General features: G+C 42.0%; 1 protein-coding gene and 1 long non-coding RNA gene across 2 annotated transcripts; both read right to left on the reverse strand.

Annotated features, from left to right (window-relative positions):
• Nucleotides 1–4,677: 4,677 nt before the first annotated feature.
• Nucleotides 4,678–43,258, reverse strand: CLPTM1 (CLPTM1 regulator of GABA type A receptor forward trafficking). The gene is made up of 14 exons (XM_085893931.1): nt 43,063–43,258; nt 39,021–39,160; nt 27,794–27,926; nt 27,367–27,525; nt 27,126–27,240; nt 26,160–26,245; nt 25,836–25,956; nt 23,662–23,906; nt 19,184–19,277; nt 17,740–17,930; nt 12,305–12,400; nt 11,851–11,986; nt 6,702–6,869; nt 4,678–5,560 (listed from the first exon to the last, which is right to left on the reverse strand). The coding sequence occupies exons 1-14, from the start codon at nt 43,093–43,095 to the stop codon at nt 5,382–5,384; spliced, it is 1,896 nt and encodes a 631-aa protein (XP_085750057.1). The 5' UTR covers nt 43,096–43,258; the 3' UTR covers nt 4,678–5,381.
• On the reverse strand, nt 36,377–39,000 carry LOC147019435 (uncharacterized). Its single transcript, XR_015061408.1, has 2 exons — nt 38,633–39,000; nt 36,377–38,458 (listed from the first exon to the last, which is right to left on the reverse strand). It is a non-coding gene; the product is annotated as an uncharacterized LOC147019435 (long non-coding RNA).
• Nucleotides 43,259–72,089: the final 28,831 nt, after the last annotated feature.

The following is a 72,089-nucleotide window of genomic DNA, read 5'->3' on the forward strand; positions in this document are numbered from 1 at the left end:
ACCCAGAGAGCCACGCCCCCAGGCGCCAGGCACGTCTGACCTCGCTGAAAGCAGAGGTGGGGGTAACGCCGACCAGCGCACGAGTCCCGGCCCCGAGTCGATCTCCGAGACCCACACGGCAGTTAGACAGTAGTAATTCCATTTAAACCCCACTTCAACCATAAGCTCGTTATAAATCAATAGGAATAACATTCGAAGCATCGTAAATTCATTTTTCCGTACAGCGCGCTTTTTTGATAAAATCCCAGCACATGACAAAGTAATTACCTGCGGTCTGGAGCAACTGGAGGCTAACAAACCTTCTTTATTCGCCCCCACATCACATTGACCATAATCCAACTCCCATTGACTGATCTTCGCCACATCCACTTTTACATGAGAACTGCTGGCATTTATTTCAACAACGTTAAACTGCATCACTAGAGCAAGGAAAAACACATATGCCATGAACAACAACCCACAACCCACATCACGAGTCCGCTTCTTGGTTGTCGACTTGATGCTGCGACTCGCGACTCCCTTTAACGCCACGGGCCCACCGCCACCTGTTGAAGCTGCCTGAACCACCCCGATGCGCATTGCCTCACGAACCTTGCCACAGCGCGTGAACTCATCGCGAACGAAGCGCGGGAACGGTGGCTCCCGCTGCATCGACGCGGCCCCCGCCGCCAGCGCCTCGCCCTCGGTATTCGACGAAGGTCTCGAAGAGAGCACTGGCACATCTGGAGGCACGAACCGGAACCCGTTCCGACCCAAAAGGGTCCGGCTCGCCGAGCCCGGCTCCTGCTCCGGCTCGCCGGCATCATCATGCCCCGGCTGCAGGCTGATCTCCAGGTCACTGGGGTCCTGCTGCGGTGCCCCATCGCTCCCGGTGCGCTCGTGCTGCGGTGCCCCTTCGCTCCCGGTGCGACCGTGCTGCGGTGCCCCTTCGCGCCCGGTGCGACCGTGCTGCGGTGCGCGCCCGTCCCGCACCGCTAGGCGTGCGAGCACCCTGCGGCACTTGAGCCATCGCGCGGACTTGCGCGGTCACCGGTGTCTGCTCGATAGATGAAACAGTCGCGATCGCCGAGTCGAATGTGATGTCGGTCAATGGCTGCTCGCAGACAATGTCAATGGCTGCTCGCAGACCAGAAATAAAATGATCTCTGAACCGTGCTGGATGCTCCTCTGCCGTGAATTTGCACGGCACAGCCGAATGCGATGCGCGGCCAGCACGAGTGGACTCAACTCGACACCCGATCCGTGCCTCGCTCACTTCCCCCCTGCCACTGATCTTGTCATTTCCGGATCAATCGCAAGCAGGGTTCGACGCGGGACGGAAGGGATCGCCTCGCACACCGCCATCTATGACCGTAACAATGGGCGATGACCCTCGGCCCACACACCGCAGACGACCTCGAGAGCCCAGACCGCCGTCCGAGTGACTGCATTGCCACGCTCGCCCACGACCCGCGCCGCAGACCGTGCGCATGGCCGTGCGTGCCTGGCCTATCGCGATGACCCCTAGACCATTTGCTGTGTCCCGACCATCGAGACCTCGGATATTCTGCAGAGCTTCTGCGCGACGTCCAACGCCGCGTTCGAGCCGAAAACGCGTATTCTCGACAAAACGAACAAGAAAATGAACCAAACGAACGAACGTTGCCCACTCGACGTGGCCGGCGAGATTCCGACGAAGGCGGGCACGCGTACGTTTGCCATGCACCGACCCTTTGCCATGTTCGCGCCGGCGAGACCTTTGGCTCCGTAGCCTGGAACCGCACGGGTCATTTGCCGCCCTTACACACGTCGATCCGCCGATCCTCGTCGCCACTGTACTGTACTGGGTTGGGAGATGCTTAGCAGGCAGACACGAAGCGGAGGAACAGTCGAGCCGGGCTGTGTTGCACGAGTGCGAGCCAGGGCGTACTGTGCCCGCGGCTCTCCTTTATTCCGTACGCGGTACACTCACGAGCCGGCCGACTCCAGTATTACTACCACGCCTCAGACGGCGTGCACACCTCATATCCCTCGCCGAACCCCACGACCACTCCTCCAACCATCACGCCCATCATGCATCATCATCATGCCCCTCCCCGCGGGCATGACTACACCACACTGTGTGGTGGCTGTGTTGCACGAGTTCGAGCCAGGGCGTACTGTGCCCGCGGCTCTCCTTTATTCCGTACGCGGTACACTCACGAGCCGGCCGACTCCAGTATTACTACCACGCCTCAGACGGCGTGCACACCTCATATCCCTCGCCGAACCCCACGACCACTCCTCCAACCATCACGCCCATCATGCATCATCATCATGCCCCTCCCCGCGGGCATGACTACACCACAAAAATGGCCACCAATACCCAATTAATCTCACATTTTAATGCTCGGAAATTAATTTTCTAACCACAAAATACGACCGTTGATAATTTTCGTCGACAAAAATGCAACATGGCCACCAATACCCATTGAATCTTATTTTTCTGCTCTGAAGTCATTTTTCAAATGACAAAATACCTTTTTTTGTGGTCACATGTTGGGGTCGATATAATTAGTTAATTTTGGAATGATTTGCTATTGGTCTCAAAATCCAAAATGGCTGCCAGACTCCAATTCCCACTTGTGTACTGTTTTTGGCTGGAAAATTGAATTTGATAACTACTGTTTCTCATAGCAGACTGTGTGTCTTTAAATTTGTGCGAGGAAGTTGCTTATTACATTTAGATATACAGCACAGTTCGTTTTGTAATTATTGATTCCAATCTATGCCTGGTGTTGGCGGGTCAGGGTAGTGGCTTGGGATCCGATGATCCCGAGTTCAAATCCCATTCAGCTGTTGAATTGATACCAGGTGGGGTTAACTGCCTGTCATCCTTCCTCGGTCGAGAAAAATGAGTGCCAGCTTGCTGGTATCATGTGTCGGAGTGGCGACCTGTCCAGGATTGTACCCAATAGCCAAGGAGCACTGCTTAGGCAGCACGAACACTCTGCACAGAGCATGGTCCCAATGGATGGATGGATGGATGCATACCAATCTGATATCATCTTTAAAATGGCCTTAAAAAAAAATTTGCGCTTATTTTGTACAATAAGACGTGCACCCAGAGTTTTACTAACGTTTTCAGCGTGATGCTAACTCATAAGTAGAGAATGGTCAGCGATATTCATCCAAGGTCTTTAATTTTAAAACATTGTCCATTTGTGTTAGTTTCATTCACTGATGTCCAATTCAGTGTCTGTCTCTGGAATTCAGGTGAGTGAACTTCATCACAACTTTCAGAAGTATCTGAAATCTCGTCTTGCACAATGTTGCGATCACTCTTAAAATTTGTGCTCCCCCGAGTCGTCGGCTTTGTCCTCACTGTGGCTGAAGGCCCTTCTTCTCTTCTTCTTTGGGGGCTGTGCTGATGAACTCATATTCTGGATCTGGTACCAGTGTTTGAGACAAGCCACAGCATATCCTTCCATTGAAGGCAAAGGATGGAAAGAAACCAAAGATGAGTCCAAACCAGGTATGGTTTATCTGCCCACAGTTCCCACCAAGTCTATCGCTGGCTAGTAACAAGACAAGGTCCAAACCAGGTACATGTGAACAAGTGAGAATCAGTAGGGTCTGGTGGCTATTTTGGACGCCAAATGCAAATCATTCCAAAATGAACAAATGATGTACATCGCTAACATACGACCAGAAAATCGTATTTTGTGGTTGGATAATTGATTTCCGAGCATAGAAATGCAATGGGTATTGGCAGCCATTTTGGATTTTGGCCACCACATTGGATTTGAGGCCAAATTGAAGGTGACCCCTAAGGTAAATTGAAAGGGCATATTCCAAGGATGACTGAACCACTGAGAAAAACCTTGGCAGGGGAATATGTGTATATATACATATAATTAGTTTGTTGGCTGGGACCTGTTGAGCTGACGTATGAACTGAAGGGTCGAGTTCAACTCTAGCAATGTACAGTACACAATCAACATCAGATTGATAAGTCAACACCATATTAACATCTAAAAATGTGAACAGTATATTTTGTACAGAATAAAATTTACCACCATGACCAGTGGTCAGTGTTTATTCAAATTAGGTGTAACTGTTTCAATCATCCTACACTATATCTGTATCCATCATTGTTAAAATAACCATCAAGTTAAAGCAAAACATGTTCCAGTAACTGTATTTTCCAAAACGTTTCGGGATGCCCGAAGCTCATAAACTGCCGTCAAGAAGTGGAAATGATCAAAGTGACATGATTTTGGTAATCATTGTGGATTTATGTGAATTAAATTGCAGCAATATTAGCTTGAATAACTTCGTCGATATTGAGAACCATAATTTAACATTGTTAAAATCATTGAGAAATATGAATTAACAGTCAAGATGTGGCAATCTAACTGACGGCCATCTTGGATTTATGCAAAAGTGAACTTTTTTTTGCCTGCGTAGATTTTTTTTTTTTTTTCGACTTTTAGTGTTTTATTCTGGAGACTTTTCTGATAGAACCAAAGAGAAACTTTATGTTGCAATTTGTGGTGGGTTTAGCTGTAATTTACGGGTTGATCGACTGGACTGGAAGCTCCGTCCACCTTCGGTGGCGGAGGTAATGAAGTGAACAATGACAACGTCCTGCGATGAAGGCAATTGGAAATCAAGTAAACAATGACAAAAGCAAGGAAAAAAAATCCTTTACAGGTGTTTTACAGTGAAACAGGTTTATTGACACGTCATGTACCAAACAAAGTTATTCTGATCATCTTTGCATCCTACTATTTGCCAATAGAGCAAACAATGAAAAATAAATATCAGATTATGACGACAAAGTATTCAAATCGACCCCTAGGTTTTGACACCAACTCTTCTATACACATCGAACAATGTAGGTGTGGACTTATGAACAAGCTCATAAAAGGATACCTCTGGAACAAAGGACCGATTTCTACTTGGTTCACGAATTGACAAACAACCTGATCAGTGTTAACTTGCAATGTGATCACCCCCATTACCCTCCACCCCCCCCCCTCCCCAATGCCCGACAGCATCAGGTCTGAATGAAATAAACAAATCGATTTTCTGTTCATGTAATGAAATAAAAGCTGACGATTTCCAATGTACATCAAACTTTCAAAAAGAAAAAAAAAAAACAAAAAAAAAAAACTGACCTTGTGATAAAACGTGTTCAAACAAAGCCCTCGGCATAACAGGGCAGAATGGAGGCACAAGATCAACAGTTAGGGACCAGCCAGGCACGGTGGAAGGCAAAAGGGAATCGAGACAAACAGATGAATGCACAACGGCCTTCCGTGACCGTGATTCTGCCTGACCCAATGCGAGCTTGGCGTGCTGATCAATCCTATCCGGTCTTGCTTCGTGTACCTGGCTCGTCCGCTCGCGGCTAAATTTCAATCCTCCTTTTTTTCCTGCTCGGGTTTTGATGGAGGTGCGGCAATGGCATCGAGCCCTCTGTCCGTGGCCTCGTTCGCCGGCCTGGCACCATCGCCTGTCGTTCCAAACTCATTCAAGCGTTTCAAGTCCACACGGTATATGTAGCGCTGATATAGGTATATAAAGAATACCACATCTGGAAATTAAATGAGGAAAAATAAGTTCGAAGTTGTTGGGAGGAAGGGGTGGGGTTAAATTATTTTGATCATCTCTACACATCTTCATCAAAATAGAATAAGAGAGAAGCTTCTCATTTGATTAACTTGGATTATGCATCCTGGATCACGTTCGCAATTCCTTATTTGGCCGTAAATTATCTTTTGGATTAAAAAAAATATTAAAAAATCTTAGCTCAGGGAAGAATGAAGGAATAAATACAGTAACCTGCAAGTAAATTGGTTGGGGGGTATTAGGGTTCATGGAGGTAGAGAAGGGGATGACAGGATGCACCACTTGACTGAAGCCCGAGAGGGAAGAGGCCACAACAGTTTCCAGAAGTTGGTTCCACAAGCATGAAAATAGAGGTACAAGAGAGTCGAGGCGTATATTGAGCCTGGATTTTGGGAGTTTAACCAGGAAGGAGTTACTGGAAGAACGAGTGTGGTGTGGAAAAGCTGGGAAGGAAAACCAGATTCTCGGCAAGCTTTCATTCCTGACACATGCCAGGCAGTCATATTGCACAGATGGTAAAAACAACCTTCTGGCTACCTCAAAAAAAATTTTTTTTTAATTCCCAGCAACCCAATAAAGCTTACACTCAGATCCGCACAAGTTAATAGCTGCGTCCCCAGCAAATTATGCTACGTGCAGCCATGTGCACCCTCCCCCCCATTTTTACCATTGGCCCTTGGTTTCCACATTCAAGGTTTTAACTTTCGCGGCACTTTCCAGGAACCTAACCCCTGGAATATTGGTATGGAGGGTTTAATGTACCTCCTCTGGACACGGAAGATTTGGCAAAGGGCACAGACGCTCACACACGGAATCTCCCCGAGATTTTTCCAAACGATCTTCCTTTTCTATTTTCACCAGACAACCAGAATCGTATTTTTTGACACGAGAAGAGTGCATTTGGCAGCAAGCTTCAAAAAACGTTAGGAAATATAACGTGTGTGTGTGTGTGTGTGTGTGTGTGTGTGTGTGTGTGTGTGTGTGTGTGTGTGTGTGTGTGTGTGTGTGTGTGTGTGTGTGTGTGTGTGTGTGTGTGTGTGTTTCTCATATTTGACTTTATTTTAAAAGTTAAAAAAACAACATGATGCTCATCAAATCAAACTCACCATCTCTCAAACAGCCTATTCTGTACATCATGGGCATCTTGATAACAAATGCAAAGAGGTCATCGATGAACGTGTTCAAGGCCTTGTAGGTGAGCATGCGCCAAGGAAGGTGAGCGACGGACTTCAACTTGTAATTAATGAAGAGCTGAGGAGTCATTGTGATGAATCCTGATGGGGAAGAGGAGCACAGAACCAACAGGAAACATGGCGTTATTTCATGAGCCTTGACATCTGTATTAAACAGAAAACCAGACCAAACACATCACCTATGGTGGGTTTATGGTGGTCGAGGTTTGCACTTGGGTCACAAGTGGAAACGATTTGGAAACGTGTCTGAAATGCATTGATAGACCAATCTTCTTCGTTCGGATGCAGCGCAAGGCTACGGGGTGGCATCATTGGCTAGAGGTGTCGCTGATACGGTGTCCTATGCTGGTTAGGGCAGGAATTTGTCATTTGTTCAGGGTGCCGGTGATAGCTTGCATACTCTTCACAAAGGACACCGTGGAATATTTAACATCCACCAACAATTACTGGCAGACGGGACGCCCAGTTTACCGTCCATCCGAGAGACAGCACGCATTCAATAATCACCCTGCCTGTGAAACACTGGGATGACAAGTTTATAGCTGGGTCGGGATTCAAACCCAGACTTGACAACTTACAGGCGAGTGTGGGTAGCTCGATATGACAATGAATTGATTTTTGTAAATTTTGCTTGTTCACATGATTGTTGAAACTTTGCTTTTGCCCACCCTCCACTCATGACAAGGAGATCACAGGATCAAATCCCGCAAACGACGTTCGTCCATTTTCAAACAATGTCCTAGTAATTCATGTAAAAATCGGACCGCACATCCTGAAGCCCACCTGGATCAGGAGCAAGTCACTCAAACTGCCCACAGACCCCTTTGACTCAGATTTTTTTTTGTTAATGCCATGAACAAACTTTGGTGCATCAAGGGTGATGAAGGTTGTGGTGAAGTTTCATAGAAATTGTTTGTGTAGTCTGAGAAGAGAGCAAGTACCTATTTTGGGGGAGTCAAAAACCACCTTGTGGACCCCGTTAATGAGCGCAGATTTTGATGCGGTCAATGCACCTTCGTTAGGCATGAGATATGAATCCTGTGGCCAACTTTCATCAAAATCGTGTATTTGATTCAAGCGATAATGACTGAAGTGTTTAGTGACTGACTCACTCACTCACTCACTGCACATTTTAGCTCATTGGACTTTAGTCCAGTGAGCTTCTGCGATCGAGCAATGTCCTTGTCCTGCTGTGATAGATGTACAAAGCTCCACCATGAGCCTTACATCAACATATATGAAATAGAAAATGTGTGGAACGTGCAAGATTTGGCCCTCTGGGAGCGTTCGTTACAAGTCACGTTTTGCGTTCGTTTGCTTTCTATTGGTTAAACTCCTGAGAATCAGACAATTTACTATCTTGCCAAAACGAAGTTTTTGCAAGATACGTTAGTCAGCTTGTATGTTTTTTTATTTTTATTTTTATTTTTTTTTGTTTGTTTGTTTGTCTGTAATCACGTATAAAAAATTCTGCAGAGCACAGTTATCATTGGAAATTTTTGTAACTTCGCATATCAGAGGCCTATAGAGGTCCTATCCCTTTCAGTGCACAAAATTTTGAAGGTCAAGGTCAAAGGTCAAGGTCACTTTGTCGCAAATCAGGGGAGTCGACGAAACCCTTATTTTTTGAGTAATTTTGATCGGATCGTCTTCAAACTTCATGGGAATATAGTTCATGGTCTGGCGCTCAGCTGATTAATTTTTGGTGGCGATTGGCCTTGACCTTCATGGTTAGCGCCTGAGGTCAAACATATTTGACCCCAAGGTCAAATTTTCAAGTTTTAGGAACCATATCGTGTAGTACCTCAAATTGAACACCTCGATGAGTGCTTTCTAGATATGTCAAGCTTGAGACATTATGATGTCATTTGGTGACGTTATGAGGAAAAAGCATATTTTTCATGGTTACTCTGTAGAACGATTTTCATCGGAATCTCTCGTAGGCAGAAATTACTCAAGGAGTCGCTCCTGGTGGATAGCAGCTCTGTTCACCTCAGTGTGACCTTAAAGAAGTCACACGTGGTCACCTTTTGGCAAGATACGGGTCACCCTGCGGGTGACATTGGTTTGTTATTATTTATTTATTTATTGGATACAAAGTCGATGGTCAGCTCGGAAGAGCGCGAACAAAACAGAACAGAAAGAGCACAGGAAAGAGGGGACCACACACCAGTAGCAGGGTAGAGGGACACAAGGACAAATGACCATGAGAGCAAAGACCGGGGCGGGGGGAGACAAGGTGAAAAAGATAATGGGGGGGGGAGACAAGATGAAAGATAATGGGGGGGGGGGAGACATGGGGTGAAAATTCTGGATACAAGTTCAAACATAATGAGAAAGGGGAGAAAGAGGAAGGCAAGATCAGGGATGGAACAAAAAGTGGTGGAGGGAGAGAGAGTAGAGAAAACAATAACTTGGAAATGAAAGGGTGGGTTTTGGGTGGGGTGGAGAGGTGAGATTAATAAAAGGTAGGGAATATCATGGGTATCGACCATCTCTTTCTGTCTTGTCTGTCCCCAGCTATGTCTATCTCTCATGGAATGTCGATGGGCCCAATGAAGGCATAGGCTACGTAAGGAATCCCATTCATTTGTTTGGTTCATGGGCGCGTGTTTCGATAAGGGTAAGGGGTTTTGATTATTGAGCTCATTGTTTATTGCCATTTACTGCATCGCTTCCTTCTGTTCCCTCCCTGTGACCATTTATTTATTTATCAATAAACCTGCCTTGATCTTGGATGAATTCTGTCTGTGGTGGCTGCTCTATTTGGTGCTTTTATAAAGCCCCGTTGAGGAGAATATTGGTTTCGGTCTCGACACTGCTTCGAAGATCGAATCACACGGTTTACGTTGCTTGGACTAAATTATATCAATCACGTGATGCCGATGGGCGCAGCACTGGGCCACTTTAAGAATTCCAATCTGTACGGTAATGCGGTCGTCAGACGCAGATCCAGCAAGGAGGTCTTGAATCGGTCAACTGATGCGGTCGCCTTGACGCGATCCTCCGGATTCCAACTGGGAAACCGGAACGACCGGCGGCTACAACAATAGGTTAGCAGCCATTGTGAAGCCTTCATCGGCTTAAATGCCTCATCCTGCATTGAAGTTCATTGCAGGGGAACTTGTTTGGGCACTCCAGTCTCAACAGGGAGAGGAGGTGAAAAGATCCTGTTCAGAGCCATGTGTAGAGGAAGTTGGTAAGCCATGAGAGGTGTAATTGGATGCCACAAGCCGAGAGTTTGTAGAGCAAGGCAGGATGTTAGACTGTGTCCAAAGCTTAACATATGCCAAGACAGCAGCCCTGATATTTTGTCTCAGATTCAGGACCTCCATCCTCCAGAAGCACGTCCGGGTTGGAGCAATCTGGTCAGAAACCAAACCGATAGTCTTGAGATCAGGCCGGTGGAGAAAACGATTTGATGTTAACTGCGATGGATTCAACAACTTTGCTTATAATTTGAAGTAAGCTTATAGGCCTGTAGTGAATTGGACCCTTTTTTGTAACGCAGTGAGATTTTCTTACTTCTAAATAGACGAAATCGAAATGAGAGTGAACAGAGAATAAAGAAAATGTGCAAGTGCGGCACAGTAGGTTTCTTGGAAACAAATGCTGACGCCTCCCAGGCCAATTGCAAAACTTAAGTTTAGGGTTTCCAGAAATTTCACCACCTCCTTCCAGGATTGGCACAGTGTGCTGAAGCCGTTGGATGCGAGTGCATAGGGGTTGTGACTGTGAGTGAGGAGTTTGGCATGCAAGGAGACGTTGGCAGGTAAGTCGCTCCTTTTGAGGTACAGAAGGATGATTTGCCATTGGCAGGAATTCAGGTCGGCATGTTCACAGATCGAGTCACGCCCTTTGCTACAGTGCCGGGGTTGGCTGAAGAAGTACCAACTCCATAAATTTGGATTAAAATTAATTAAATTCAAATCAAATGGAAAAGCAAATCGGTACAAGTCCTGCATTGGAGTAATCAGAAGGAACCCAAACAAGCAAAAAGTAAAGATAAAAGGAACGTGGATGGTGAAAAAAAATAAAAATAAAAATAAAAAAGAAATCAGATAAATAAATAAATAATTCTGGCTGCCAGACCATGTGTCCGATCAGATTGAAATTTAAAACATGTATTCCCCATCACCACTGGATCATAATTGTGAAGTTTCATATTGATCGAAGAGATTTTTTGGGTTCGAGAGAAATAATTTATTATTTTTTTTAAAGATTTTCGCTCAATCCCATTTGGCTTGGCAGACATTGTGACAAATCAATTATTCCTGAATACCCAAGTATCCCCAAGGCTTGGGGAACATTTGTGTGAAGTTTCCCCTCGATCTGTCCAGCCGTTCTGGAGAAGAAGGTTTTTACATGCTTTAGGATAAATACAATATGGCTGCCAAACCATACGACCTGTGACATCATACGCGTGAACGTTTTGTTCCTCGTGGATAGGCGGTCATTCGTGTAAAGTTTCGCATCGATCTGTTCAGCCACTTCAGGGAAGAAGATTTTTGAAGGTTTTTTTTTTGTTTGTTTTTTTTTTTTAAACAACACAGCTGCCACATCACGAAACCGATGATGTTATAATTATTAAAACATTCCACATGAGTAGTCGCTCCTCTGGTGAAAATTTAGTCTCAATCAGACAAGTACTTATGGAGAAAAACACTAAAGTTCTGTGCAGACAAAACAAACACAAACGGAAACACAATATTTTTAAAACCGTTCAACATTTATCTTTCATATGACACAGGTCTATTCCTCATACCACCCAAAAGGCAGGTCACCTTGAGTATCAGCTCATTGTTTGTTTGTTTGTTTGTTTTAAGTTCGCTGAACCCACTTGTTCACCACAAAGTGCACCTGAGTCATTCCTGTATCGTCAAGTTAAAAAAAAAAACCCAACAATTACAAAGATGAATGATCTAAAGGAGAGAAAGTGATCTTTTTCTCAACATTGAATAAATTTTTAAAGTGTGCAAGAAAATGAATAAAATTACACGATCGAATGATGATACAGACAAAGAAGTGGTCGAGGGAGTGGGGGGGGGGGGGGTGGACGTACCAAAAGTGAGCAAAAACCCATACAGCATGCCGAGAACCCAGGAGTACCAACTCTTATGCTCCTGATACACAAGGCTGTATAGGCAGTAGCATCCAAGTAAAGGAAACAGCACCCAGGACAAGTAGCGGAACGCCATCTGTTCACAAAGAAAAAGAAAACCTGCTGAATCGGTGAGCATCCATTTAGACATAGCATCACAGAGTTGGGGTGAGGGTGGGAGGGGAGTGTGTGGGGGTGGGGTGGGAGGTGGTTGGATGCCATGGTCGAAGAGTGTGGAGCCGGCGTCACAGCCGATGCTACATGGGCTAGAAGGGACACACTGTTGAAGAAGCACACAAGGGGAGAAGGCGTAACTGCAGCCAAACAGGTAGAGAGTAATGGGCATTCTCCGCAAGAATACAAAGACATTTGAAAAGAAATCAATCTGCCACCAACAACACATTGCCGGACTTACATCATCATATTCTTTTGTTGAACTTTCGATGTAAGTCGACTTGTCCTCAAACTTGATTTTAGGGATTATGTTTGCCACCATATCTTCCCTGTCCACCTGCAAACAAGACGGTAATGAACACTTTCAATGAAAGAGTGCAGGAAAAATAATAATAAAACATAAAACGTTGATTTCTTCCACAAATACACGGAAACACAAGATATAAATAAATATATAGCCTTTTGGGGGGGGGGGATTTAAATGCAAAGTCGAGGCTCATCGAAGAGTGAGACAATAAAGGGTTTAAATGATGACAATGAGTGGGGTGCCATCCCATCAGGGAGAGCAGTACTCCATTGAGCTACGGCCACAAAGCTTAAGGCCCAGTCACACCTTGACGTTTTAGCCAGCGATGGCAACGTATTAAAATGTATGTAAAAGGCTGGCTTACGTTGAACTTTTGATGTTTTTTTTAAAGATTCGGACGTATTCATAGCGACTTGGTCTTATGTATAACGCATTGGTAACAACACAGAACGTTTCGTTGTGTTATAGATAACTTATACCAACGAATGCTGAACCTGTTGTTGGTCTACACAACCGATGCACAACGATAGTCTAACTTAGGCATAGTGCGTTGCACGCATCGCCGACGATGTCGTGACGTAGCCTATTAAAAGGCTGACGCACAACGATTCGAATCATAACTGCCGTAGAAATGGAAGTGTCAACATCGCGGTCACACCTTGGCGATCTTGCCAGCGTATGCCGACCTAAGAAAAATGTGTCTAAAACGTTGGGGCACGTCAAATACGGTATGAGTAAGTTTGGTATACGTGAGTACAACGCTAAATACGCTATCATACGTCGTAGTAAGTAGAGTACGTCAAGAAATTTTAAACATGTTCAAAATTTTACGACGTACTCGGCGTATGACACATGTTCCGCATGCGATGGGGATAAGTTTTACACACGATATGTGGACGCTTACACACGTCCACAAAGGTTACTTATAAGCTACTCATAAGTCGAAACACGTCGCGGTAATGTCTTTTTTACGCGAAACTTATTTCTAACTTATGTTTGACGTGCTTTGAACCAATTCTTTACGTAGTCCCAACACACATCGACGTATGTAGAGGTATTCCAATGACGTCTTCCGGTCGACAAAAAAATAAATAAATGAATGTGTTTCTAACTTACAACTGCCATATAAAGACGTGTTCCCAGCGGTTTTGGGAATTGTTATATAAAAATGGTGTTCATAAAAGGGGAACCCAACAGTGTTTGAGTCCTTTTTGAGTCGATGTCCATGTCAGCAGTAACAGTAACAGTATCAGTATTAGTATTAGTATTAGTAGTAGTTTGTTCATGTTGGCAGTAGTAGGTGAGTGTGAGGGGGAGGGTGTGGGTTATGATGGATCCTCCTTGCGTTTAACGATTTAACGATTTAAATGATAAACTCAACGATTTAAATGGCTGCATCTCCACTATTGAAAGTAGACGCTTGCGCTCAACAATTGGATTTTTTTTACACTCAACAACTTTTAAACGGTACCACTCAGCTATTTTCATTGTTTATAATGAACGATTTAAATTGCTCTCACTCGCCTTTGTTTTTTGACGCTGGGGTTTTGAAATTTGAAGCGTTTCTTCTGAACGTGTTAAAACGCTCAAACTCGACTATTTTAAATAGACGCTGCCGATGGACAATTGGAATCAGAGCCAAGCTCGACATCGAAGTGTGAACATCCTCGTCATGCCGAAGAAAAGTTTGAAGAATGCTGCAAATAAGTGTCCTGGCCGTGGCCGTGGACGCTGATGCAAGGACGATCCATTATACCGACGTCTTTCAGCCTATGAGTAACTTAAAAGTAACGTCTGTCGATGTGTGGCAACGATCGCGTAACGTGCCAACAACACGTTAATCATAGGTTAGAAATAAGTTTCGGGTACGCTAAACATTACCTCGGCGTGTCTCAACTTATGATTAACTTACAAGTAGTATGTGTTGACGTCTGTCAACAATCGCAGACCGTGCATACAACTTGTGGCCAGCGTAGCGGAACGTGTGAGTCATACGCCGGCATACGTCGTGAAATTTCAAGCATGAAAAAATTTGAGGACAACCAAAAAGTACAACGTTTAAAGCCAACGTACAACGACGTATGGCAGTGTTTCTCAGCGTGCTCTCAATGTTATCAAAACTTACCCATAACGTATTCAACGTGTGCCAGCGTTTTAGAAGAAAAAAATTCAAAAAATCGGCATACGTTGGCTAAAACGTCAAGGTGTGACCGGGCCTTTAGAGGCTGCGAGTAGTTAGGATGAATCGACAGGACTTGGAACAACTGAGGACGTAGAGTGAGAACATGGCTTGTAATCGAGTGAGTGCAGTTTGGTCAGATATGTAGAACGTCCTTCAATCCCGGAAATCTCAGTGTCACCCGATCATTCAGGGATAAATAGTCACATGAACCAACATACTTCCATGGTCAGCCACTCGAAGAAGTTCAGTCTGTTGAACCTCTGCAGGCCTCAATCAGCCCTCACCTCTCCCGAGCTGAAATTTGTAAATGCTGGCCTCAAAAGCCAGCCACAGATGAGGCATTTTCCATTGTTCAGTCCATTTGTTTTTTGTTTTTTTCACAACTCCTCAGTCCCGAGGCTTTTATCCATCGCTCGTATGGAGTACTAAAGCACTCAACATTATTGGCATCACCCACAAAGAGGCCAAAGGACAAGGCCTGATGTTCTCAAATCACAGAGAGATGAGTGGTACGTATTTGTTTTGAAACGTGTCCTCCAGTCTAGCAGCCTCAATCCTCCGATCTTCCCAAGCACGCATTTTACTTCTTCCCTCACTTTTTCACCTTTATTACCTTCACCACCAAAGGCCAACGGAGGGTTTGTTTTCACCCGTCTATCAATCGCCAACAGGTCACATTTTTATTCCGATCTTCATGAAACTTCACCTGGTAGAGGTAGTGACAATCTGGAAGCCTATTTTGAGGTCAATAGGTCAAAGGTCAAGGTCACAAATCGTCAATTTTCAAACCGATTCACTAGATATCTACTGTATGTATATCCTGTATATAAAACAGAAAAACACAAGTGGATATGTCTTGATCGACCTCTGCGAGTATGTCTATTAATTACATACTGTTTGAACAGAGTTGGACCAAGAGTGCATGTATTAAGAACTTATTATTCAACCTCAACTACATCGATTGGAACATACATTTAAACATGTAGACCTTTCGAGGCCTTACACCTTTAAAACCCCTTAGGCTTAGACCTGTTAGACCATTTTAATTTAAACCTTTTAGACCCTTTAAAATAATAAATAAATAAATAAATAAAAACTTCACACACCCTGTAGAGTGTAGACCCCCAAGACCCATAAACACACTTTAGAGCACCAAGATCATGAAGACCCTAAATACCCTCAAGACCACAAAGACCATTTAGCCCTTAAAATCCGAAAGACACCAAGATTCCCCCCCCCCACCCCCCATTCTTCCCCCAAGACCCTTTCAGACCATAAATACCCTTGAGACCGCTGATACCCGTAAAAACCCCCAAGGCCCTTTATAACCCCAAGATCCTGTAGATCCTACAGACCCCATTAGAACCCTTACTTTTCAAAACAGAATTGTCTCTTTTTTTCAGGTTCTGCTCATTTTGGTTTGTGGCATTGGGAAACATCCCGTGCGCGGAAGAGTGAGAAAGTCCCAAAAAGGCCCACGTGGCAAAGAGAAAATGACAACAATTTCACTCCACAATAATCAAATGGGATTTTTTTTTGTGATTTTATTATTGCCAAAACTATGACATCAGATTTAAACTTACGCAGCTAATTTGTACACATGTGTAGTATATGTGTTTAAAATTTGGTCAAAATTCGTCAAAGGTCAATGTCATCAAAACATGTAGAACACCAATTAGGCGGTGATTAGAAAATGTATCGACCAAAATTGTTATTCACGACATTCCATCATGTGAGCGCTTGATACGTCAAATTCTCAAAATTACCAAATTGCCGTTTCAATCGGAACAATTGTGAAATTCGATTTAGCAAGAACTGTACGATGCACAATACCTTTCTTTGTTACTTGTGAAATCGAAAATTCGCAAGTATATTGCTTGGTCCGGTCTGTGATTCTCTCTATGTATATGTATATATGAATGAATGAATGTCGCCTACAGGACACAATTTTTAAAATGCATCTTCACAAAACTTAACGGAATGGTCGAGCTGGTAACAAGCAAGAAGCCTATGGATTTTGAGCTCAAAAGGTCAACATAAACCAAAGGCAACAAACTTGTCAAATTTCTAAAATCATTAATTTTCATCCGATCTACGTGAAATTTGAACAGACTTTGCATTTCACGTCACTGGATTCAACCACCAACTATTTTTGAGGTCAACACTGGCCAAAGGTCAATAACATTGGTGGGATTTCTAAAATCCTCAATTTTCATCTGATTGACTTTAAATATGAAGAGGATTCGCATATTTGGTCATTGAATTAAACCACCAGTTATTTTTACGGTCAAATTCATTTTAGATATTTCGCAAGTATCGTGCTCTGCACGACATCTTTCTTGTCTGTCTGTCTGCAAGCAGAAAATCTCAAAAAGTTGTGGATGGATTTGGACGAAACTTGGTGGACACGGGTGTATGGCAAGGACAAATTGATTCAATTTTGGTGAAGATCTGGATCTGGATCTGGATCTGATGATTTTTTAGTGATTCGTCACCATTGAGAGATAGGACCAAAAATGACATATAGCACGATATCTCAAAAAGTTGTGGACAGATTCCGATGAAACTTGGTGGACAGGTTGGGTGTGTGACAATGAAGAATTGATTCAATTTTGCTGAAGATGCAGATCTGTTTACGAGATCTTTAAAAAAATTTCAGTGATTCTTTACCATTGAGAAATGGGGCCAAAAATGATATTTCAAAAAGTTATGGACTAGTTTTGACAAAACTTTGTGGGTGAGTTAATTAGGTGACAATAAGCAGATTCAATTTTGGTTTCAGTCTGAATCCAGATATAGCCCATCAGCGAGATCCAAAAGTAAACTGTTCAGCCTGGCGGAGGTATGCGCTCTACCGAGTGCCATTATAATTTGCTTTTAAATTTGTTTTCTCCACAACCACCTGGGCGATTGACACGAAACTTTCAACATAAGAGTGGCTACCCATAGAGAATATTTTAACAAAGTTAAATGATTATTGGATGGAAAATGCGGCCGGCATTCGAAAAAAGTCGGTTTTCTGCAAGCATGGGTTTCAGGGTGTTTCACGTACCAGGAATAACTGGCTGAGGCCGAGCAAAATCGATAAAAATTATATTTGTTTACATTTATAAACGAATCAAACCATTGGTTAAAGGACAAATTAAAATAAAATAAATAAAAACCTGCCTTCAACAACATCTCCCACCTTGACATTCATGACCTTAGTGACCTTCCAAAGGTCAATGAGTAGGCCAACGAAGACGCTGATTTGCACCACAAAATTTGTCTCGTTGTCCAGGATGTACAGAAGAACCACCGCCGATTGGAAGACCCCAAAGAAAACAGAGCGAACAGACAGTCCTTCCAGAGACTGACGGCTGTTCCAGAACTGGATGTCTATGACAAAAACGGATTCACATGAAAACAGGATTAAAGGAAAGAATGTCACTTTATGCAGCTAAAACTGGGCCTATCCTGCACCAACATCACACATTGAGCACTCTGGGAATTCGAAGATTAAACGGGGGTTTCATCTCGCATCTTGTTTTCCAGATGCTGTTTACAATATTAATTAATCAGGTGACACCAAAATTTTATCTTCCTTCTTCGGGGTCGGCCGACGATCCTGTCAAAAATAAAAAAAATTAAAAAAGGTTTTACAGCCATGTTGGCGAACTCACGGTGAGGTTAGTAGCGGAGCAGCCGACACTACGAGACTGCAACTGAACTGGTTTGCACAATTAATGTTGATACGTATCATCCAGCTGTTCAAGTTCTTATTAACTGATAAGGGGTACCTAAACTGGCTAGATGTGTCGTTAGTACCCCCTTGTTGGTCAGGAGTCCTACAGCAAGTGGTGATAGGCTAAAGGGTTTCATGGTCATCATGATCGTTAAGAGATTATACATGTATAACACTTTGGTGATGTCCCCAAACTGCCCCACTGTTCTCCTCCACACGAGAGGGAGAGCGTGGGAGGGTCGAGAAAAATTAAAGATCTGCTGAAGGGTCTTTGAAGGAGCTTTTGTAAATGTCAACAGTTTCATTCTGTTTTCGAGCACATTTGAAAACTTTAGTGCGACAATGACTAGAAAAATTCTCTCATAAACCATGGATATAATAAAAGAGTTCAAACAAATAATAGGAAGTAAAAGCAATTGTAAGTGACAATAGAATCCATCTTAAATGGAATAAACAACATGGTTCATCCAGCGTTTCACCCAAGGGTTGGCAGGATGGCCTCGGCCCGAGAGGTATGCGCACTCGCCTCTGAGCTGTCTGGGCTGGGTTTGAATGTCGACCCAGCTATAAATGGCCATCATGGCGTCTCGCAGGCAGGGCGATCAATCAGCGTGCGTGTCATCCCCTTGATGGATATTAAACTAGGTGTTCTGTCTTCCGGAATTAGTTGATAAACGTTAAAGATCCTACGGTGTCCTTCACAAAGAGTCGGCGAGCTATCACCAGCACCGTGATCAAATTATAAATTCCTGTTCTGATCTACAGGGGACACTGCATCAGCGACACAGACACGTTCCGAGCAATGATGCAACCAGCAACCACAGTCTGCATACGGAATGAAAGAACGATCACATAAATAACCGAAGGGCAGTATGTACAGCCAACTTATCTTGAAGAGAACACTAACCATTTTTGAAAGCAAGAAATTCAAATATGCTGTGCACAATGGAGACGATGACGGTGACGGCGAGAAGATAAGGATTGGTTTCAAGCAGAGCGACCTGCAAAAGGGAAAGAGGGTCAACGAAAGAACACAATTTGTGCATCAAACAGCCAATTAAGCTTGACGTGGCAACAACGAAGAAAGCTAACTACCACAATGGATTGTATCATCAAATTCATTCGCAAGATTAAAATTAAACAGTAATCTTGTAGAATGTGAGAACTTCAATAAGTCATGGCATTTAAGTATTGCATCCTCCAAAATGGAGAGGTCAGGTAACCACAAACACCACGTGCTGCATGGGTGGAATGATGTTTCTGTTGTGGTGGGTTAATAACGCTGTGGTTTGTTGACAAGGGAGATGCTCGAAACAATAATGTATACAACACTACGATGGTCAACACAAGCGGCACGATTGTCACCGCAATATGAACACCATGCAAAGTACAACAGGTATTACAAAAGCAACACTGTACCCCCTTGTTAAGGAACAAATGAACTTTCAAACCTGTCTGCCTCCTCCATAACCTGGTAGTGCCTTGTTCAGTCTGTCTCTAAGTGTATGCTCCCCTTCCATTCCTTCCTCTCTTCAAATGAGTGCAGTGTTGGTAGCAGCCGGTGGTGACGGCGCGGCGGGAGCAGCGAAAGAGATTGGGAGGAATGATATGTATTAAATATAGTTACGGTCGTGGGGGTAGATCGAGGAATTTAATAGGAAAATTAGGATTGAATAGAGTTGTTTGGTCGGTGGACGTGTGCGAGACCTCTCGATGCAATCAAGTAGGGAGACTGTGAGCTTAAGTGTTACTTGTGTTACACGGGGGGTGGTGCTGTGTTAATTCGGTCGGGTTTGTGACGAATTGCCCCAGTATGTAATCTCCCCCCTGTGAACTTTCCCGACGTTTTGTGTTCCAAGATCGGCAATAAAGGTGGGGAACGTGTCCCTAAAACAACTACAAGCAAGCAGAAGCCCCGCCTTCCTGGGTTTCGTGCGAGCAGGCCACGCCGGAGGCAGAGGGTTGATGGGCGTGACGTGAGACGCATGAAGAGGAAGAGGGCGTGAGAGGCAGCAGATCAAATAGGATGGAGAGTTTGGAGAAGGAACGGTTGAGTGCGGAGTGAGGGACGCACGCAGTCGAGAGAGAACGTAGCTCGGAGATGGCCTGTAAGAAGAGGGCTTTACGGCTGCCTTTCCTGCGACGCATAAAGAAGAAGGCACAATTCTCGTATTCGTGCCGAGGCGAGACGTTGGCCATCGACTCTTGGCTGGTTGTGTGGGACAGGCCTCAAGGCCTCGTGTGTGTGCGTGCATCACCGAGGGGGACGGCATCATTCTGCAAAGAGTGTATTGGCGGCGAAGACGATCGATGAAGAAGCTGCACGGGGTCTCTGAGCCTTGGTGTTGAATACCGCTCATGAATTGCCTGACATAAGTTTTTCCCACTGCGAGAGAGCGATTTGTTGCCATTTTGCACGCGTCTATACGTGCAAATAGAAGCACCTCGATTCCAAGTTCTACAAAGACCATCTCTGAGCCAAACGAAGTGCCAGAATAAAGGAAGGGTTTTCTTTTATTTTGTTCCCCTTGTTTGTATCAAGTCTATGTGTAAAGGCGCCTCGACGTAGACTTTAATTTATCTCACGTATTGTCCTTTGTAAATATTTCTCTATTTTCCATTAAATGTGTTCATTTCAAGTGGCTGTGTCAGTGTATTTGTCGTGGGGTTCGAGGATCAACGTCCGCCTCCGAATAAAGAAAGACTGCTCGACCATCCAGGGCTGGCGGGCTTAACCGCCCATCACCACAATTTGGTTCGGTGTGATTAACCTTGGCTGCCAGCGCCGCGATGATAATGTAGATTCTTCATTCTGCAGGAAGGATCGTAGACATCGAGTCTTGTTTGATCTGTTTTTTTTTACCCAAGCCCATGCTCCCTCCCGTGAAAAGAAGAGAAAGAAAAAACAAACTACAAAAACTTCCAAAAAACACTTCATTTGAGAAAAAATAGCTCCGCAAAGCAGGCGTAACCCCTCAGCCCCTTGATGCAAACCAATTTCAAGATGGTGGCGATATTGAAAATCGCAGCACGCCCATTTTCGAAAAGAACCTTCCTCGACTCAACCCCAACACACCCAGCAAAAATGGATTTAATCGGACAAGGTGTTCTCGAAATTGACGGAAACCAATTTCAAGATGGCTGCCGTGGCGGCCACAGTGAAAATCGCAGCGTGCTCATTTTGGAAAGGAACCTTCCTCTACTCAACCCCATTATACTTCGCCAGAATAAAATCAATGTGTGAAGCCGTTCTCAAGTTATTGTCCAGAAACCAAATTCAAGATGGCTGCTCTAGCCGCCATAATGGATATCGGATTACGCTGAGTATCGAAAGGAACCTTCCTCTAAACACCCCCATGATATCACACAAAAATGAAATCAATAAGTCAAGCCGTTCTCAAGTTATTGTCCGGAAACCAAATTCAAGATGGCTGCCCGAGCCGCCATATTGGATATCGCATCGCACTGATTATCGAAAAGAACCTTCCTCTACTCAGCCCCAACACACACTGCAAAAATGGATTTAATCGGACAAGGCGTTCTCCTCGAAATCGACGGAAACCAATTTCAAGATGGCTGCCGTGGCGGCCACAGTGAAAATCGCAGCGTGCTCATTTTGGAAAGGAACCTTCCTCTACTCAACCCCATTATACCTCGCCAGAATAAAATCAATGTGTGAAGCCGTTCTCAAGTTATTGTCCGGAAACCAAATTCAAGATGGCTGCCCGAGCCGCCATATTGGATATCGCATCGCACTGATTATCGAAAGGAACCTTCCTCTACTCAGCCCCAACACACACTGCAAAAATGGATTTAATCAGACAAGGCGTTCTCCTCGAAATCGACGGAAACCAATTTCAAGATGGCTGCCATGGAGGCCACATTGAAAATCGCAGCGCGCCCATTTTCGAAAGGCACCTTCCTCGACTCAACCCCAACACACCCAGCAAAAATAGATTTAATCGGACAAGGCGTTCTCCTCGAAATTGACGGAAACCAAAAGTTGACGGAGGGATGTCCACCCGGACAACGCCTGTGACGACAATACCCCTTAGCCCAATTGGGCTGAGTGGTAAAAAAACAATATTTTGCAATTTCTTCTTTGGATCTTGTGTTGATAAATTGGTGTGGGGTTGATATTGGGCTGAATGGGCTGAATGGCCTCCACCCGTGTCCAATTTCCTGGCGATTCCTTGTGAAATGACAACACAGCCGATTCCACACGTGAGAAGGCTGAATGCCCCATTTCTGTTTGCTTCCAAATCTTGTGTCCCCAACCAACCCCTCACTCTCGGTACGCACCTTTCCCTGTCGTACCCAACTAGTCCTCGACTCTATCTTTTGCACGTAAGAAGGTAGAAAACTTTCTGACAACCCTTAACTATGATTCTGCAAATGAACTGGATGGCATCAACTGATGGGTTCTAAAAACCTGCTCCGCCGCTCTTGCACTTCCTCTCTCTCTGCCCTTTTAACCGTCATTTGCTCTCGTCTCGGTCATCTTCCATCTGCTGGGAAATCGACCAACATCTCCGCATTACATAAACTGGAACAGCATTCGGTGGAGTGCATACCTCCGCCAGGCTGAAGGGTATAACGTCTCGTATCCCACCGAGAGGCCGGATCTGAAAGACCTGAACAAAAAAAAAAAAAAAAAAAAAAAAAAAAAAAAAAATCGAAACAGCTTGTTCTGATCATCGAACCAACTCTTCCAGCAAATTTTGTCATAATCCATCCACACTTTGGTGAAATATCGTGCTACATCTCATTTTGGCCCCGTCTTTCAACGGTCAAGAATCACTTTTAAAAGAATGAAACAACTCTCATGTCCGGATTCGGATGTTCAACAAAATCGATTCAATCCACCCTCGGCACACACCTACAGTGTTCAAGTTTTGTGTTCACCATGCTCAACGCGACCAATTAAACCCACACCCGACCCCAAAGTGTACCACCTCCTAAATTTCCAGTTTTTCCTTCTGTATCCATCTTGTCCAACCCTTGCGTCCTTCTTACTCGCATTCCTTATTTGTCCACCTCCGTCCATTTTATCTCTCTGTTGGCATTTCCTCCTCTTTATGCCGTTCCTTTTGCGTCCTGATCCGTTCTGTGGGTCTCAGTCTTCCATGAGTATCGACTTTGTGTACAAAAAAAAATAGTGGGACAACACTGAATTATTTAACAACTTTCCTTTGTGGGAAGTTGAGTGAATATTGTACAATCTACAAACACCAGGAAGGAAGTAATTTTGGGATCAATAACACAACAGACGCTACACTTTTGAGCTCCCACAATTACAGAAACTTACAAATGTACACAGGCACGCACAATGCACCGGGCCTTCGGCCATCAACTCGAGTACGAGCACTGTTCTCAATGACCCACCTTGACGGTGTCCTGCTCCTCGTCAGACTGTTCATAAAGGTCATCCCCAAATACATTCCAGATCGATCGTGTGGATTGTGCCGCATACATCTGCCATTTCCACAGAGACAGTGGTGTGAATGACAGGTGAAGGGGAAGACTGGACAGGCTGCTGTTTACCGGAAAGCAATCCTTCTGCAGGTTCCAGTAGTCATTGAGATAGAGAACAGGAAAGTAGTCTCCACTCAACTCGTCAAACTTCACATCTGAAGCAGAGGTTGTTGAACATGCTCACGACACGAAATCGGACGGACAGGATTTACATTCCAAACATGGAGGTTTACTTTTAGGGCAGAGTTTTATGTTTTCACAAAATAATTGCTAAAAACTTTTTCTTTATATGTAGTATTGCTAAGTACTGCCAAGTACTGCTAAACTGGAGGTTTTGAAAGTGCCAACAAGGCCATTTGTGTTGTCGTGTTGAAATTATTAATGCATTTGAAACTAGAAGGGCACTCGGTAGAGCGCATACCTCCGCCATGAGAACATATCAGGCCCGATACATTTTTGAGATTTCATGCTACACACACACATAAACAGTACAATATCGGTTTGGAGCCCAATCTCTCAATGGCGAAGAATCAGGTTAAAAATTAAACAATTATCGCATCCAGATCTGGATTCAGATCTTCACCAAAATCGAATTACTTCATCCTTCCCACACACCCAACCTGTCCACAACTTTTTGAGATATCCTGTACACAGACAGACAAAAAGGGGTGAAAACATAACCACCTTCACCTTCGGTGGTGGAGGGAAAATGTATAATAAAAGGTGTGTGCTGGTGTGTGTGTGTGTGCGTTCGTGACGCTTTATTCTAAAATCGAAATGGTGTTGGAAAGCTAAATAATTGATTTACTTGGAACAAAAAGTCGTGTCCGTTTAGTCATAAAAATACCCGTTTTCGAAGCCATGCTTTCCGAAAGGGGAGAGGAAAACGAGGACCTGAAGCTTCAATGATTGTAACAGTACGACAACAGCCGGACAACTTTAGAATAAAGCTCGACGAGCGCGGAAGGAGCACACAAAAGTATATACCGCAGTATTTCTCAAAGCAACATATAGAAATATAAAATAGGATAGGAAAGGATCACAAACAAAGCTGTTTGTGTGTTTGTGCTCCTTCTGCGGACCATTTTATATATAGAACAGTACACTCCAGTTCTGGAGCGTTCATCGAACTTGAGAAAGGACGTGGCAAGGATTACCCCCTCCACTTTTATTTGGACCAAGTTAGTTCAGGACTGGTGTTGCATCATTGGGCCACGATCTGTTCAGCCACCTCAGAGAAGAAGATTTTTGAAGGTTTAAAATATATATATATATATATATATATATATATATATATATATATATATATATATATATATATATATATATATATATATATATATATATATGGCTGCTGAATCATGTGACCAATGTCATCATCAATTTATTTTTCTGTGGACCATTTTATCCCAAGATGACAAAAAAATTTCATGCTGATCAGATGTGGCATTCTACATATGCAATTATGAGTCATAACGAAAGCACCTATGACGTCATTTTAAAAAACAATCTCTTTCCCCATGCAGAGCACTTGCTGTGTTTAAAGTTTAAATTTTTTCCTTGGTACGGTTTCAGAGATACAGTTCCACATAATGAGATGGAGGACGTCATAATTATGACTAAAACATTCTACATGAGTGGTACGCACCGATGGTGAAAATGTTGTCTCAATCCGACAAGTGGTTGCGGAGAAAAACACTAAAGTTCTGTGCGGACAAACAAACAGACAAACAAACAGACAAACAAACAAACAGACAGACAGACAAACGGACCCAAATGCAAGATCCTGTGCTGCGGCAAGGGTAAATAATATCAATCATGTTTTGAAATAATCCATGCGTTGTTTTATGCCTGCTTTAAATCCACGGGGTGTGAATGCGTCCCAAAAATTGTTTACTTTACCTTTGGTGAGGGTGAGGGTTAAACCCGTCAGTGATGCAACGGGTCAGCATGGCTGGTATCCCCCAAAATAAACCGGCCACCACAAAGCAGAACAAATCATGCTTCCTCTTCACCATAGCACGTCCATCTTTATGCTAAACACACAACTCTCTCGATCTCACATAAAATCATCACAAACTCACACTGATCAAGAGGGGGTGGCACCGAGCCTTTAACCCACGACGTGTGATCATCCACGAGGTTTATGGTCAGGTTCGGGTGCCAGTGGGACAGGATTTCCACAGCACCATAGTCTTCCGCTCTCTGCCAACACACACCGGACCGTTTCAAAAGATACCGTCGGAGAGCTGACAAGATCGCATCGTTACAGCAACGATTCGAACGCGTTCTCAATCCTCTCCAAACGTTACACATTTCCTTTATTGAATTGACAATCGGCGAAGGGACAGGAAAATGACGTCTTGCATATTCAGGTTCGGGTTTCTTACGGAAATCAAGAAAAATACCTTTATCCTCTCTGGGCTCGCCTCAGTCTCCCCAGTCAATAGGTTCTTCGTCTTTAAGAACCTCCTTTTCTTGAACTTGTTGAGCACTGAACACAAAACCAGGCGATCGCAGTCACGACAAGTCAAGAGTACACATCGATCGATGTTTAATAATTACCAGTCTGCAGGCAACTACGTTCATGTGCAAACGAAAGACCACATCCCGTCGTCGCTTCTTTTATCATTTTGCATGCGCGTCACGGTCTTCAATTCAACAATCCCACCCCGACGTGACACCGTGGTCATGGTTTCCATTCACCGACTCCTCCTGCGATCGGTGCTTTGGTGCTTCTTCGTGGAGTACTGGGCTCTAGTCCATCGCGAGTGCGACGCAACGGCTGCGGCTCTGCGACGGTGTCTCGGTGTCACAGTCTTACAGAAGCTCATCTCTACAGCAACTACATATTGATACGAGCACGTTAACTACCGCGGGGAATTGGGTGTGACTGTTCGGGTAAATCTTTTGAGCCCCTTTTGCTCTGACGAATGCTAGATGCTTCATGACAGAGACGTTCCTCATTTCCTCCCAAAGCAGTAAACATACTGCTCTGTGAAAAAGGAAAGAATAAAGGAGTGGGACTTTTTATTTACCCATTTTATTCCTTGGTTATCCCACCCCCCACCCCAACATGTTTTCTCTGATGTACGAGCTCATAGTGATCGTTGTCATAACAACGATTCAAGGCTGAGCAGACCTGTTAAGCTTTAAATGCGTGGACAATCTTCTCACCAACTGCTTCGATTCGGCCAATCACCGTTCAGCCGTTCGAATTTTGATGACGAGAGGTAAATGTTGCATGTTGTTTGTTTTGTTTTTCTGGAATCTCACATGAGCGTTTAACGCACAGCAAGATGACACGTTGTACCCGTGCTGAGAGCACATCACATTGGCATGTGATGCACAAAGTACGACAAATATTCGCTCACTGCGGGAAGTATAAACAGTAGCGAGTCGACGATAGCGAGGATGCGTGGGATCGGGGTGGTATCCACTCTTCACGAAGTACACGTGGATGTACAACGATCCATTGTTTTTCACATTCTGAAAAAAAAAATAACAACAATAATAATAAAATAAAGACACAATGGGTGGTAATGAAACAAGAGAGATGGTCATAATTACATTCAGAAAAAAAAAACACCAATTAGGAAAGGCATGGGAAAGCACCTCTGAGATTGGAATCTCGCCATGGTATTCATAAGACCCATCACCATTAGGTCCCAGTGTCCAATCTCCGTACACGACATCACGCAGCTCCCAGAAGAGCTTCGATGTGTTCTCAAACTCGGTGAATGAAATGGTCTCAGAGACGAACACCAGCACGTCCTGTTGAAGCACAAGGTCCTGCCGTTACCAAATGCTTAGAGCAGGAAGGATGTTGTGAAAGACAAAAAGGTAGACGTGCCATTAAAAAGTATTTATAACGCCAGAGAAGAGAAAAAAAAAACAAATCCATTTGGAGGGTTCAGGAAAAGGAAAGCAACGAGTCATGCAATTAATGGTTCGTGTACAGCAGTTTTAGCCAATAATTCTGCAGCAAAAGATTTAATGTTGTAAAGCTAGGTATATCTCAAGAAGAACGTGATGTTATTACCATGACGGTGTCCTTGGGAAACAGGTTGCGGCTTGGTGGCCGCACCAGCCCACTCGTCGAGCCACCTGGAGTGGTGTTCTGCGGTGTACTCCCCCGGCGGAAAAGGCTGCTGATGAGCCAAATAATCAGAATCCTGTGGAAGGAAACGTGGGATGTCACTGTAAACGCTTTGTGTCGAAGTTGTCAAACTACGTGCATTTTTCATGGCAAACGCGTCACAAATGACCGACTGAGAACCATCATTAAACTGGACATCCCATATCACGCAAAGTCCTTCCTCGGCACACTTGAACTCCCATCACCCGACATGATCTGCCCTCCCACCATCCCTCCCCCAGGTTGCTGCAGGGCACAAACACTCCACCACCAACCGTCTTTTGGTGAAACTACTGAGATCCAGGATCAGCACACACCTCCACTCATCCGTTCCTCCATTTTCCCCACCTGTGGAACCAACTTAAACATTTTCTTCATCTCCAACTTCCATCCAAGTCTTCGAGACAGCTGTTCACCGCCATCTCAGATTGTCCCCAATACAAAACCAGAAGTTTTTCTCCACTTGTTAAACAACCGCAACCCCGACCTCTCTATCAATCCTCAGTTTGTTCCTTCCTCAGAGTTTACTTCTGCATCAATCTTGTCCACCATGCGTGTCCTCCACTCACCCTCATTCTTCCATACATCCCTTGTTTCTGCGAGTCTCCCTCTATTTTGTCCCTCCAAACAACCCAACTGCTCATACATCACCCCTCTCCTTCTGCTGTTCCTTTTGTTCTACTCCTTACTGATCCGTTCTCGGTTCCAGTTCCTCCACGAGCCTTTCATCAAATTGCAAGATCGTTCACCAATCAGCGATTATTTGAGCGGATTGAACGCAAATCAACAAACCTTGCGTCAAAAAAAAAATCAATGTGATCGAGCAAATCCGCGTAGAGGAAACTGGCGAATGACAAGACCCCCCAATATGTGATATATCAAATGATTCAGATGCAAACTGACAATTTGTGACCTTGACCTTTGACCTCAAAAAAAGGCTTCCAGATCGAGAAGACCGACACCAGATGTCTACGTTTCATGAAGACCATAATAAAATTGTAACCTGCAGGTGACATACAGAACTGGAAGGGCACTCGGTATAGCACATACCTCCGCCACACAAAGCCTGATCCAGTAAAACACATCAGGCTGAATACCTTTTTGAAACATCATGATATACTAGTACGTGCCCGTAAAAAAAAAAAATAATAATAATAAATAAATAAATAAATAAACCACACAGGCAGTTTCTTCGCTCTCACGTGCCCGTACGTGCGTGACCCGGAATTTCGATATTATTCGCAGTTACGATTATTCGCAATTTATTTTTAATACCCAATTATTCAATTAGCGGCAACGTATTTTACCTTTTCGCAATGTCGTGGCAAGGAAAAACAAAAAGAGAAGAGAAGAGAGAGAAAAAAATTTACTTCCTGGTTCGGAGCATACCAGCACTCTGATGTTCCCGAAATTTATACACCGTCTAATATGAAAACGATCATAACTTGGGCCATTGTGTTAATCTATAAATGTGCATAAGAAATCGAGAAATTATTAGAATACACGAAGTCATCACTCTCCGGAAGCCCTACGTTGTAACCCGTAATGGGGAACGTGGCTGTGCTTCCCTTCCCCATCGGCCACGCCCACGCAACAACGTGTCTTCCCATTGGTTTGGTAAATAAATGGCCATAACTTGGGAAGCACTTGTCCGATTAATATCAAACCTTGAAAAGACACATCCTCAGGTCCCCAGCAATATATCTGGCAGGTTTCAATTAGATCGGACCAGAGGTTGTCGAGAAACAGCGGTCACACACACACACACACACACACACACACACACACACACACACACACACACACACACACACACACACACACACACACACACACACACACACACCCACACACACACACACACACACACACACACACACACACACACACACACACTGCTGGAATTATAGATAGATTTTTTTTTCGGCCAAATCTCTCAATAGTGAAGAATGATTTTAAAAATCAAATAATTCTCGTATCCATATCTTCACCAAAATCTAATCAGTTTGTGCTTGACACACACCCAAACTGTGCAGCAAATTTCATCCCAATCTGTCCACAACTTTTTGAGATATCCTGCGTACAAACAAACAAACAAGCAGTCATAGACTGGTACTTATGAAATCGTCAACTTGACCTCTGACCTTGTCTAATAAAAGCTGTCTCTCGAGAAGGTAGCGACGCAAACCAGATGTTTCTACGATGATTCTGTACGAAAGCATCAAAAATCGAATGTTTTGGATGTTTGACCTTTGACCGATTTTGACCAAAATCTAATCAGCACTACCCATCACCCGCCTGAATGACGTGGTGTAATTTGACATCGGTAGCTTCTTCCGTTCTCGAGTTATCGTGCCTACAAACAAACACCCAAACAGAGGACGGAAGTGATCAATATACTTATTAAATCTTTAGATTTCGTAAGTAATAAATTGATCACATCAAAGGTGAACTTCCTCCAATGGTCCACCAGTAGGCACTTTTCACTTTAAACAGCAGAGTAAATAATGTAATAAATCTCACATCAAAGGTGAACTTCCTCCAATCGTCCACCAGGGGGCACTTTTCACTTTAAACAGCAGAGTAAATAATAAAACAAGCAGTCATAGACTGGTACTTACAAAATCGTCAACTTGACCTCTGACCTTGTCTAATAAAAGCTGTCTGGAGAGAAGGTAGCGACGCAAACCAGAAGTTTCTACGATGATTCTGTACCAAACCATCAAAAATCGTAACGTCGACCGAAGCAAAAATCTCCATTTCTCCACGCAATTATTTAATATTATTTTATCAAAGTCACAAAACCGTAATATTCGGCCATCCACCAACAATCTTTACATAATCCGACGGACTCGCGAGTCAGGCATGCGACGATAACCTTTATTGGGCTAAAAAATGACTTTTAAACACCATCTTTATCGAAAACACCATCAGCGCGCACACGGAAAACCTTTACGTGACTCAACGCCGCCTCTGCTCAAGCGCGCTGCACCACGTGACGAGCTGTGACGCGGCGAGTGAAATATTTTTTATACAATCTTAAAAGGTCTCCAAAACATCCAATTTTTACCAGAATTTCAACAACTGAGTGTTAAGCATCCTAAGCGATCGCAAAAACCGAAGACAAAATTAAAATCGAAGTTAAAACGTACTCGTAATGTCGAGCGAAGCAAAATACTCCATTTCTCCACATGAATTTACGGAATTATGTTTGACCTCACTGTGACCTTAACCTTTGACCGATTTTGACCAAAATCTAATCGGTACTAGCCATCACCTTCCTGAATCACGTGGTGTAATTTGACATTGGTAGCTTCTTCCGTTCTCGAGTTATCGTGCCTACAAACACACACACACACACACACACACACACACACACACACACACACACACACGCACACACGCACACACAGGACGGAAGTCATCAATATACTTACGAAATCTTTAGATTTCGAAGTATATTTCGAAGTACTTACGAAATCTAAATCTTTAGATTTCGTAAGTAAAAACAGGGATGAAACTAGAGGGGGAGCACTCAGGAGAGTGCAAAACCTCCGCCGCCAATACTGCTGGGTCACTCAAGTGAACCTTATATCTTATTCATTAAATATGATGTCAACAGTGCTGACAGTTATAGTTCTTTTCTCCATTTTTTGGGGGGAGATGTGGGGGGGTTGGAAATCACTTAAAACATGTAGAAATGCAAAAAAAAAGAAATCGAAATTTTGTTGAAAAAAAAGTTGCAAAAATTTTTTTTTTCTCTAACAATTATTTTTTTGGGGGGGGGGTTGGAAATCACTTAAAACATGTAGAAATGCAAAAAAAAAAAATTATTTTCTCCAACAATTTTTTGGGGGAGGGGGTTATCACTTAAAACCTGTGGAAATGCAAAAAAAAGTGTTTTTTTTCTCTAACAATTTTTTTTTTGGGGGGGAGTTGGAAATCACTTAAAACATGTAGAAACGCAAAAAAAAAAAAATTTTTGTCTAAATTTTTTTGGGGGGTGGAAATCACTTAAAACATGTAGAAATGTGTAGAATTTTTTTGTCTAACAATTTTTGTCTAAAAAAACTCTAAAAAATCTTTTGTCTAACAATTTTTTTTTGGGGGGGGGTGGAAATGACTTAAAACATGTAGAAATCACTTAAAACATTAAAAAAAAAATTTCTCTAAATTTTTTTTGGGGGGGGGGGGTAACAATTTTTTGGGGGGTTGGAAATCACTTAAAACATGTAGAAATGCAAAAAAAAAAAATTGGGGGGGGTAACAATTTTTGGGGGGGGTTGGAAATCACTTAAAACATGTAGAAATGCAAAAAAAAAAATTCTCTAACAATTTTTTTTTTGGGGGGGGACCAAGTCCAAAATTTAATGGCATGATCCTTGGACCATACCTAACCCGCCCCACCAAGTTTCGTCGAAATCCGTCGAGGAGTTTTTTCCGTAATACTGTTCACAAACAAACAAACAAACAGAAAGGGGTGGAAACAGTAACCTCCATCCATCTTCGATGGCGGAGGTTAAACATAAAAATATCAAGATCTGAAAAATGAAGTGAAAAGACTGGAAGTTGAAGAGATCCAAAAGTGTACGGGTAATTATAAGAGCAACGGGAATGAAGAAGAAGAACCTCACACAGATCTTAAAAACCATCCTTGGGAATATTACTACAAACCAACTACAGTTGGAAGCTGTCCGGAACTCATTGACGATCCTCAAACGAGCCCTCGAAACAAAACTTCACACCTTGGTCCATGATTTGTGACCGCCCTGAACGAAATGGAGGTGGATACTTCTACATCTGGGAGGACTCCACTCCACCTTCTAAACCCCACATAGGGAGATAACAACCAATAACACACAAAAACACACGGATGCCTTAGATACCTGGGGCGGGAGCATTTCAAACCCACGCTATCTACCTGGCAAAGGTCTGCCTGCATGCATGCTCGTACACACGGCAACCTTTATACCCCTCCGGTTGGCTCACTCCAAATCTGATTCGTACATGATACAATACCCTCAATGGGGTGGAAGAGGGTGAGAGAGGGAGAGGGTGAGAGAGGGGGAGGGGTGAGAGAGGGGGAGGGGTGAGAGAGAGGAGAGGGGGATGAGAGAGGGAGAGGGGGATGAGAGAGGGGGAGGGGATGAGAGAGGGGGAGAGATTCCGGCAGATGTGATGCCCAGTTTAACATCCAAACGAGAAATAACATACACATTGATGAATCATGCTGCCTGTGAAACACCGGGATGATAGTTTATAGCTGGGCCAGGATTCAAACCCAGACAAGACAGATTAGAGCGAGTATGCCTAAGCAGTTTATGCTGAAGTGACGGATTGTATAATGGGAGATTGTACAAAAAGGGGAAATGTCGTGTGAAATAAAATTTCACATTTTCAGCGAGCCAGTCACCGCCTGTTTCACCGCAGAACACATCGCCAACACAGGTGAGTGGTCCCTGAATTTTATTCAAGTCAATCAATGTACAGTGTTCAGTGAAGTGAGCACTCGACAATATTTGCACTAAGGCCTTAGTTATTTTATAACTTGGTTTATGCAGTTCTTCAGCGAAAATGTAGGGTCGGTAGGTCGAAATATCATTTCAATTTTTAGAAATTATATACTTTTATGATTTTTTTTCGGATGTTCCATGGAAAAGACATGGGTAGGTGGGGAATAAATATAAATTCAGGACCAGGAGGATCTAAGAAAACATTGAAGATGGAAGACCATTCAAATGCAGGATACCCATGTTCACTGTATCATCTGATGTGAAGAACAATAGATAAGGATTAAAACTTGTTTTTACAACATAGTCTGGCATGTTTTTCTTATAGAAACCTGTTGGCTCATCAAACAAATGGAAACAATGCTGAGAAAATTACTGTCCAAGTCATAGATGTGTGCGTGCACACCAGTGCATAGTGCTGGATATGATTAAAAAAAAAGGTGTCTACTCGGAGTCAACACGCTCAAAACGGTCAATCAGAGCCATAACCAACTTAGTTTTCAGTGGGCATCTGATCGTACCGTCTCCCCATCCCCATGAGCACATCAAAGGCTGATTTCTGGTCCGTTGAAGGTGGAATATCAGCATCTCGCAGGGAAACTTTGACGTACTTGGCACCGAAATCTTTCAATACGAACAGCGGTGTACAACTTTCGATGGAAACAAAATCGGCACGATCGAGAGTAGCCTGCGAATCATCCCTGCTGCTGCACTAAATTGATGCAATCGTTCGGCCAGAATATTCGTCGTCAAGATGTTGCGTGATTAAATCACCAATACAGTCACTCGAATTTATACCGCTGACATACTTCTTAACAATCACTTTCGCCCAGAAACCACAGTCAATCTGAACCACGCTGGCCACTGCTCAAACGCCATGACCGAAGACGACTGCGCAGTTTGGTTAAAGGGGACTCGGCATTTTGGTGCGCGCGAAATTATATTTTTAAAATAAATGCCGACGTTTACATTTCGGATTTTGAAACTTTTGCACCTTCAGCGGAAAATTTATAAATACAAAAGGCTAAAAATGTGTTTTATATTTATATTTCATTTCGGCAAATATACCGTCGGCAGATCTGTAAACCAAGTTATAAAATAACTAAGGCCTAAGTGGCCTCAAGGAAACACTCCAACAAAATGGTTGATAAGGAACGGCTGGCTTGGCAAGCAATGATCCGTCATATTAAACACCTCCTGGAGACACCCAATGTCCGAATTGGACAAATGAACACTTTTTGTAGCAGTCAGAACTGCTGCCAAGTATAATTCTTGAGCTGAAATTACGTAATTTGGCTTAATTTAAAAGATTCTTGAGGTTATGGCATGTGCAGAAATAGAATAAAGCCACAAACGCTGGTGTCTGGGTGTTTGCAAGCATTGCAATGTACTCAGTGATTTGTATGTATACGAGTGATAATAATGTGATGTTTGTGGGGTACATGAAGGGATTTCACAAGAAATTTCAACAGTTGCTTGGCTCATGGACGTGTAGGAGATATCTCGATGTAACCAAGTAGGGAAACGGTGAGCTTAAGTGTTACGCGTCACCACACGGGGAGATGGTGTGGTGTTGATTGGGTAGGGATCAAGGATAACCTCCCCAGTATGTAATTGCCCCTCTGTGAATTTTTCATACGTTTTGTATTCCAAGATCGGCAATAAAGGTGGGAAACACGTCCCTAAAACAACTACAAGCAGGCAGAAGCCCCGCCTTCCCAGGCTTGGGCGAGCAAACCACGTCCCAGAGTAAGGGGTGGTTGCGGAGTAATAACCGAGGGAGGAATGACTAGTGTCGGGAGGACGGAAGAAGACATGAGAGAGAAGAAGCCACAGAGGATTTCGCTTTGCTGCACACTTCTCGTGATTGTGCTGGGTGAATGTGCAGCGTGCTGAGCAAGACGCTAGCCATTGACTGTTCGACTGACCCGTGAAGTGTGTGCATTTTTGAGGAGAGGAGAGCGTGCCTCGTGGCCTCATCACGGGGCCTCAGAAATCGTCTCGTCATGTAGGCCATCGTTGTTAACAGACCGGGTGCAAGAGAGGAACGGTCGGCAGATTCGCTCGTAAGAAGAAGCTGCACGGAATCTCTGAGCCTTGGTGTTAATTACCGCTCACAAATTGCCTGACGTACGTTCTTCCTGCTGCGAGAGAGCGACTTGGCGCCATTTTTGGGCACGTCTACGAAGCGCCTTGATTCAAAGCCCCCCCCCCCCCAAGACCATCTCTGGCACACAGCTATGCGCCGGGACAAAAGAGGGGTTTTTCTTTGTTTCATTTTCCCCTTGTCTGTATTCAAGTCCATGTGTAGCGGTGCCTCGACTTCGGCTTTAGTTTTCTTTTCTTATTCTTACATGAATTATTGTCCCTTGTAAATATTACTTCTATTTTCATTAAATTATTATTTATTTAATTCAATTTGCTTGTGTCGGTGTATCTGTTGTTGGTCGAGTACAACCCATGTGCCTCCGTCCTCTCCCGCCATTTTCTTTCCCGTGCACGCCATTAATCTCCGGCTGTAGGCTTCCAAGGGAGAAATTTGGCCATCTGTCCAGGTAGGGGTAAACCCCCTGGACACGACAATAATAGGACTGAATATGTTAATAATGTCGATAATACAAGTGAGGAGAGTGGGGAAAAAAGGGGAAGAAATCTTCAGAAATCATTGCAGACTGTTCCAAATCAAGGCAAGGTTGAGGAGGCCAAAAAACATGGTGCTTCAGACCCCAGCGAGGTAACCTCGGATACACCTTAAGATCCTGTAGAGTGAGGTGGCCGAGGATGTGCCTGATAAATGATATAATTAAATAAGGCTGTTAATTATAATCTTCAAAAGGGGTGTTTTAATTAACCCAAACACCCAATTTTCCACTCATGCACTTCCTTGGAGTTCCTTTAGTATGCACGCAAATTTCATGGTTTTGGAAGACAAGGACAAGGACAAGGACACACACACACACACACACACACACACACACACACACACACACACACACACACACACACACACACACACACACACACACACACACACACACACACACACACACACACACACACACACACACACACACACACACACACACAGTTTTTGGCTTTATCTCTCAATTGTGAATGATTACTTTAAAAATTAGCGTCTGGATTTTCACCAATATCAAATCATTTATCATCACGGAATGTGCACGACAAATTTGGTCGATACATTTTCAAATTGCAGCCTAAGAGGTATGTTACACGTTTTGTACGGCATTGACCTTACGTGTTTGACCAGTGTGAGTTTACCATGTGTGATCAGAAAACAATAATAAAAATTTACCCCCGTGTGGGGGTGACGGTCATCTCTATAATGTTTTTTACTATCATAATCAAGGAACCGTTGCCAGATATCTCCTAAAATGACAGACTAGATAGGTTTTGAAAATGGCAACTTTCACAACTTTCGTGACCTCGTGACCTTGACTCTGACCTCGAATCCGGGGAAAAATATGTCGTTGGGTATCACTCATTGACCTCTACCCACATACCAAATTTCATCAAGATCGGAAGTAAAAAGTTTTTTGTACCGGGACGTGTTTTTGACCATCTTCCAGGGTTACGTGGCGGCCAAACGGGACGGAAATTCAAAAATCTGTCCGGTTCGATACAAGATAATATTTTTTACTATCATAATCAATAAACAGTTGCCGAATATTTTGTAAAATGGCAGACTAGATAGGTTTTGAAAATGGCGATTTTTATAACTTGCGTGGTGGCCTCATGACCTTGAACCCGGACAAAAGTTACATCGTTGTGCAACACTCATCGACCTCGACCCACATACTTAAGTTTCATCAAAATCGGAAAGAAAAATTGTTGACGGACGGACAGACGGATGGACATTTGGTCTGGCTTTATTAGGTCATCTCAGTAGAGATCTCGGTAAAAAGGAAAGATAAATTCAAAATAATTAATTATTTAATTATATTTTGCACCCTCTTGCTTGGTACTGTGGTGGTTTACCAATGGGGAGGGGGGCTTTAAATTATGACTGGTGAACCTCAAGTGTTAATGCAGAAGGCCCTCAGAAAGGAGGTCTGACAGGGTCTACAAGGTCTTAGGGGACCAAGGGTTCTTTCAGGTGAGGGTCTTAGGGTCCCAAAGGTGTCTATTTGGGTCTTACGGGTCTAAAGGGTCCTTGGGGCTTAAACAATCTTTGGGTTTTTTGGGGTCTTGAGGATCTAAACTCTAAAGGGTCTTCAAAGGTCTCAAAGGTTTAAGGGCTCTTAAGGTGTCATGTCTAAAAGTTATGTTCCAATCGTCCAGAACCGACGTCGTCAAAGTCCAATAATAAGTAATTAATTGACGTCCTCAAGGTCCAACTTGCGTTCAAACAGCACGTAATTTAATGGACATACTCACAAGGGTCGACAAAGACTTCATCAAGACGAGGATTCACTGTCCACCGGTGTTTTTCAGTTTTACAGACAGTATATACATAGATATCAAGTGACTTGGTTGAAAGATGATAGTCATATGACCTTGAACTTCTGACCTGTTAACATCAAAACCAACAGGCTTCCAGGTTGTCACTACCTCTCCCAAGTAGTGATGTAACATAAAGATCGGAGTAAGGAAAAAAAAAAAGTCACCTCGAGGCAATTGACATTGAAATAAAGTCAGACAGTCAGGCAGACAGAGTCAGACCAAACGATCAAAGTTTCGCAAGTGTTGTTTCTATTTCCGCAAGATTTCACAAGTAGCAAACGAGAACGGGCGGGCACTTGATAGAGCGCATAGCTCTGCAGGCTGAACAGTTTACGTTTTGTATCCCACTGATCCGGATCCGGACCTGAACCAAAATCGAATTGGCTTGCTATTGACAGCAAACCAGCTCATCCACAAACTTATACAGAACTGGTCCACAACATTTTAAAATATCCTATATATTGTTGAATCACTTTAAAAATTAATCCTCGTATCCAGATCCGGATCTTCACCAAAATCCAATCAATTTGTCCTCATCACAAACCCAAACTGTCCACCAAATTTCGTCTGAATCCGTCCACAACTTTGTGACATCCTGCAAACAAACAGACAAAGGAAGATACACAATACTTGTGAAATCCCGAAAACAAATTTGACTTTAAAAAATAATTGGTGGTCGAGTTCAAAACCGAATATGCAAATCCTGTTCAAATTTCAAGTGAATCGGATGAAAATTGAGGATTTTAGAAATTCCACCGAAGTTGTTGACCTTTTGACCCCAGGAATCAATCGGATTCTTGATTACGACCAACTCCACCGTTTCGTGACGTTTCGTGAAGATTGGGTTTGAAATTGTGACCTGTCGGCAATTGACATAGACAGACGGACAGAATCACATGTGACCAACCAATATACTGCACTTGAAAAGCAAGAAACAAGTAACAAACAAACAAACAAACAAACAAACAGAGGTGAAAACATAACCTCCATGGATCTTCAGTGGTGGAGGTAGATATGCACATAGCTGCCTCACACATCAATGAGAAATTCCCCAAAAGGGAGAAGAGCTGAGCATCAATTGTTGAAAAAAAATTTTTTGATTGTTGAAACACCAATTGCTTATTTCTGGATACTTTTCCCAAGTTTGCTGAACCCACCTGAACATAACACCTTTAATAACCTGCCAGGTCCCAGTCTGTTGCTGCTGCTGCTGCTGCTGCTGCTGCTGGCCCTGCTGTTGTTGTTGCTCTCCATGTTCAGTCGCCACAAGTGGCCCACTTTCTTCTGCCAAATTCACCTGTACCGAACCACAGCAAACCTCTGGTCAGACACCAAACGATGTATATTGTGTTCAAAGGATACATGTACCGGTCATGAAGTTCGGGAAGAGTTGGAGGAAACGTCAGAGCCGGGAGGTGGCGTGCGAGTTTTTGATGCTTTTTGTTGTTTGTGTGGAGTGAATGGCGAGATGGTGGTGTCGAGGTGGTGACCGAGTTTGTGTGTTGTAATATTTCTTTCCTCTTTTCTGGGTCCGATATGACGCGTTTGCGTCGTGGTCCGCGAGGATGGTAGCTTGTTGTTCCTCTGATGGTATGTTGTCCGTGGTAGTTATGACTGCATGCGAGGGTGTTGTTCCACTGTTGGAGTTGGTGATGCTGTTTGGTAGTGGTTGAGTGGTCTAGTGTCCGCAGAAAGGAGTGCAGATTTGTGTGGGGGGGGGGGTTTCCACTCTTATTTTGTTGTTGATTTCCACGTTTAGTGTTTGAATCCATTTGACTGTGTGTGGTGATTTGGGTGTTGGTGTGTTGCGTTTCAAGTTGTATCGTTATTCGAGGTGTGCGATTTCCGGTGTGCAGTTGGGGTTGTATTTTTTGATATTGTCCTTTGGGATGTATTTAGTAGCTGTGGTTTTGACAATCATATTGAACTGTTTGATGTGGATGTTAATGGTGGTGGTGGTGATGATGATGATGATGATGATGATGTTGTTATTGAGTTATTGGCATTCTTGTTCAGTGTCATGCACAAAGTTATCCCACATCGTTTCGTTTTTGGAATTGGTGAATCTTTTGGTTTTGGTTGTGTTGCGGTCTGTAGGTGTGTTTATGGTAATATTGACAGGTAGGTGATCTGAAGGGAGTTGTTGCACTGTTATGCACGTGGTTGTGGGGCAAAGTGATGGAGGACAGCATGTTATATCTGGTGATGAGTTATTGTAACCAGGTGTGTGTGTGCGTGTGCATGTCGTTCAATATTCATGACGAATGTAGTTGTGTGGCAATGGTTTGTCCTCTGGTGGTTGGTTGGTGATGGGTGGACCAGGATGAGTCTTTGGCATTGAAGTCCTCTCCAACGATGGTGAAGGGAGCAAAGAATCTGGAGTTGTGGTGAGCATTTGGTTGGTACAGTGGGGGATGTGTCTGGTGGTATGTAAAGGTTTATGATGTTCGTATGTGCTTTGTTACCAGTTTGATTTTGAAAGCTTGAAGGTCAGGTGTGTTGTGTGGTGGTGGAAGTGTTTATGTGTTGTGTGATATCCGAGTATCAAAAGGACTTGTGAATGTGTGCGATCAGGCCTCCCTCCACCTCTGGCGTTCGGTCTGTCCGAGCGTATCGGTGTATCGTGAGGGATGGTCGGCGTATTGGTTTTGTTGTGCAATTTGGTTTCTGATTTGATGGCTGTGTGAACGTTGTTTGTGAGAATGTGTTGTTCAAGTTGCACGGCCTTGACGAGGAGGCCGTCTGTGTTGGATCGGAGGATATCGAGGTTACGTGTGCGTTTCTGGAGTCGACATGGTTGGGGCTCCGGGTTGGTTTCTACCTCTCCGGCGAGAATGAGGAGAAAGGGGACGACTGCCGGAGGGAGGTCATTCCCCAGGAAATAAAAGAAAAAAACAAAAGAAAGAGGGCTGCATTCGCGAGAAGCGAATACGTATTTGGCAACGTCATGAACTTTGACCCCTACCGATCTCAGAGGATATGTCACACAACTTTGAGCAAAATATAATTTTTGTAGGCGCTGTTGTGACCTATCACAAAATGTCAGCGGCTAACCTGTATCTTTCCGTGGGGCGAAGATATGGGGCAAAATGTGTTTTTGACCTCTTGTGTGACCTTGACCTTAACCTTGAGAATTTCAAGGTCAAAAGTTGCACTGCACTTCCTTGGCCTTGTCCCACTTCAAAGACAAAATTGTTCGTGCTCCGAGAGAAAAACCCTTGGAAGAGTTTTGGGGCAAAGGATGTGTGGGATTTCAAAATAAATAAAGAAGAATAATAAGAATTCCAGTAATAACAAAGTATTTGGCGTGGAATTGCCAAATACAATAAATGTTTGTTGTGGATATGTGATGCATGTGCGAGTGTGATGTGTAGTGTATGGTGTTTGAGTGTTTGTGCGGCCATGGGGACCGATCGGCACTCTGACCGTGACCGTTACCGCGCTGCTCCGACAAATCCAGGCAGCAGGAAAGGGTGGGGAAGATTTGGCTCCCCCATCTTGCGTTGGGGGGGGGGGTGCAACCACTGTGAATAAGCATCCCAACAGTTGTGGAAATGGGGTTGTAGAGGAGGGGGGGAGTGTGATTGTGGGCGGGTTGTGTAGTGGGGGGTGGGGGTGGGGTAGTGGATATGACGATTAGCCGGTAGGAGGGAGTGTGGGTGTAGGTGTGCGTGGTGTGTGCCGGCATGCTTTACCAGAGAAGGAAGTGGTGACGTGGTTTAACCCGGGGGGGGGGGGGAGGGAGGGGGGTGGGTTGTGAAAGTGATGATATTTTGGGGCCTGGGGGGGGGGCAGTGAGTGGGTTGACTGGACTGGGTGATCTATCAATCTCCACATGTATCCCATCCATAAATGAACCAGGACCAGTCCCGTCCATAAATGAACCAGTCCCAGTCCCGTCCATGAATGAACCAGTCCCAGTCCCAGTCCCGTCCATGAATGAACCAGGACCAGTCCCAGTCCCGTCCATGAATGAACCAGGACCAGTCCCAGTCCCGTCCATGAATGAACCAGGACCAGTCCCAGTCCCGTCCATGAATGAACCAGGACCAGTCCCAGTCCCGTCCATGAATGAACCAGGACCAGTCCCAGTCCCGTCCATGAATGAACCAGGACCAGTCCCAGTCCCGTCCATGAATGAACCAGGACCAGTCCCAGTCCCGTCCATGAATGAACCAGGACCAGTCCCAGTCCCGTCCATGAATGAACCAGGACCAGTCCCAGTCCCGTCCATGAATGAACCAGGACCAGTCCCAGTCCCGTCCATGAATGAACCAGGACCAGTCCCAGTCCCGTCCATGAATGAACCAGGACCAGTCCCAGTCCCGTCCATGAATGAACCAGGACCAGTCCCAGTCCCGTCCATGAATGAACCAGGACCAGTCCCAGTCCCGTCCATGAATGAACCAGGACCAGTCCCAGTCCCGTCCATGAATGAACCAGGACCAGTCCCAGTCCCGTCCATGGATGAACCAGGACCAGTCCCAGTCCCGTCCATGGATGAACCAGGACCAGTCCCAGTCCCGTCCATGGATGAACCAGGACCAGTCCCAGTCCCGTCCATGGATGAACCAGGACCAGTCCCAGTCCCGTCCATGGATGAACCAGGACCAGTCCTAGTCCCGTCCATGAATGAACCAGGACCAGTCCCAGCCCCGTCCATGAATGAACCAGGACCAGTCCCAGTCCCGTCCATGAATGAACCAGGACCAGTCCCAGTCCCGTCCATGAATGAACCAGGACCAGTCCCAGTCCCGTCCATGAATGAACCAGGACCAGTCCCGTCCATGAATGAACCAGGACCAGTCCCGTCCATGAATGAACCAGGACCAGTCCCGTCCATGAATGAATTTCAGGACCAGTCCCGTATTAACAATATCCATCACAAATCAATGTCCAAGAGTTCCCGCCCGACCTGTGAAGTGTCACCAAGGAAACACAAAAGCGCGAATCCGTCCAAGCACGAGGGACACATGAAGTCCTCCCTAACTCGAGTTCAAGGTAAACCATCATCACCATCACCATCACCATCACCATCACCATCACCATCACCATCACCACCACCATCACCATCATCACCACCACCACCACCATCACCACCACCATCACCATCACCATCACCATCACCATCACCACCACCATCACACCTTCGGATTTAAGTCTCCGTGACAAGAGCTGCCCACGATCATCGGCACTTACTTGTCCGTTCCCCGGCGCGCCGTCCGTCGCCATGTCGTTCCGTTTAGTTTTTTTTTTTAACAGAAGAGTCAAAGGTCACGATTGCTGTGAGGTACCTCTCTGTTGGCTATAATTTTATCCTGTTCAACGGCGATTGGCTCGTGTCACGATCCGGACGTAACTGACGAACGCTTCTTCGTCGTTTTCATTTTAACCCAAGCCTTTTTCATATAACATACATAATACAGGACAAAGAAAACGTATATTCGTCTAATATAACTTGAAATACATGAAGGAGCCGACTCGGGAGGATTAAAGGGAGAATGTTGGAAAAACCAGCGAAGCTAATATTAATGTGCGATACACCTCAAATAACTATCGACATGCCTATCGTGGGAACACGAAAGGAGAAAACACTGTTCTATAAACTGATCAGCCAAAACAAAAGGAAAGATGAAACATTGCTTTCTCTGGAATACTCAGTTGATGAAACTCAGGGGGAGCGGTGGGGGCGAATGAGAGGATGGATGAGGCTGCTGTGAGGATAGTCGGGTCAATTTATGACAAACAACCACCTGACCCACAACAAATTGTAACAAAAGGTTTCTCAGTGGTTTTCATTCCTTCTGGATACACTAATCAACAGAAAGAAAGTTTACCAAAATCTGACATCCGGAAATGGGTTAAAACAGTCATTTTCAAGATGGCCACCACCGGGCTTTGAAATAACTAAAACAGCTATAAATTCTTCAATAATTGTGATAAAAACTTAATTGTTGGTTCTGGTCCATGGTTTTAATGGATCAGCAATCCACTGGTATCAATAAAATTTAGATCTGATCAGTATTTAACATGAAATCCAAGATGGCAGCAAAATTCAAGAGTGCAAAAATGAATACATTTTCCATCTGAACCAAAATCACTGAACACCTGGTGCCACTGAAACATTTATTTGTGAACATTACATCATGGCAGTTTGGGTTACAATTTCAGTCCTAATCACCGTCCTCTAGTTCCTCAGAGGCTTGATTTAGTGGATTGTCACAAACCGTCACTTGGCATGATCCACATGCAGACGTACATGGAAGCCCAGCCCGAGGTCTCACTGCTTGTACAATGGCTTGTCCAATACTAGCCACTTTACGTTGCGCGTTTTTTTCCAACGAACAGACTATTCAACATATTTCGAAGTGTATCTGGAAGGAATGCCAGTGCAGAGTCAAGTTGAAGTTCTTCTGAGTTTGGGTAGTGATCAATAACAGATGGTACACCGTTCTTGATATCACTCTTGATCAGCCTTGCTGCCGTCTCAATTGTGGCCTTCTTTTGTGCCTCTTCATCTCCTCCTCGCTGTGCTTCTTTGTAGAATGACCGGAGTATGTGTGATGTTTTCTCCCTGAATGTAACTATGTCATTTATGCCCTCTCCTTCAGCAATATAAATGGAGTCCCCATATCTTTCCTTCATTTTCTTCTTCAGATAGTAGTTGGTGTATGGAAGAGAATTTTTATCCATAAGAAACTCTTCCATTTTGCCACGAAGGTACAAAGCAGTCATCTGTTCCTCATCATTCATCTCAAGATATGAACACATTCTGGAGAATGGCTGCTCTTGATCACTATCTATCGGACGTCCAGATTTCCTACTTGTTGAATCTGGTCCACTCCGGAAGTGCACTAGTACATCACGCCCAGTGCGGAAATGGACACTGCACTGATGATGATATATGCAGTCAGCTGCATGAAGATCTCCACCATAGTACTCAATCCGCCCTTTCACTGTGAATGACCAATCATCGGACCGATTCTCACAGCACTCCAGAATGGTTTTGGCAAAGTCGTCAGTCTTGACATGACTGTAGTCAAAACTTCCAAGGTCCACTGTGGTCCCACAGAACAAGCAGTCAGATTTGCTGTTGAAAGGCCCGGTCAACACGCGTGAACTTCGCTTCCTGGACGGTTTGGATGGTCCTCGTTTCTTCTTTTTATTCAGGATGTCAAGTTGATTTATATACTGTTTACGACAGTCCGCGTGTACCTTGCATCCAGCCGCCACATATACATCGTCACCTCTCTGAACACCGGCTGCATTGATGCCACCAGCGCACTTCTGACGAATTTGCACAACGTCACTTCCATCCTCAAGCCTCTCCTTGCAAATTGAACACCGATCTTCGTGCATCTCAGGAGCACTCATTCTTCAAACCTGAAACACAGAAAACAAAACATTCAGGGAAAGAGCATTCGAAGAAAGGGATAGGCTACTCAATCAGAGCCAGGGACATTCCCCTGACATGGAATACATCACATATAATTACTGGTAAGAGAAGACTGAAAACCCTTTTGTTAGAATTTGATAAATGTTGGGTGATTGCCTAACAGAGGTTTGATTATATAGACACGATTTATTGATTTTACACCGTTCATTTTTTGCCGCCATCTTGGATTTCATGTTAAATACTGATCAGATCGAAATTTTATTGACACCAGTGGATTGCTGATCCATTAAAACCATGGACCAGAACCAACAATTATGTTTTTATCACAATTATTGAAGAAGTTATAGCTGTTTTAGTTATTTCAAAGCCCGGTGGCGGCCATCTCGAAAATGACTGTTTTAACCCATTTCCGGATGTCAGATTTTGGTACTTTTTTTCTATTGATCAGTATATCCCGTAGGAATGAAAACCACTGAGAAACCTTTTGTTGCAATTTGTTGTGGGTCAGGTGATATTTCGACCCGACTAGTGGAGGATAAATGGGGTTTCTGAAGCAGCCATTCAAATGAATGGGGGAAAAGGGAAAAACTTTCTGACTCAAGCCCCAAAAGCCCAAAGTAGGAGACTGATTCCCTCCCCCTCCCATACAAGCAAATGTAAAATTGAGACTCATTTCCTCCCCCCTCCCATACAAGCAAATGTAAAATTGAGACTGATTTCCTCCCCCTCCCATACAAGCAAATGTAAAATTGAGACAATGAAAGATTGAGACTTACTGATTAAAGCACTTCTTCCCTTTCATATTTTCATTCCACTTAAAGAGTGAACCAATGAATATTTGTCCATGTTCTACTTTCGGGAATAACTTAATTTTCCTATTACATTCATCAACATCGAGTATATTCACAAAGATTACTTTGGAACTTGGTTCTTGGTTCAAGTGTCTTTTTTTTGCAGAAATGAAATGATAAACTTCTCTTCATGCTCTTATTTGACCACCTCCTGAGCCACATATCATTTTGAGATTGTACGAAATTGTTTTTCCATTGTTCAGTTGATAACCATCAAAGTTTTCAGTCCATTCAAGGGTATTTATTTTTTTTCTTTTCATCTTCCAACTTATTTGTAATTAAATTTATCTATTTATTTGTTTTATCTACCTTTACCCTGGTTATTTCTTCAATAAGACTTATTTGATATTTCTCACATTCTTTATGTTTTCCATTTAAATACCAAGGCTGATTACATCTCCACTCTTTAGTTTGGTTATTGCTTGGTTCTATCATTTATAAATCAGTAAAAAAAAAGCGGCGAGAGTTTGTTAAAATTCCCAACCCAATATCTTAACACATACTTATAACAATAAGGGAGACGATTGATTCCATTCTCTAAAATATATATTTTATAATCAAAAGCTCCTAGTGCTTTCTTATTTATCTCTTCTGTATACAATTAATGTTTATAACTTCGAATTGTATTCATTTTTCTGTACTCTTCTTTCTTTTAGGTTAACAGTTGTAATAATGTTTAAAGTTTATTGTTTCCTTGATTATATTTTTCATTATTCCCTTTAGCTTCTTATCACACCTTTCAATGTTATTGGGGGGGGGGGGAGATAGGCACCTTCACGTGGTCCCCCCTGTAAGTAGCAAATACTACGGTATGCAAAACCAAGCCTATCATATCCGAGCCTCCACCCAGGCTTTTCACAGCAGGTGGCGAGGGAACCGCCCTTTTTAGGGCGCGTTAGCGCCCATGCTGCCGACAAGTACCGTCGACCCACAATACTGCAGCTGAATGTCGAGGGCCTTACAACAAGCAAGATCAATGTCATCGAGCAGCTTGCCCATAAGAACCGGGCCCTCGTCATCCTCCTCCAAGAGACCCACTGCACCTCTGCAGATAAGCTAGTCTTTCTACACTATTTCTACTAAAAGCAGGAAGCACGGCCTTGCCACGTTTGTCCACGAGAGTCTAAGCTGGACTCTCGTCGGTCAATCTCTGGCTGGTGCTGAGATTTAGTGGGTGTGCGTGGACGTCGTAAACTATAACATCATCAATGTCTACAAGCCCCCACCCTCGCGGATATCCCCATCATCGTTACCCACGTTCCCCTCCCCCAGTCTCTACGCTGGTGATTTTAATTGCCAGCATGTTGACTGGGGATATAACACCACGAGCAACGACGGAGTGTGTCTGGCTGCCTGGGCAGCAAACAACAACCTTGCCCTCCTTTACAATCCGAAGGGCGCAGCCAGTTTCCTCTCTGGACGCTGGGGAACGGAGCCGAGCCCCGATCTGGCCTTCGTGAGTGCCGACCCTGACAGCCCATTACCTGACAGACATGTGCTTGAGAAGTTCGCACGGTCCCAACATCGACCCTTGCTTATCACTGCTCCTAAGCTCGTGGCACCCGTCCCGAGCACACCAGTGAAGCGATGGAACTTCAGAAAGGCCGACTGGAATCACTACAGCCTCCTTACTAGCAAATCCATCACGGGTCTACCACCACCCGATACCATCAATATGGACGAGGCTTACCAGGACTTCTGCAACGCCATAACATCCACGGCGAAGAAAGCAATCCCACGCGGCCGCCGAAACAACTATACGCCGTGCTGGGATTCCGAGTGCGAGACCCTCTTCTGCTCCTTCCTTTGTGCCCCACCGGGCACCGCTTCTAATGTAGCTGCCACCAATCTACTCATGCGGCTCGACCAAAGGAAGCTTGAGCGGTGGACCGAAGCCGTCAACACCATCGACTTCTCGCACTCTAACCGCAAAACATGGAGTATCATTAACAACCTCACTGGCCGGTCAGCACGCTCCCCTCGCCAGTGCCCTGTTTCTGTTATCACCATTGCAACCCAGCTGGTGAAGAACGGGGTGTACGAAGCGAGGGACCGCAAGTCATCTTGACTTGTGGCCAAAGAGGTGTCTGACCTCTGGAGGGCAGAAACACCAGACGGAGAAAGTATCTCCTATGACTTCACCCCGGATGAGCTCTCCACCGCCCTCCAACTACTGAAGCCACACAAGTCTCCGGCCCCGATCACATTTGCCCAGAACTTATACTCCATGCTGGCTCTGCATTGAAGTCCTGGTTACGCGAATTCCTCTCTTCCTGCTTGCGCCACCTCAAAATCCCCAAAATCTGGAGAAGAGCCCTAGTAGTTGCGATCCCCAAGCTTCATAACCCACCAGGGGACCCGAAGAGTTATCGCCCGATATCTCTCCTTTGTGTCCCCTTCAAAATCCTCGAGCATCTTATCTTTGCCCGCGTCGAACCAATTATAGATCCGCTTCTCCCTCGGTAGCAAGCTGGTTTTCGGCGCGGGAAATCTACCGTAGATCAGGTCACTCTTATGACCCAAGACATTGAGGACTGCTTTAGGCTAAAAAGAAGGCCCGTGCTGTGTTCCTCGATCTCACAGCCACCTATGATACCGTATGGCACCGCGGCCTCACCTGCAAGCTGCTCCACCTGCTCCCAGACAGGCACATGGTCCGTATGATCATGGAGCTTGTCTACAACCGAAGCTTCACCCTCACCACCGGAAGCGGACAGCGAAGCAGGTTACGACGCCCAAGACGGTTACAGGTTAAGAACGGCATCCCACAGGGATCGGTCCTGGCCCCCCTCCTCTTCAGTATCTACACCCATGACCTGCCGAACACGGTCTCCGCAAAGTATGCATGTGCAGACGACCTGGCGATCGTACACCCGGCAAGGAAGTGGAAAACACTAGAGGGGACTCTGAGCCAGGACATGTCTACTTTATCGGCATACCTCCAGAAATGGAGATTGAAGCTCAGCGAAACCAAAACAGTGTCGGCAGCTTTCCATTTGAACAACAGGGAAGCAAAACGTGAGCTAAACGTCAACATCGATGGAAAACCCCTGTCCTTCTGCCCTGAGCCAAAATATCTTGCGGTAACATTGGACAGGTCGCTCACATACCGCCGACACCTGGAGTCACGACGCAAGAAGCTAACATCCCGCGCCCCACTACTAAGACGACTGGTGGGTTCCGACTGGGGTGCGGGTGCTGTCACATTACGTACAGCAGCCTTAGCCCTGGTCTACTCCACCGCCGAGTACTGTGCACCCGTCTGGTGCTGCAGTGCTCATTCCCACAGATTGACACCGCCATCAACGGCGCCTTTCGTACTGTGACCGGATGCCTGCATCCCACACCAATGGACAACCTTTCCATCCTCACAGGCATCCAACCCGCTGAGCTTCGCCGCGAAGAAGCCACTCTATCTCTCACTCGCCGGGCACTGGAGCCAAACCATTTGCTCCATCTCAAGCTCTCTACTTCATCAAATGAGCAGCCCTGGTGACTGAATTTGAGACACCCATTTGTGCCTGCCACACAGTCGTTGCTGAAAAACGCCAACGACCTTAACATCAGTGCGGCCCACTGGGCGGATCACAACTGGAGCATGGAATGGCGGACTAACTCTCCCAGACTCCACGCTTTCATTCCTGACGTCGGTTCCCGTACCACCGGAATGCCCTTGCCAAGAATGGCTTGGGTACGACTAAACCGTCTATGTACCGGCGTCGGACGATTCCGCTCAAAGATGCACAGATGGGGTGTGGCACCTTCTGCGGCTTGTGAGTCTGGCGTGGAGGAACAAACCACAGACCATGTCATCCTTGGCTGTCCCATATACCGTGCCCCAAGTGGGGCACACAGTGTGCGTGTTTTGGATGACGATACAACCCAATGGCTGCTCAACACCTGCCCCGACATATAGCCCGGGGGCGCCGCCACAGCTCCGGGGTGGTAAAAGGCATAGACCCTCAACCCCTGAGCGTGGCCAGAAGAAAGAGAACAAAAATCAAGATCAAGCTCAAAACGAAGAAGAAGAATGTTATTATTATACAATATACGTAAAAGCATAAGACTTTGATCTCAATCCTATAAATTCACTCATGACCTTCCCACCAAATTCATCTTTCAACTTACTAATAACCTTTTTATTCTTTGATGAAAACAACACATCACCTGACTTATAATTACTTGTATGATATATATCAATATTATCAATCATATCCTCATATACATCACTTGTCTTAATTTCTAATGTAAAACGATCTGTATCCATATATAACAATGACACATTATCCTTATACTTTGATTTTAAATTATTATAGTAATAGTCATGCATTAACGACCTTGACAAGTCAAGAATTGATGTTCCTATATGAATAGGTTTATCCATTTCAATGCTCTCTTTTTTTCAAATGAATAGCACAAAAGTTCTCTGAAAACACCTCTGCTCGTTCAAAACTTGGTCTATTAATTAACTTTGAAGCCTGTTTACAAGATGTGGCAAGTCTTATGTTTTGACGATTCCGAACATTTTCCATAGTCTTTCCAAATACAGCATTATTCATTAATTTATGAAAGTCCTTTAAAAAAATCTGTCTTTGCTTCTGTTCTCCTTTTTGTATTAAAATCAATATACTTCTTCAACCAATGACTTTGTTTAAATTTCAAAATCTGATGAATTTTCCTCACTCTCAACCCAGCAGATAAATATTGTCTTAAGTTCCTTTGATGCAAAACATAAACTTTCTTTATCATTTAATGCAGTAAGTCTTTTTTCTGGAGATTTACCTTTTATATTAAATGACTGTTGGTAATCGCTTAACCATTCTTTTCTTGGATTTTCTTTATCAGGGGCATAAGGTAGGTCTTTATGTTTGTGATGAAGTTCTTCTGGATATTTTAAATCAACCTCAAAATAATACTCAAAAACCTCAAGCTTCAGCTTCATTCAATTTTTTTTGAGACGAGACAACAATGTCTTGTAAAACTTTTTCATAATGTTTTTCTTTAATCCATTTCAGTTTTCCATTCGGTAAAGATTGAGACATAGCCCACCCATACAAATTGTTAGCATCATAATACATCAGGTAAGAGTTGTCCTCATTATTATTATAATCAGGAAGATATTTGTTATTTGCTTTAGCATATCTCTTGGAACATACTTGAGATATTCCTCCTCTTTTAGCCTTCTCTATCATTAAAAGCATATCTATATCACTGATTAATTCCAAATTCTGTTTTGTCATTTTTAACATTGCACTCCAAACCAAACCCGGGCCATGTAATAGTGAGTGGGGTCGAATCCATAAGAATTTTTATTATGACAGACTGTTCTAAAAGTTTCAAACACATCAACCTATAACAATACATCAGTTTTAAGATACAAATCATGATATTCTCCAAGATTGTTTATATTAAACTTCTTCCAAACCTTTTTAGCTTGTGTATAATATCTATCGGAAATATGAGTTTTATTCAACTTGCCATAGAAATTTTCCCTTGAAGGAAGTTGTGTTTCTTTAAACTTCTCAAATGAATCCATGTAGTCATATGGATATATTCCCTTTTGTGATAAGAGATCAATCTCTTCTTGATTTGAGAAATGTGATTTAAGATTCAGTAAGTTTTTCATATTTGATGCTAAGTTAGATCATGGTCTTGCCAAAAACTTGTACGTGTCAAGAAATCTGATATGGGTTATGGGGGATGTATGAATTGTTTTTGTGAATGAGATGTATTTTTGATCTGTGTTAGGAATGGCAGAAATATCTCCAAATATCTTTGAAAGTTCATTTATAAATAGATGTGTGTCATAGTGAGCGTTGTTGTGAAGAAAGACAGGAATAAAATTTGGGGGCTTGTAATTAAGATGACAACGGGAATGAGCTGGACCTCTATATTTACCAGTAAGATGATAGTGATCCCCTAACCTTGACTTCTCCCTCAATTTTCTCCTCACAAACATGACAGATACTGTTCTTTCTAAATTCCTTTTTCTCTCCCTTTATTAATGACATTGGTTTAACGGTTTTAACCATTATTTCTCTTAGTCTTATACAGTCTTTTTCCAATCTACTGTAGATCAGGTCTACAAACTCCTCTGAGGCATCTTCTCCTCTATAAAGTTCTAACTTGTTGTATTCATCACCAACAGATGATTTGATATAATAACAGAAACCACAAGGAGTATGTTTTTGATATTTATTTGTGTGTGATTTATTTAGATTTGGAGAAACAGTATCTATCTTTTCAAGGATACTTTCAAAATTAGTATATATCACAAACGGATGTTTTATAAATTTGTTAAAATCTTTGAATGATATGTTTGAACCTACTTTTGGTAAATTAATTACGGTTGATTTATGATTACTACAATATTTCGTATGTTGATTTAATCGTTCTTTTGTATGAAAGGGGTTGAGACATCTCTTACAAGGATACGTTTTACATTTTCTCTTGTATAGTTGTGATTTGGTTAATCTTGATAAATTTTTGATAAAAGCATAATGTGATTTTTCCTTTGAAGTAAAGTAGAAAAGGTCAATGTGTGTTTCATCATTTTTATAGTTGTTTGAAATTTTTAATAACTGAACTTTGTTTGTATCCATTAATCCATATACATTAACAGATAGATTATTCATTTTCTCAAATTTAGGAATATCTCTCAATGACATTGGAAACTTTAAATCTTTAACATTTCATGTATTCTTGTATTATTTATAATGTTCAACCCTTTCAGGATTCCATTGTGGAGGATGTAAGTGAGCAAGAACAGACCATAGAAAACATTTATTATCTTTGTTTTGAATATTAACAACCGCTTTCTTAAGTTTTATCTCTTTTGGTAAATCAATATAAGAAGAAGCTTGAAGAGGATCTGATTTTAAGATGTGTATATGTAAAAAGATTGTTTTTGTGATAGCAAATCCACTACCTACTATGGTTTTATCAACATCTTGTTCTTGTTTCTGGAGTTCATCATAAACCTCACATCTTACAAAATCTTGAAATGATGAGATAAAGTGAGGGTTTGTCCTCATATAGGGAGGAGTTTCATCACCTTCTCTTACCATATTCAATTTTACTCCCATATAAAACTTAAAAGTTTTGATATCACTTAATGTGTTTCCAATTATCGTTTCAATACTTTGTTTAACCATATCAACCAACAGCTTCCATGATAGAAGATGGTCCAGGGTCTTGAAAGTGAAACAATCTTATTTTTATATGTCCTTTAAATTCCCCATTCAATGTTTTCAATTCAGTGGCACCTTCCCTTTCCTCATTGTTCTTGTGTTAGCGTGATTGAACGTGTTTATTATAATTTGTTTTTTTAAGAATATCATTATCACATCTATCACAATGTTTTGTTTCTTGGTCAAGTGGAGATATTTGTCTGAAAAGATTGAATGTGTGTTTGTTGGTTTGAAGGTGTTTTTTATAATATTTATATTCATGATAACAAACATCGCAGTATGTTATAGAACAAAACTTTGCTTAAAATAAAATTTTCTTGATGAAAATTTTGTTTAATTTATAGTATAGGTGAATCTGTGCTTAAAACCATTTTATCCTCCAACTTTTTTCACTTAATAAATACAATGTATCAAGACACAAAATACAAGTTTCAATCAATCTCTTCATTTGTAAAAGATACTGAGAAATATGTCGAGGATGTAAAATTGAATAAAGATAAACATAACAACTATTGGATAAAAACAATTATGGTGAATAATGTGAGTTCCTCAATTTCCTTCAGTGTAAGGGCTTTTAGTATATCTGGAAGAACATCAATTAAAGTAGCTCTAACAAAAGTTTCTCCTCTCCTTCTGGCAATATATTCAAAACTAGAAAAAGCAATGAAACAAGAAAAAGTATCAAAAAAGTAAAACCTTATGGATGAAGCTTTAGAAAGAAAAGATAAGACCATCTGTAATATGCAAGGAGAAATTTGTATTTTTTTCAACAACCCTAAAGATGTAAATCCTGATGAAATAAAGGATGTTCATATATCAGGTGAAATGACATTTCATTCAATAGTAGTTAAGGACCATTTTAAAATTACCTTCAATATAAAAAATGAAGCAGTTGAATCTGTTAATGAAAAAAAGTATATAGATATAGATGGTAATGTTTTTTCTACTAATTAAATATAAATCATTATTCAACTGAAGATTTTGAAGATTATGAGAGTGATGACAGTTATGATACTGAGAGTTTGTGTTCAAATGATAGTTATGATACCGAGAGTTTGTGTTCAAATGATAGTTTTGAAAGTAGTTTTATAGATGATTATGAAAGTACCGAAGATGAATTTTAGTTTAAGCAAAGTTTTACCATATAAATATGAATAGTATACTTGATCTTGAGCCCCTTGAACTCCCTGCTTCTCCATATGACAAATTTGAGAATTATCCTACATTTGAAAGAGTGGGATTAAACGCAGAGTCAAAAGCCTATAAACAATGTATATTCTGTGATTATCTTCTAATTAATGATAATAAAAAATATAAAAAGGAATATAATTCTTTTAGATTTCCAGCAAAAATAAATTCCTTTACAAGATTGATGAGAGAAATGAATGTAAAGTATGAGTGTGATAACACACCTTTCCTTACAATGGAAGAAACTTGGTGGAGGATACTTGGAAGTATCTTGGTAGAGGATACTAAATACCTAAGAGACAAAAGGGTTTCGGACATCAATTTAGAAAAAAGGAGATGGAATAATTGATACTCTAATGGGTATAGGTTCATCTATTCTTAAAAATAAAGACTTAATTGGTTCAACTGCTTCTGCCGTGGGAAATGTAGCGGGTGCTATAAAGAGTATAAAAGATGCCCAAAAGGAATCTCATAAATTACAAGCAATAAAAGAAAATAAGAAAGGCAAAACTCAGTTGTATCTCCAAGAATGACAGAAAATAATTCAAATACTTGGGTCAGGGTTTCAAAAGTTTTAACATCTTTTTTTCCTAAATAAATACAAGTATGGAAGCAATTGATAGTATCTATGATTTGGATGATACCATTGTCATCTCAAACTCGACCAAAAAAGAAGACTACTTCAAGGTAAATGCAATAACTGGAACAGACTGGAATAGAAATGGAACAAAAAGTTTTGAATTTACTAATCAACAAACTTATTTGAATCTAGCCAAAAGTTTCTTGTTGTGTAAATTTACATTCACTAAGGCTGCGAATAACACAAATGCTACACTCGTAAATGATTTCTTCTGGAAAATGTTTGATAGTGCTCGTTTGTACATTGGAACACAAGAAGTTGAAGTGGTTGATTATGTCTCTGCTACATCTGAAATGATGAAATTTACACTATATTAATTTCTTGATAGAATGGGAAAGGAGGCTGTCGAAGGTTTTATTCCTGATATGTCAACAGGAACAAATACAGACCCTGGATATAGTCAAAGGAAAGGAATGTATAATGATGATACAAAAGCAGGTAATAGTTTTACTGTGGTAGTTCCTCTTAAAGGTATATTTGGATTTTGTGATCATGATAAAGTTCTGTATGGTCTTAAAATTAGATTTCAACTGCAAAGGAATGATAATGAAAATAGATTACTTTTTGGTGTGGCTAATGCTTTTGCTGATCAGAATAAATTTGTCATTGATGAAATTAGTTGGTATATTATTGAATATACTCCTAATCTTAAAACAGAAGAGATGTTGAATAGAAGATTTAACTCAAAGAAGCCACTCAATGTATCATACCTTAAAAGAAGATGCCAACACGTTAAACTGAACCAAACCACTTACACGTGGAATTTGGGTGTTCTGGAAGGAAAGCCACAATATCTGTGGCTCATTTAAAAAAAAAACAGATGGTGATACTGCTACTGTTAACAATAATGCATTGAGTGATAATGCAAAGGTGAAACAACTTCGCGTTTCTCTCGATGGAACATTTTATCCCCGAGATAGATTGGAAATTCATTGGGAAAAAAATGATTATGCTGAAGCATACAAGTCTTACCAAGAGGTGTCTGAAAGCAATGGAAATAAGGAACCTATTTTGGATATGACAGCATTTAAAAGCCTGTTTTCCAATCTGTGCAATTGACCTGAGTGCTCAAAAGGAAACTATAAAGTCTAATCGAGTTGATACTTCCCTATACATTGAAAGAGGAGAGAGTGAAGAAGTTGATACATATTGTTTGCTTTTGGAAGAAACAGAATTACAGATTAATACAGATAATGGTGTTATGATTCGTCTCACGTAATTTTTTGATAAATAAATGAGTAGTAAGGTGCCAACTGGGGTATATGTTAATCAAATAAATCTTCATAAACTATCATCTTGTATTCAAAATCAAAAGCCTTGTATGATTAACGTTAATACAATTCAGAGAAAAGGAGCAGTAAGAATTGATGTTTTGCTCACAAGAGAACAGGTAAAAATCTTGAACGATACTGGCTCACTTAAAATTAAAATGTCAAAACCAACGTTGATGAAATATTCAATAAGAGAGATGAGTGGAGGATTTATCCCATTTCTAATTCCTTTATTTGCTGGTTTAAGTGCAGCTGGAGCATTGACGGGTGGTATTTCAGCAGCGGTAAAAACTGCCAACGAAAGGAAGACTCAACTCTGGGCTCAAAAAGAATTGGAAAGACATAACAAAGAGTTGGAGAAACAAATTAGTGGAAGTGGTGTAATTGTAGATTTTGCTGAAAAACTTGAAAGTCTGCCTGATAAAGCGAGATTGTTAGTTGGAGATATGCTTTCTTCTATCGCAAAATTCATGAAAAGGGGTAATGGATTGTATCTTTATAATAAATAAATGAGCATTGATGAGTGGTTTAAAGAATTTGGAAAGAATACAACATCAAATTTCGAACTTGTCAAATATTGTAAGAAATTAAAATTTCATCATGTGGTTATTTGTATGAGAGATGAATTAACAAACTTCCCTAAACATACAAAGAATATTATTATGAACTTAGAAGATAATAATGGGAATGGTTCTCATTGGGTTTGTATTTTTTGATTCTCGTGGAGGATCTCTATGTCTTACTCACGTTGTTGTTCTTGTGGACTTTTTTGTTTCACAGCCTACAGTTTTCATCGAAACTTCCTGAAACTTGGCACATATATGTAAAAATACCCTGCGCAGACAGTAACGATGTCCGATTTTGAAAAATCCTCCTCGAAAAAAAGTTATGACATCAAAATATCTCCGCTAATGGAAATTGCCGAAAAAATTATCTCTGAAACTAGGCAAGCTTTTTGAATTCTATTTGTGGGAAGCGAACAGGGCATTAGCAGAGATTAATTAACACACATATGATACATCACTATGGCATCATATCAATTTTTATGACGTCATTCCTATTTTTTGACTTTTTTTTTTTTCATTTGTTTCACAGCCTACAGTTTTCATTGAAACTTCCTGAAACTTGGCACATATATGTAAAAATACCCTGCACAGACAGTAACCATCTCCGATTTTGAAAATTCCTCCTAGAAAAAAAAGTTATAACGTCAAAATATCTCCGCTAATGGAAATCGCCTAAAAAGTTATCTCAAACTCGGCAAGCTTTTTGAATTCTGTTTGCGGGAATCGGACAGGGCATTAGCACAGATGAATTACCACACATATGATACGTCAATATGATGTCATATCAATTTTTATGACGTCATTCCGATTTTTTGACATTTTTTGTTTCACAACCAAGAGTTTTCATTGGATCTTCCTGAAACTTGCCATGTATATGCGGAAAGCCCACGTGCAGGCATTATCCATCTCCGATTTTGGAAATTCTTCCTAGAAAAAGTTAACATCATAATATCGCCACTAATAGAAATCGCCTATACCATTATCTCCGAAACTAGTTTGTTTCACAGCCTTCAGTTTTCATTGAAACTTCCTGAAACTTGGCAAATATATGTAAAAATACCCTGCGCAGACAGTAACCATCTCCGATTTTGAAAATTCCTCCTAGAAAAAAAGTTATGATGTCAAAATATCTCTGCTAATGGAAATTGCCAAAAAAATTATCTCCGAAACTAGGCAAGCTTTTTGAATTTTGTTTGCGGGAATTAAGCCTGGCATTAGCACAGATAATTTATCACAAACCTGATATATCACAATGACGTCATGTGTTTTTTATGACGTCATCATTAAGAGGACGAAGATCTTTGCTCATTCGAGTTTGTTAATAGTCAAGACAAATATTCTTTAAATAGTTTTGGTCTTCCACCACCTGTTGAAGTAAAAAAATTATTACAGAATGGTGTTTATCAAACATTTCAAGTCCAAGAATTAAATTCCTAGTGTTGTGGTCAATTATGTATATATGTGTTACTTCAACTCAACAACAAAATTTTTTTTTAATGACATTATTTTTAAACTAATATAAATGACTTATGTTGGGAAAGATGGTTCTATCTTTGGTGTATCTCAAGAACTGGATAATGATTTATCAAATTATTGGTGAGTGGAGTGGAGGAGTGGAGGATGAGTCCAGTGAGATGAGTGGAGGATAAAAAAATGAGTGGAGGAGGCCAGTGGGCCGACCACGTGCCTCTTGGTTGCAGCAGGTTGACCATCATCTCAAGGAGATGGGGATGGGCCTGGAATCTGCCTGGGGGATGGCCAGACGGAGGCCCCTAGAGTACCGGCGGAAAGTGGACGCAGCGACGCACTGTTCTGGCACATGCCTCCATACCTGACCTGACCTGACAGGGGTTCATGATCAGGTGTGGCACAGGGATTCATGATCAGATGTGGCACAGGGGTTCATGATCAGGGGGGTGGCACAGGGGTTCATGATGAGTGGTGTGGCACAGGGGTTCATGATGAGGTGTGGAACAGGGGTTCATGATCAGGTGGGGAACAGGTGTTCGTGATCAGGTGTGGAACAGGAATTCATGATCAGGTGTGGAACAGGGATTCATGATCAGGTGTGGAACAGGTGTTCGTGATCAGGTGTGGCACAGGGGTTCGTGATCATTGGTCACCAATTCAGGTACCAATTTCTATGCATGTGGGTGGGATATGCCAGTTCAATGTCCTGATTCAATGCGCACAGCACGTGACGGTAAAATTTGTTGAGTGTGTTGTGAGGGTGAAGTCACTATTTAAGTGGTAAATGTACACATCACGTGACGGTAAACTTTACCGAGTGCACGTTGTGTGTTTAAAGTGTCAAGTGACGATCATTATAACCGGGTCGTGTCGTGTGGACGACGCCGACGGCTCGTCAATACTTCATGGACAATCTCGTGGAAACCAAATACTGGTCCCTGCAACATTAAATACTGGTTTGAATAACTCGACAGGAATTCTCACCGCTTTATTTTGAGCACAGAAACAATGGTCCAACATTGTCTTCCTTTAATTCTCGTCACAGTGCACGCTCGGCTGTTTTATAAAAACCTCAACAAACATTCAACTCTGACGTCACGCTACGTCACGCTACGTCACGCTACGTCACGCTACGTCACGCTACGTCACGCCACGTCACGCCACGTCACGCCACGTCACGCTACGTCACGCCACGTCACCCATTAGTACATGTAAAAACAAATAAATAATGTACACGTCCAATCTGTTGGTTCAACACTTGTATTGTGTAATTCAATGATTGTGTGTGTGTGTGTGTGTGTGTGTGTGTGTGTGTGTGTGTGTGTGTGTGTGTGTGTGTGTGTGTGTGTGTGTGTGTGTGTGTCTGTCTGTGTGTACGTGTGTGTGTGTGTGTGTGTGTCTGTCTGTGTGTACGTGTGTGTGTGTGTACATGTACGGGTGTGTGTACGTGTGTGTGGGTGTACATGTACGGGTGTGTGTACGTGTGTGTGGGTGTATGGGTGTGTGTACGTGTGTGTGGGTGTACGTGTGCGTGTACGTACGTGTGTGTACGTGTACGGGTGTGTGTACATGTACGTGTGTGTGTACGTGTGTGTACGTGTACGGGTGTGTGTACATGTGTGTGTACATGTACGTGTGTGTGGGTGTGCGTGTACGTACGTGTGTGTGTGTGTGTACATGTACGTGTGTGTACGTATGTGTGTGTACGTGTACGGGTGTGTGTACGTGTGTGTGTGTGTACGTGTGCGTATACGTGTGTGTGTGGGTGTGTGTGTACATGTACGTGTGTGTACGTATGTGTGTGTGTGTGTGTGTACGTGTGTGTGTGTGGGTGTGTGTACGTGTGTGTGTACGTGTGCGTGTACGTGTGTGTGTGGGTGTGTGTGTACATGTACGTGTGTGTGCATGTGTGTACGTGTGTGTGTGTGTGTGTGTGTGTGTGTGTGTGTGTGTGTGTGTGTGTGTGTGTGTGTGTGTGTGTGTGTGTGTGTGTGTGTGTGTGTGTGTGTGTTGCTTGCAGCTGCAGTCTTCGGTCCAAATAGAATTTGCCCTGATTGTACTGGCGAGAGGAGGGGTGCTCTCTCCGATATATAAAGTACGTGACAATGACACGAATTATATTTTAATTTTCTCCAGTCCTTTCACACAGGTACACAAAAAGCTGTTCGTTGCATCCCATGACACGTGTGTTACATTCCTGATTGGTCATTTACACAGAAAGCATCCGGTTGTAGTTCTCAAACGAAACAACTCAAACTCGGACACTCGGTGGAGCGCACACCTCCACCACGCAATGCCTGGTCCACGAGAACATATCGGACCCATTACATGTTTGAAATATCATGTTCTCCAGTACCGTATCGTTTTTGGCCTGATCTCTCAATTGTGAAGAATCACTTTAAAAATTCCAGTAGTCGGATCCGGATCTTCACCAAAATCCAATCAGTTCGTCCTTGTCACTCACCCAACCTGTCCACAAAATTTCATCCGGATGCATCCACAACTTTTTGAGATATCCCGTACACAAATAAACAAACAGACAAACAAACAAACAGACAAACAAACAGACAAACAAACAGACAGACGGGGGTGAAACACAACCTCCTTCACCTCCGTCGGTCGAGGTTAAAAAGAGAAATCACAGACTGTGTGGTGTGTTTTGTGTGTCACGTAATTATCAGGAGACATCATTACAACTGCCACGAGATAACTGCTGCCGTTGATGACTGGTTCAGACATTTCAGAGAAGAAGATTTTTGAAGTTTTCTGTTTTTTAAACAATATGGCTGCCAAATCACGTGACCGATGACGTCATCAAAAAATCTTGTGGACCATTTTATCCCGAGATGACCCTCAAATTTTCATACTGATCGGAGGTGGCGTTCTACATATGCAATTATGACGTCATAACGAAGGCACCTATGACGTCATGTAAAAACATCACTCATTCCCCATGAGGAGTACTTGCGATGTGCCAGGTTTCAATTTTTTTTTTCTTGATGCGGTTTCAGAGATAGAGGTCAAAAGTTTTCCCGTTTTTCCAATTGCCGGAATAACTTTGTCATATCTCGATGATCTTTGAAAAAACAAAAACCTGGAAATCAATTTGGTTCTTATAAGTCGATAGTGCTACTAGTTAATGAGTTATAGCACTTAGTTTGGTCATAATCATAAGTTGGAAGTCAATCGGACTTGAAATGGCGTTTTTATCGCAATTTGAAAATTTTGACCCGACCCTCCTGACATTAGACCCCCGACCGCGAAGAAGGGTGTTGGTGTGACACCCCAATGGGGCATATGGTTGGATGTCTCATTATCTCTCTCTCTCTCTGGAAAATCCTCTTTAACCCTTTGCTGATGACTCCACCCTCGGCAGGACCATCTGTCGTCCCTCAGGTCAGCAAGCAGCAGCTTCTCCGCTCACTGCAGATCTGGATAAAATCACAAGATGGTCAAACACTTGGAACATGCCTCTCAATCTTGACAAATCTCACTCTCATAATCTTTCTCCAAAAGGACCATCTGGAAAATCCTCCTCTCTACTTTCTCACCAATCCTCTCGAGGAAGGTCAGTCATTCAAACTCCTGGGTCTCACTATCAGCCATGATCTCTCTTGTGCAAACTACATTTCAAAGTTGGCCTCCAAAGCTAGCCACTGAATGAGCATCCTCTGTCATACAAAGTCCTTTTCTTGGTGCACCTCCTATCCACCTACAAGGCCTTCATCGGCAGCTTGATGGAGTACTGCTGTCCCCTCTGAGTTGGCTACCCTTCCTCACATCTTGCTCCGCTTGAAACTGTGCAATGTAATGAATAATTTCCAGGTCGCTGGATTGACTGAGACAGACCAACCGCTTGGCCCCCACAATCACTAGACCCATTGAATTTTTTTCTGTGGGGGTTTGTCAAAGATGTTGTCTACAACACCAAGGTGGTAAACCTGCTGGATCCTCGTTCTCGGATCACAGCTGCGTGCGCACTGGTGGATGCAAACATGCTGAGCTGAACATCACAAGAACTCGTGTACCGTCTTGATGTCCTGCACACGACAAACGGAGCTCACATTGGAGTCGATTGATGGTGTGAACAAAACTGTACGAGTTTCTGTGTCGTACGAACCAAAGGGTGTCGTCGTATCATTTGTGGTTCTAAATACATGAACAACCAAATTTGTCCAGGTCTTTTTGGAACACCTTGTATGAAGGTCCACACCAATGTGCGACAAAGTACTGTATGTATGTATATATATATATATATATTTATATGTATATCTTCCTTTTTAAATGTTTTCTTGAAATCCATCATCACACAATATGAGACCTTTGAGTTCATAGCAATGTGTACTGAATGACATTCGGTATGCACATCGTTTTTTTTTTTGACTGTACTTTAGAGGGTGTGCCATGCACCTGCTCTGCTGCTCCCTCCATTGTGCCTCAGGCAAGGTAAAGGTGTTGTCTTCATCAGGTAAATTGTATGGACACCTTTCCCACCCATTGCGACACTAGTAGGGAAAGAATACTGGTTCTGGCTCACTTTTCCCCATGTAAATGAATGGGGGATTTTCAGCCATGAAATTTTTCTTTTTTTTCCCCTAAAAAATAAATCCCCTTTTTAGCCCAAGGTATATTTATTTGTCTCCCCTTTTAACCTGGAGCCTGGTGTTGGCTTAGTGGTTAGGGTGGCGGCTTGGGATCCCAGGGTCCTGAGTTCAAGCCCCGTTGGCTGCTGAATTAACACCAGGGGGTTGACTCAGCCTGCCATCCTTCCGAGGTCGGCGAAATGAGTGCCAGTGTACTGGTCCCGGTGTATGTCCCCGGTTAGAAGAGGTGTACCATATCCCTGTGTGTCGTAAGAGGCGACCAGGGTTGGCGTCAGGAAGGGCATCCGGCCATAAAACATTGCCTCAAGAAAAAGCCAAACCCCTGCACAGCAGGGAAAAATGGCTGTAAAAACGGTCATTTTTTTATTTCCCCTTTTAACCTAGGGGCTCTCTATTCAAATAGCCCATACAACAAGATAAAGATTTGTTAAAGGTGATTCGAAAGAAATATCTGAAACGTCTAAGCCTCGCTCAACTCTTTATCAAATAACCAATGCATATTGTTTAGCTCACTCATTGAACCTATAAACATTTGTTCATTCTCAAATTCCTTCAATAGTTTAATTTTCTTTGCACAATAATCCCCATCTAAAATATTGAAAAACAAAACATTTGAATCTTTATATTTTTTAAGATACCCCTTTTGTGCCATTACGAAATGATAAACTTCTCTTAATGATCTCATCTGACCACCTCCTGAGTTGCAAATCATTTTGTACATAAACCATGCCAGAAAAAAGTTTTGTTTCAAATGTTTTCAGTTCATGCCGTGAAAATGAGGAAGTGTTTTTTGACACGGCCGTGCTGTGTGAATGAGGAAGTGGTTTTGGACTGTCATGCTGTGAAAAAATAGGAACTATTCTGTGAGACAAGGTCTCGTGTTTATATTTTATCTCAGAACACCTGAACTGAAAACATTTGAATCAAAACTTTTATGGCGTGGTTTATGTCCAAAAACGATTTGCAACTCAGGCGGTGGCCAGATGAGATCATTAAGAGAAGCTTGTCATTTCCTGTGCCCACACCCAATGATTAAGCAATTTCCTCATCGTTGCTTTATAAGCGGTTCGCCAGACAAAGTTTCTGCCAGACGGGATTTCATTTTTACAACTGAGGCATGGACGATATTTCTTCCGATGAAGCCAACAGCCCACTACAGAGTTGGTAAGTTTGTGTATGCTTTTCTCTTTGAACGATGAAGCAAATGATTATTAATTAAATCATGATAATTCTGATATATATATATTTTTTCCCTGACAGGGCATTGGAAGAAATTGAGTTCACATATCACGACGTGGTTCATGAAATTAATACTCTTATTGAAGAGATCAATGATTTTAGAAGAGAATTGAAAGACATTTTCAATGAGTGGCATGAAGTCTTATCACGTCCTCTCATCTCGAAGGAATTAAACCAATGGTGAGACACGTGTGTGTGCCTCTCTCTCTGTCTGTCTTTCTACCTACCTCTCTCTGCTCTTATTGAAGAGGCCAATGATTTATAATGACTGGTCTCTGATCTCGAATGAATTAAACCAATGGTGAGGCACGTGTGTGTGTGTGTCTATGTGTGTGTGTATGTGTGTGTGTGCGTGTGTGTGTGTGTGTGTGTGTGTGTTGCTTTCCCTGTCTGTCTCTTCATCTATACCCTTGACTTATTTTTTTTTTTTTTCAGCACTATCGCACAACATCAGCTGTTGAAGCAATCTTGTACAACACATGATTTTCTGGAGGTAAATATTTCTGAATTATTATTAATATCACTCGTACAACACATGATTTTCTGGAGGTAAATATTTCTGAATTATTATTAATATCACTCTCTCTTTAGAATGTCGCCTTATGTTGGTTGCATCATTAGTTTGGACGTGGTTTTGTCAGTACACTGGAATTCATTTTATTGACCTTGAAAGGATGACAGGCTCCTGGTGTGTTAATTCAGTGGTCAACGAGGCTTATTCATATTACCATGTAATTATCTTTATAGAACCTAATTATTATCCACTTTTTGTTTCAAAACAGAATATGGTGTCTGAGTTTCGAAATCACAAGGCATCTGAAGAAGATTGCTGGGAAAGATTGTACATTCTCGCAAATGAATATTTAATATTTTCAATATTAATAAATTATATTTGTTTTGTTTACAATTACTTGATTCTGAATTACAAGAAAAGAATAAAAGAGATGTAAAGGGGGGGGTTGGGGGGGGTTGGGGGGGGAGGGGGGTGTAGGGGCGCTCCCCCAATGACCCATCACCCCCTCATCCCATCCCTCCCCTCCCCATGTGTGCGTGTGGGGAAGGGTGGGGGGTGGGATGAGGGAGGTGGTGGGTCAAAGGTGGGGGCGCACAGGGGGGATGTGGGGGGGGGGGTGGGGGTTGTGTGGGCGGGGCTTGTGTGGGCGGGGCTTAGGTGGGGGCTTGTGTGGGTGGGGTGTGTGTGGGAGGGGCTTGTGTGGGCGGGGTGTGTGTGGGTGGGGCTTGTGTGGGTGGGGCTTGTGTGGGCGGGGGTTTATGTGGGTGGAGCTTGTGTGGGAGGGGTTTATGTGTGTGGAGTTTTTGTGTGGAGCTTGTGTAGGCAGGGCTTATGTGGGAGGGGTTTATGTGGGCAGGGTTTATATGGGCAGGGGTTTATGTGGGTGGAGCTTGTGTGGGAGGGGTGAATGTGGATGAGGCTTATGTGGATAAATGGATGGGTGGAGAGATGGGGGGATGGGTGGATGAGTGGAGCTTGTGTGGATGGGTGGATAATTTTTTAATTAAATAAACATGTTGTGTGTGTGGGGAACTAATTAACTAATCACTAATTATGTGAATATGATGAATATGGGTGGAGCTTGTGTGGGGTTTGTGTGTGTGGAGCTTGTGTGGAGTTTTTGTGTGGAGGTTGTGTGGAGCTTGTGTGGGGTTTGTGTGGGCGGGGCTTCGGTGGGAGGGGCGTGTGTGGGCGGAGTCAAAAAGGGGCGGAGTCAAAAATTTCAATTTATTGGAGCTTGTGGGGGGGGGGTGTGTGGTGGGGTTTGTGTGGGGTTTGTGTGGGCGGGGCTTGTGTGGGCGGGGGCTTGTGTGGGTGGAGCCAAAAAGGGGCGGAGTCAAAAAATTTCAATTTATCTTTCTCTTTTGTAATTCCTGTGAATAAAATGAACCTAAAATCTCTTCCCCTTCCAAATCATATATCTTATAAGTCCAAGGAACCGTATCTATTACATCAACAATTTTAAAAAGCTCGTTGGTCCATCTTTTCGTATAACCTTTTTCAAAATGAGATTTCCACCTATATATTCTTACGATATCACCAACTTTGAACTTAGGTTTTCTGACATTAATCTCTTTTTCATATTTTAATTTTGTAAATGTTTCTGATGGCTTCATATTTGTTGACGTGTGAATCGTGTCATTGTACTTATCCACAATATCTTGAATAAAAGATGACCATTGTTGTGAACCGAGTTGTGTGAATTTTTTATATAGTCTCTCTTTTAAGGTACGATTAAAACGTTCAACAACAACTGCCTTCCCTTCATTAAAGGTACTGTATAATGTAATACTGTTATTTTTTAGAAAATTCATAAATGTCTTGTTATAAAACTCCCTACCCTCATCAGTCCACAATTTTTAGGTTTTCTCTTACTTTTATTAAATATCTGTTGGAAGGCTAACATAAGAGTATTACCTGTTTTGTTTTTTAATGGTACAACCCACGCATATCTACTCCTCAAATCAATAACGGTTAAAGCATACTTGTACCCCTTATCATTATTGAGTTCAATCAAATCAGCAGACCAGATATAATCTACTTCCTTGGAATAAACTTTCCTTCTCTGAAACTTTGTGAATATTGGTTTATGTAATTCATCAGCTAATTGCTCTTCAGTCTTAATGGCATCATTAGAGCCTATAAGTTTTTTGAATTTCCAAGTCCAAGTTTCAATTTAGCACTGATCATCTTCTTCACAATGAACCGATCAACTTTTTCTCTCAAGGTTGGATTTTGTATCAGAGACAAATTATACAACATTTGTCTATCGGCTTCATGCTTTTCTTCCAACGTTGTGGTATTCCCATAATCAATATCGTGTCTCATGCACACTTCATCAACTCTATTGATAGGCTTACTCCAGGATTTAGGATTGTCTGCCTCATCTAATCTTTTATCCAAGTTTGTGCTCTGGGCCACAGAAAGAATACCCTGGAAGATGTAATTCCCCTGGTATTCCAGTAGTTGTAAATTTACTTCCTGATAAAAACTTTTGGATATCTCCTCCTAGTTTGTGTTGGGAGATAAATTGATTTTTTTTGAACCACACACCGAACATATACCTTTTTGTATAACCCTGTTATTTTTACTTTTAATATATGAAATATTTTTAGTATTAGTTTTCTTTTTACATTTGAGACAATAACTCATTTATTTATGAGAAAAATTCCTGCAGAGTGCAAAAACCTTTTTAGTTTCCAACATGCACATTTGAATCTTGATTTTTAAAACATAAAGAATCCTTAGAAATGCCTTCACTCTCTCCTCCATTTATTTAAGAAAAAAAATGAAAAACTTGAATTAAAATCCATATCTTGTCGATGCCAATAGTCTTGCCGAAAGTATTGCAAATAGACTTGTCAATTCTTTCTTTTCCTCCTCGGTGGGTTGAGTTATTTTCTGTAATACCCTTAATCTTTTTTTAATCTCACTGGTTTCCATATTTTGATATTTATTTTGTCTCGCTCTTTCCTCCCTCTCCTCCTTCTCTCTCTTCTCTTTTTCCTCCTTCTCTTTCTTCTCCCTCTCCTCCCTCTCCTTCTCTTTCTTCTCCCTCTCCTCCCTCTCTCTCTTCTCTCTCTCCTCCCTCTCTCTCTTCTCTCTTTCCTCCCTCTCTCTCTTCTCCCTCTCCTCCTTCTCTCTCTTCTCTTTTTCCTCCTTCTCTTTCTTCTCCCTCTTCTCCTTTTCCTCCTCTTCCCTCTCTTCTTCAACTCCTTCCTCATCCCTTACTATCCTTGAATCGCTTACACCCCATAGAATATTATACATATATTCATCAGGATTTCTTGTTATTCCTGTATCCAAAATAATTTTTTTTACAACAGGAAACCAATAAAATTTCTTTTGAATTTCTAAAAGAGCCTTACCTTTTCTTAACTTTATAATTTTTTCATTATTTAACATTCTAATTAAATCTAAAGTTGTCGGTTTATCAACATCAGCATAATGCCAATCTTTTATTGAAAATACCTCATTCTTATGTTGTAGAACATATTTATTAAAATACCGAATACCCTTTTCTTGAAGGTATGCTTGGACACAGAAATGATAATTTTCTTGAAGCCTTCTTGCTGTCATTTATGTATTAGAAATATATGTTAGAATAATATTATGGCACGAAACACCTCCCCATCTTCCCATAGTTAAATCATTTTGTATTTCCTTACTTATTATATATAATCCTGTTTTTTCTGTTTTCATGAGATAAACAAGGGCAAAACCATTATTATATTTACCCTTATTAAATTCTTTTATTTGTTGTTTACTAATCGTAGCCCCACAAAACTCATTCTCGATACCAAGTGGATAATATTCTTCCTTACGAGACTGATTTAATTGTTCCAGGTCTTCGAGGTTAATTTTAAATGACCAATTATACCCTAAGTCATTCATATCATATCCCCATTGTTCTATTCTCATACAAACGATACGCCCTTCTTTATAAAAATTTATTTTAATTCGAACTGTGAATTCTGTATGACCTGGAGATAATATCAACACTTCTGTATCTTTGGAATACACAGCCGTTTTTATTTAAGGATATATATTGTGATAAATCGTTTAATCTCACCAGGTCATTCGCGTCAGTCGGGCTTGGATAATTTTTTAATTTATAAGCATTTTTCATGTTAATATTTTTGGTTATATTATATTAATGTCGTTCAGCCTGTGCCTTTGTGTAATAATTTGATAAATCAATATCCAGTTCTTGAGATAAACCAAAGATAGAACCATCTTTACCAACATAAGTCATTTATATTAGATTAAAAATAATATCATAAAATTTTTTATTTTTGTTGAGTTGAAATAACACATATAGGCATAATTGGCCACAACACTTGGAATTTAATTCTTGGACTTGAAATGTTTGATAAACACCATTCTGTAAGAATTTTATGACTTCAACAGGTGGTGGAAGACCAAAACTATCAAAATAATATTTGTCTTGACTATTAAAAATACAAACCCAATGAGAACCGTTCCCATTATTATCTTCTAAGTTCATAATAATATTCTTTGTATGTTTCGGCACATTTGTTAATTCATCTCTCATACAAATAACCACATTATGAATTTTTAATTTCTTACAATATTTGACAAGTTGTAAATTTGATGTTGTATTCTTTCCAAATTTTTTCAACCACTCATCAATGCTCATTTATTTATTAGAAAGATATAATCCATTACCTCTTTTCGTTAATTTTACACCTGCTTGTGCTATAGAAGAAAGCATATCTCCAACTAACAATCTCGCTTTATCAGGCAGACCTTCAAGTTTTTCAGCAAAATCTACAATTACACCACTTCCACTAATTTGTTTCTCCAACTCTTTGTTATGTCTTTCCAATTCTTTTTGAGCCTGGAGTTGAGCCTTCCTTTCGTTGGCAGTTTTCACCGCTGTTGAAATACCACCCGTCAATGCTCCAACCGCACTTAAACCAGCAAATAAAGGAATTAGAAATGGGAGAAATCCTCCACTCGTCTCTCTTATTGAATATTTTTTCAACATTGGTTTTGTCATTTTAATTTTAAGTGAGCCAGTGTCATTCAAGATTTTAACCTGTTCTCTTGTGAGAAAAACATCAATTCTTACTGCTCCTTTTCTCTGAATTGTATTAACGTTAATCGTACAAGGCTTTTGATTTTGAACACAAGATGATAGTTTATGAAGATTGATTTGATTAACATATACCCCAGTTGGTACTTTGCCACTCATTTATTTAACAAAAAATTATGTGAGACTAATCATCACACCATTATCTGTATTAATCTGCAATTCTGTTTCTTCCAAAAGCAAACAATATGTATCAACTTCTTCACTCTCTCCTCTTTCAATGTATAGGGAAGTATCCACTCGATTAGACTTTATAGTTTCCTTTTGAGCGCTCAGGTCAAAACGCATAGATTGTATACAAACTTTTAAATGCTGTCATATCCAAAATAGGTTCTTTATTTCCATTACTTTCACACACCTTTTGGTAAGACTTGTATGCTTCAGCAAAATCATTTTTTTCCCAATTAATTTCCAATCTATCTCGTGGGTAAAATGTTCCATCTAGAGAAACGCGAAGTTGTTTCACCTTAGCATTATCACTCAATGCATTATTCTTATCAGTCGCAGTATCACCATCTGGCTTTTTAAAAATGATCCACAGATATCGTGGCTTTCCTTCCAGAACACCCAAATTCCACGTGTAAGTTGTTTGATTGAGTTTAACGTGTTGACATCTTCTTTTGAGGTATGATACACTGAGTGGTTTCTTTTGAGTTAAGTCTTCGATTCAACATCTCTTCTGTTTTAAGATTAGGAGTATATTCACTGATATACCAACTCATTTCCTCAATTACAAATTTATTCTGATCACCAAAAGCACTACCAACACCAAAAAGCAATCGATTTTCATTATCATTCCTTTGTAGTTGAAATCTAATTTTAAGGCCATACAGAACTTTATCATGATCACAAAATCCAAATATACCTTTAAGAGGAACTGCCACAGTAAAACTATTTTCTGCTTTTGTATCATCATTATACATTCCTTTCCTTTGAGTATACCCAGGGTCTGTGTTTGTTCCCGTTGACATATCAGGAATAAAACCTTCGACAGACCCCTTTCCCATTCTATCACTGAATGTATAGAGTGTAAATTTTATCATTTCAGATACAGCAGAGACATAATCAACCGCTTCAACTTCTTGTGTTCCAATATACAAACGCACACTATCAAACATTTTCCAGAAGAAATCATTTACAAGTGTAGCTTTTGTGTTATTCCCAGCCTTAGTGAATTTAAATTTACACAACAAGAAACTTTCGGAGAGATTCAAATAGGTTTGTTGATTATTTATTTCAAAACTTTTTGTACCATTCGTATTCCAGTCTGTTCCAGTTATTGCATTTACCTTGAAGTAATCTTCTTTTTAGTGGAGTTTGAGATAATAATAGTATCATCCAAATCATAGATACTATCAATTGCTTCCATACTTGTATTTATTTAGGAAAAAAAGATGTTAAAACTTTTGAAACCCTGATCCAAGTATTTGAATTATTTTCTGTCGTTCTTGGGGGACAACTGAGTTTTGCCTTTCTTAATTTCTTTTTATTGCTTGTAATTTATGAGATTCCTTCTGAGCATCTTTTATACTCTTTACGGCACCTGCTACATTTCCCACAGCAGAAGCAGTTGAACCAATTAGATCTTTATGTTTAAGAATAGTTGAACCAATACCCATGAGAGTATCAATTATCCCATCTCCTCTAAATTGATGTCCAACACCCCTTTGTCTCTTAGGTTTATAGTATCCTCTACCAAGATACATACCTTCACCCTTGTAGTATGGGGAAAGGAACATCCCATCCCCTGTAATTATTTTATATTTTCCCAACTCGTGTTTCCTCAAAATAACCATCGTATTTATTTATTGGAAAACTTCACGTAGGTGAATTCTGATGGATATAACTTCTCCATTAAAAGAAATCACACGATTATCTTGGTCGGTTATCCTAAAATTTACTCTGTGTATGGTTTTTCCTGACACAGGTAGATAAACCAAATTTTTGGGTTCCATATTGAATTTATAACCAATTGGGGTTGAGTATACGCTGAATGAAAATATTGTATTTGTTTTTTTCCCATCATTATAAGCACCATCAATCAAATCACAGTGAATTAACACCGAATTTATTCCTGAGGATATTTGAATGACATTATCACTGTAAAACGTCCCATTAGTTTCAATCTTTTTGAGGAGAAACCCAATAACTCTCTAAATGAATTATCAATTGTGAAATCAA

The sequence above is a fragment of the Eptatretus burgeri genome, chromosome 9 (genome assembly GCF_056783735.1).
Source record: "Eptatretus burgeri isolate ZD-2024b chromosome 9, Ebu_testis_v1, whole genome shotgun sequence".
Classification (NCBI taxonomy): Eukaryota; Metazoa; Chordata; class Myxini; order Myxiniformes; family Myxinidae; genus Eptatretus; species Eptatretus burgeri.

Bases quoted from the DNA above. Each gene is read 5' to 3' on its own strand.
- CLPTM1 (XM_085893931.1), bottom strand. From the start codon at position 43,095: ATGGCGACGGACGGCGCGCCGGGGAACGGACAA. The intron at 27,241-27,366 runs GTGCTTTCCCAT...TTTTTTTTTCAG, and splicing joins GCGAGATTCCAATCTCAGAG to AATGTGAAAAACAATGGATC. The intron at 26,246-27,125 runs GTGAGCGAATAT...TTTTGTGTTCAG, and splicing joins TACTGTTTATACTTCCCGCA to TGCTCAACAAGTTCAAGAAA.